Source organism: Mercenaria mercenaria, chromosome 11, assembly GCF_021730395.1.
Source record: "Mercenaria mercenaria strain notata chromosome 11, MADL_Memer_1, whole genome shotgun sequence".
Taxonomy (NCBI): Eukaryota; Metazoa; Mollusca; class Bivalvia; order Venerida; family Veneridae; genus Mercenaria; species Mercenaria mercenaria.
In genome coordinates, this window is record NC_069371.1 from 67038305 (window position 1) to 67110393 (window position 72089).

Sequence of the window (72089 nt, forward strand, 5' to 3'; positions counted from 1 at the left end):
CCGAAAAAAAAAATTCATTTTTTATCAAAATAATCGCTTAATTCGTTCATTAAATCGTAATCCTTTTTAAAATTTACGCAAAAACTGATCTTAAAATGTATGAAATTGTCCACAAAAGACTGTCTAATGTTCATCATTTTAAAAACTACACTTCGAAACATTACGCAAAAAAATTACGAAATAAAAAGTGGCAAAAAACAAAAGAGAATGTTTAACAATGAACACAAAGAAGTATAAATGCATGCGTGCAGAAATTTTAAAAGCAGCATTTCAGAACCGATTTTGCGGTAACGCAATGGGGGAGGATTTGAAAATTCCGCCGGGAAACTAACCCAAGGCAAACCTATCGGCGAGAACTTTTTTCTCTGCACGTCGGAAAGAGGCGTCATTCTATTGCTCAAATTATAACTCAAATTTCTAAAAATCATATTTTTCCCATAGATAAATTTTAAAAAGAAAGGGGAAATCGCATTAAAATTTCCAAAAGTCAGTAAACGTGGCGATAGGAAAAAGAAATAACTTCACCATGACACGGTTTTTGAAATTTACAAATTAATTTTTTTGGGGACATTTGGGTGAAAACACGCAAATGCACAAGTCGCATGAACAAGTGCGAACAACGTCTTAAAGAATTAGGGAAATCTAGGCGGGGGTAGGCATAAAAATATTTTATCTGACGACCTTAAGAAAAAGTGCTTTATGTACACGATGAAATTGTCGGTAAGGTGTCTGCTTCGATACATTTTTTTTTAAAAAGGCAACTATACATAAGTTCTAACTCAAAAAATAAAGCACGTTTTATGCAAATAGGTGCCTTAAACATTTCACACTGATCAAAAAAGTGTCAAACCACAAAACAAAATTTTTTTTAAAAACCAACTAACCCCTTCCCTCCTTTTTCGCCCTGTAACATCTTAGGAGCAGGGACGTTTGGACTTTTACAAGTCGGCGAAGAAACGCATGCACACAGAGATCTGAAAATAAATGAAATAAATAAAAAAAAATGTACGTTTTTTTAATTTGCTGAAAATGGGGTTCATAGCATTTTATTAAAAAAGTACCTTAAAAGTACTTCATCAATCTTACGATTGTTCAAGTAGAGCAGCAGCCGAATTTTGTTTTTTAAATTGACTCAAATTTTGAGCCGCTACAAATTTTATTTTGAATTTTTTTCAGAAGTTTACAATACGAGTAAAAAGAGTTAAAAGGTAAACCCAAGAAAAAATCTTTGTACAAACTATTGCCCTAGCAACGGGAGAGAATTTCGGCATGCGCAATCATTTTGGGGAAAAAAAAACTTTCCCCAATAAAATTGCGTTTTGAGTTCATTGTATTTATCTATTCATCAGTAAAGAATTTTTTTTTTAGAAAAAATCCACCACAAATAAAGAAAAATATCTTTGCAAAAACACCTGGGAACTTTAAAGCTATTACCATTGATGATTTTGGGTTAATAAACTATTTTTTTTGCATAATTTTTTATTCGACAAAAATTTTTGGGTTAAAAAAAAAAAAAAAAATGATATTTTTAGAATTAATAAAGAAACGAAGTTTTTTTTAAAATTTCCCAACAGATCTCCGAACAACCCCCTAGGTTTAAGCTTACTGATACATGCAATATAAAAAAGATAAACTAAAAAAAATGTTTTAAATTTAAAAAAGTCCAGCTTTTTTTTTGTTTCCAATTTTTATCAAATCGAATCAAATTTATTCCGTATTTAAAAAATATTAATCACTTATAATTGTTTTTTTTTTTTATTTCACGACTTTAATTCGAAAGTTTTATTTTTCAATATCAAAGTAGCTCGGATGTTGAATGCAACGGTTAGATTTAAAGAAGGGGGGGGGAGCGGGGGGGGGTTCTACACTTACATTTTTATCGTTGTTAAACCCCTTTCCCTGCTTTCTATAATGCTTCTCCATCTTTTTTTTGGACGTAAAAAACCCTTTAATATTAAAATGGTGCTTACCAAAAAGATACTGACTAAGGCGAAAGTCCGATCAGATCAACTGCACGGATGAATAAATGTAAATATCCAAAAATTTCCAAAAATACCAAAGTACATGTTTAAAAAAATTCTAAGATTTTTTAAAATAATACGCGTAAATGTTTATTACAGCTCCGCCCCGTGATTTGTAAAGGAAAGAAAAAAACAAAATTGGGTTTAACAGACCAACCCGCGGATGCGCACCGGTTTTGGGTTTTGGTTTGGGGCTTAATATTATTAACCCATGGTTTTAAAGAAAAAAAGTCATACAAAGAATCTTTTAAAAGCTTTAGAAATTTTATGTCCGCTCTAATTAGGGACATTCTCGAAAAAATTTTGGGCTTATTACCAAGTGACCATGCTTTATCATGTCAAATTCTAAATTTTTACTAAGATTTCCGGTTAACTTAAAACAGTAACTTTTGTGACAGAAGCCGCAAAACCCCTATGTATGTAGATTCATTCAAGTCGGGGAAAAATATTTACACCAACTTTTGAAGTTTTGAAAAAAAAGATAAAAGAAAAAAATATGTGAATCGGTAAAGTTTTCCCCGAATTCTTTTTTGTGTGAAAGTTTCTGTGTTTCATATAAATGACATATTTATTTTTTAGCAAATCGATTTCTTAGACTCGCTTTGAGACTTTGTCTATTTCATATTTTTCACTCTAGACCACCCACCCCACGTTTAGTATTTCCATAATATAAAGATTTTTCCCCTTCAAATCGCTCGTGTCCGGAAAAAATTTTTACCCGTTTTCACCACATTTTAATGTAGACGTGCCTTTACCCCGACATCAGGGTCCCTTTTTGAACCACTACCGAAACATCACATTTTTTTCATGAACTTAAAATCATTACTTACTGTTCGAATGCAATAAAAATTTACTTTTGTCAAAAAGAAAGACCAAAAAAAATTAAAAAAACACTACACACACACAGTCTAGTAAGTCGTAAAGTATAAGTCGCAGTCCAACCAAAGCAAACTAAGAATTACGATAACCCCCAAATGGTTTTTTTTATTTTTTTTTGGATTCCTTTTTAATTAAAACCGCCGAAATAATAATAAAGACCTCAGAAACGCCACAAAACTTTTTGCGTTTTCAAGCGCCACAGACGCACCAACTTTTTATGTTTTACAACCAAAAAAAAATTTAAACAGAATTTTTGATTTCATCGAAATCATGTGTTTTTGCTTGACTATTTTTTAATTCATAAGCAACTTTTTAAAAGTTTTTAAAGGGAAATACTTTATTAACTTTAAAGAAAAGACATTGAAGCCGTCGAAAACCCCGTTACCAACTTTTATAAAAATGTAGTGTTTTAAATGAAAGAAAAAACGTTTCAAGGGAAAAAAACCCACCAGATACATGAATAGAATTATCAATTCGCGATTTGGATGTCAAAAAAAGACGGAAAATGTTACGCCAGGTGATTTCGTAAATCTTTAAAAAAATTTTTCATCTTTTATTTAAAAAAACCTTAAGGGGTTTTGTACTTCAAACCTGGAGAAAGATTTTTCTTGAAAAGGGAAAAAACATGTATATTCAGTGTGTATTTTTTAAATTTTTCTTTTAAAACAATAACAATCAACTAAACATGTACGGGGCAAAAAAAAAGCTTAAATATCATTAAAAAAACCCCCTAACATTTGGTTTAATGTTTTTCAACAAGTTAATTTCTAACCAGGGACTGCCAGTGGGGGGTCCGGGGCCCGCCCCCCCCCCCCCCTACACCCACCCCCAGGGCTGGTAGTTACAATTTTTTTTTACTAGGGCCCCCCAATTTAACAAATTTTTACACCTCGCAACTGGCTTATTTGACAGCAATACCGAGGGGTAAAGAGCCCAAAAAAACCTTTCCGGTATGGAAAAATTAGCCCCCGGCATTCACAGATAAAAGTTTATCTTGAAGCTTCTTGGTCGCTTTATCGTACTTGAATTTGGGTAGTGGGAAACATTATTTTTTTTTCTCTTGGGGAAAGGGTTTTAAAATGACATTACATGTTGGGAAGTAAATCAAAAAAAGAATCGAAAAAGAAAATTATGAAATTGTATTTTGTTTTACATTAACGCACATTCCCCAAAATTTTTTTAAATTTATAGATATATCCATCTTTTTATTTTTCAACAATTATGAATTTTAAAAAAACTTATCAATTTTTTCTTTTGGTCCAATAACCCATAGTTTTAAAGTAGTTTCTCATAAAAAATTCAAAACGCATCAAAACTCGTTTAAATAGGGCTTTCATACTAAAAAAATCTTTTAAAATGGTGTGAGTTATAGTTTTTTACATCAAAGAAATAAAAAACCACTATTATTTTTAAGATCTTTGGTAAATTAAAGTTTATTGTCATTTGAAATCGTGATGAAATATAAAAAGTCAGAATACTTCGTTTTTTTTTTGTTGGAAATCTAAAAACATTTGGCCATTTTTTCAAATAGGATACCCTTAATAATTAGACTCCACAAGTATAGGGCTAGTTTACTTTAAAAATCATCTTAAAAATTCAACATTTTTTTCAACTGGGGATCATACGAAAAATAAACCCAAAACTGTGACTGTACAATCATCAACAGAAAAAGGGTTGATGAAATTTTTTAAAAATAGACTTTTCTTAAATTTAATCATTTTTTTATCCTTAAAAAGGGGTTTGGGTAAGGAAAATGCATTATTCAGTGCCATATTAAAAATTTTCACAATCGGGAGGGGATAGCCCTCCCGACCCCCCCCCAGCTTTCCCCCCCCCCCCCCCCCCCCCCCCCCCCCCCCCGCAAACAAATTGCACACGGGCCTGCTCAGTTTTTGAAAAAAATAGATATTTTATTGTAAAAGTTGCATTTTTTCAAGAGCTCAACGGTTAAATACCTTCTTCGCAATATATTTGGGTTTAGTAAGTATGATATTCAGAGTCTCATTTTTTTAAATGGTTTAGAGCAAATTTTTTTCGCTTAAAATATTCGGGGAGTACTTTTTGCTACAAGCACCTTTTTTATGTACTACATTTAAACCAAAAAAAATTACAACTGACCCTTGCAAAAACGTCGGGGCATAGTTTTGTGTTTTTGACCGGTCTAAGTTAACATTAAAATTTTAATCTTTCTTTCTGACAAGTTCTGGAATATTTTTTATAAAATTACTTGGGTTTTAAACATATTTCATTCCCCAAAAAAAGCAAATTTAGCATTTTGATCGTTTTAAAAAATTTTACGAACACATTTTTTTCGTGAAGCCCTGGATTTCAATGTGAAAATTTAAACTAAATCAATAAAAACAAAATGAAAATTAAAAAAGTTTTCGCTAAGGGCCGAAAACCCGCAATTCCCCCATATAGCCATGGCCACAATACAAATTCACTGCAATACTTATTATGTATTTAAATTTTAAATAAAATTTTTCCGTAAAACAACGGAAGCACCGAAGTTAAATATCAACCAATCACTTTTAGGGGTAAAAAATTGCACAACAACGTAAAACTGTAAAAATTAAAGTAAATTTAAAAACAAAAACGTTTTTTACTTTTTTTAACCCCGTTTCTCCGTTTGCTTCGTTTTTTTAAATTTTTCAAAATACATTTATAAAAAATAGCACAAAAGGTTAAAAAAAACAAACCCGAATAAAGTCCCTTTAAACAAGCCGTATTCCTCGCACTAATCCAATTTTAAGGTCACTACGAGGACAGCGGGGGGGTTTTTTACCCCGATGCCTTAATCACGGTGGCGATACCCTGGTATGCAGGGGGCAAAATGGGGGGCGGAATCCTCGACAGGGGAACATTTTTCATTATATTTTTCTTAAAACTTAACCAATTTTTCGAAATAAAAAACGATGCCCGCTCAAAGAATACACACCCCCGGGTATAAAGCTTTGGGGTCCTGAGTTTCGTATTTTTTTTGGGAAAAATGCAACCGTTCTGACGGAAAAAAGAACTGTTGTAGAGGGGGGGGGGGGGGGCATTTTTATGAAAAGGACTAAACCAACTATCCCCGTGTGTTTCGAAAAACGGCTTGTAGGGCGGAGCCGGGTTTGACATGTTCCAAAGCTGTTGTAGAACTTTAGCAAGTGAAATCACCAGTTTTCGGCAATTTCGGGCGATTGAAAGGAAATGCTGTGTGGGGGAGGTGTTTTTATTGTGTTATGTGGGGGTGCATTTGACATGTGGGGGTGACTTAACTGGCTGCTAGAGACACACAATAATACGGACAAATAAAGCCAGCGAAAAATACTTTTAACTGTTAAAGGCATATTATATGTCAATAGATATTGTGATGATGTCCGTCCGTTCATCCTTGCATGTTTCTTCCCATACATCGTTGGCACTAAAAACTTGAAACTTTATCACGATAGTGCTATGGCCTTTGGAGAGTGCATTTTCATACGACACCTAGATATAAAGCTATAAGTGTCATAAGGGGCCTGGATCTATTATATTAAATTTGGCCATAACTTGTTCTAAATTAGTACTTGACCGATTTGGCTAATAATCAAATAACAACCTTGTTGACAGGACGTTCAATTATATTCTTTAATATTTGACCTTTACCTTTATTTGACTTTTCACCTTTACTTTTAAAATTCGGAACATAGTCATTTTGATGTCCATCTGATATTTGACATCTACTGTTTAAACGCTAAAAACAGATAGTTTGCTGTAATGTTTTTTTGTTACTTCACACATTTGACTCATATTCACAAATACCAATTTCTTGTGACAAGATGTTCACTTTGGTGGATGTAAGTATGACAAGTATGACAATGTCCTACATTTTACTTTGATCTTTGCGTTTAAAAATCGGAAATAATTAAATTCCCCATAACCTTTGTCAGATTTTATAACCACCTTGGCTGTAATGTAAACTGAACAATCCATGCGACAAAAAAGCGGCGTATCATTTGACAAATTCTAGTGATTTTAAAGAAATTGGAAAAAAATATTAAAGGTGGAATTAGAAGTTGTATTGTACTGAAATATAGTCATGACAGTTGAAACTTAAAATATTCTATGGTTCTAAGTGGTAAAGCAGTTGTCTAAGTAACGATTTTAAACATTTTCGATATCACTATCTTCCTCCTTATTTTAAAAAGAAACTGCACGTAAAACATAATATTATTAAAAAGAACCTTTCAATCCATCCTTTTCAGTTGCAAGAACCGTGTTGGCCCGTATAAGTTTACTGCTAGTACATAGGGGAAATAATTGGTCGTTCGAACAGTATTTTGATGGGCCAAACTCTTTCACATACACAGGCTAAATTTCTGTCCGGAACAATATACAAAAATGTACAATAATTCGGTTTAAAATACCATGCTACGATTTTGACTTTCATTATATATTTCTGTTTACGTTATAATTAATAAATATTCTAACACGTTCTTCTTCATTTTTTTTCAAAGTTAAAATAGTTAATCAGAAAATGAGATAAGGAAACATTGCTGCCACGGCACTCGTTGCACCGAAAACAAAAGTATTTGGTAGGTGGGGCATGGATAACGCTAACTGGCTGTAAGCGTATGAGAAAACTAAGAAAAACAAGATGTGTTTTTGAAGCACATTGCCCCCGTTGAAATATGAAGCTTGAAAAAGAGCTATGTGCTTGACGTGTAAATATGTCAAAACGAAGGCCAAGGTCAAATGTTTGCATGTACAATGAATGGGATGTGTGAATATGGAAGGATTTCATAAAAAAAATGAAAAAGTAATGGTAAAACTTAAGAAAATTTTTGAAAAGTGTTTGGCCTCGAAAAAGTTATCTTGAATGCCGAGTTCATATTTTTAAGCGAGGAGAAGCATGTGTGAGTTTCATATAAGTTCAATTTGCAAGGAATTAATTGAGAAAAAAAACCCACAGAAGTCTGCTGCTGTTAATTCCTTGCAAATTGAACTATATTAAGAAATGAATCATTCATTAGCATTAATCTGATAAATAGGAAAATTGTCAAGTGTCTTACCGTGAAAAAGTTATCTTGAAGGTCATGGTAACATGTCTATATATTAATGTAAAGGTAGTATGACAAAGAGTAAAGTATGTGAGTTTCAAAGACATCAATTAAGAAATGAATTATGTATATGATATGTTTACGTTTTGTGACACACACACACACACACAAAGAGAGAGAGAGAGAGAGAGAGAGAGAGAGAGAGAGAGAGATACTGCCCCCGGTTTAACGGCTACGGGGATAAAAACATTGGGGAATATTATCAAAATACAAGTACGAATCTGAGCGGACGGAGTTGACAATCTGTTAACCAGAGATATGTACCCAAATGTGTCCGTAGAAGGCATTTATATGTTTACTTCACATCCACTTTCAAAATTAAAAATTCTTGAAAAGGTTTTTTTCCACTGAGATAATTTCTATCAGTATAATATATACTTTATATATCAAATGATCATATTACTGCGTGCCTCTAGCAGCCTAGCAGCCAGTTAAGTCACCCCCACATGTCAAATGCACCCCCACATAACATAATGAAAACACCTCCCCACACAGCATTTCCTTTCAATAGCCCGGAATTGCCGAAAACTGGCGATTTGACTTGCTAAAGTTCTACAACAACTTTGGAACATGTCAAACCCGGTTCCGCCCTACAAGCCGTTTTTCGAAACACACGGAGATAGTTGGTTTAGTCCTTTTCATTAAAATGCCCCCCTACATAGCAGTTGCATTTTTTTCCGTCAGAATGCGCCGTTGCACTTTTCACAAAAACTACGAAACTCAGGAGCCCAAGCTTTATAGCCGAGGGTGTAGTATTCTTATGAGCGGGCACTCGTCTTTATTTCGTTAAAATTGGTTAAGTATTAAGACAGTAATAATGAAAAAAGTTACCTGAATCGAGAGATTCCGCCGCCATTTTGCACCCCTGCATACCCAGGGTATCGCCACCGTGTAATTGGACGGATCCATTGCAATTCGGACTGGTGTTAGATGAGCTATACTATGACATTTTTATTACATTGTTATGTCACATGATAGATAAAACCCTATGGGGTATTTCCCCGCAATTCTTAAAGTGGGAAAAACCCTCCGATTGGACCTCCCATGGGATAGCGAAAACCCCCGCGGGAGAAAAAATACTCCATGGAGGACCAACTTTGAAGCCGTCCCAAGAGTTCGTTGTTTGAGATATTTGAAAGGAAATGGCCAAATTATTTTTTTATGAGACCCGAACTATTGTTAGGTTGTCAAAAGATCACAAAAAAAGTAAAAGATAAAAGGTAGCTGAGTTTGCGAAAATTCCGGATTTGCAAACTAAATCCGGAGACTGTTTATACATATCCCGATTTGTAGCTTTTTTAATTTTTTCTCTCATTATTTCTTCTCTAAGAACCCCCATCTTTAGCTCGACTAAGTTTTTTTCTTATTCTCATTTTATTAAGTTTTGATTGCATTTATTAATAATGTAAGATAATGTAAAATAATGTAAGATAATGTAATTTTAATTATATATGAAATTTCCCAATTTATACAAAAAGTAATCCCAAAGCACAATAACTTTAAACACATTATCCTTTTTTTGCCGGATTCATGTTTTAGAAATGTTTAATATGTGGATCTTCTGGATCTGGAAAAACAAATACATTAATGCATATACTTCGAAAACCTCTTATATATTATGATAAATTATACCTATATGCTAAAAACCTAGAACAATCTAAATATCAAGATTTAATTAACCACTTAAGTCAAATTGCAAAACAAATTAAAGTAGATCCAAATGAAATACTCGAATATTCGGCTGATTCCAACCCCAAATTAAACCCTTGTGAGAATCTTGAATCAAAAAAAACAAAAGTAGTAATATTTGATGATTTTGTATGCGAAGATAAAAAAAGTTCAAAATGAAATAACAAAATACTTCATTCAAGGACGTCAAAAAAACTGTGTGTTATTTATTTAAGTCAGTCTTACTATAAAGCACCAAAAGATATTCGGATTAACTGTTCACATTATATTTTATTTGAAAGTCCAAGTAAATGAGAAAATGATATGATTTGTAATGAACAAAATATTAACCCTAACTTTTTTGCTAATGCAACAAATCAAAAATATTATTTCTTATATACTGACAAACCAAGGAAGGTTTTAAGAAAAAACTTTACTGGTAATATATAGATGGGAATTTTTAATGATGTAAAACAAATAAGTGAACCCGACAGTATAAGTAAAGTTAAATTTGATATTGATTTAAGTGATTATGCTACAAAAAAACAATTTAAAAAATTAAAAAGGATTCGGAATCGTATCTTCACAGAAATAAGGAACTTGATAACACAATGAACAGAGCATTGGATATGGGAGGTAATAACCTTAAAAACCTAGGAAATCCAGATAACCAAACGATGCAGTTTCAAGACGGTTTATTTTTAAAAAAAGTTCAAGGTGTAATAGATGATTATAATCTTGAAGATATCAAAAGTATAAACAGAATTAAAAACAGAAGTAAAGAATATTGAAAAATTTAAAACAAAAGTTTTTAAAAAGAATTCATTATTAATAGTTCAATTACAAGATAAAATTGAAAAAGAAATAAAAGCTAGGTTGATTCTATTAAAGAACTTGAAGAGAAATCTGATTTGACAGATGAAAACATAAAAGAGGTATTTCGAGCCAATTTAAACATTTTATTCACTCAAACTCAAGAATTAAAAGATAGTATGATTAAAAATGAAGAACTAAAATACAAGATTATTGAAGCTGAGAAAAAGTTACAAAATATGTATCAGTTAGAAATCAGAAAAGAAATAGATAAACTAAACACTGAAACTGAAAAAAAAACACAAGATTTACACGATACATTTTCAAGTAAATTTGCAAAATATAAATCTGAACGGGAAAAAGGCCAGCTTCGCAAAGAGGTGATGACCATGCCCACTACATTAAATAACCTTAAAAAAGAGTTTAATTCTAAAATAGATGACTTTAAAAAACAAATTCGAATTTGGATTAGTACTGTTGAAAACCCGTCATAATTTAAAGTATGCAGACTTAAGTAATATTACAAAAAAAAATTACAAGAAGATATTAATGAATTTAATGCTAAAGTTGAAGAACATAAAAATGAACTGGACTTTGCAGTTGAAAAATCAGTTAAACAAGGAGAAGCAATTACTGCTAATGCTAAAGCAATTAACACATTTAATGATCAACTAAAAAATTTAAAGAAACAACTCCGGATCTTGATTAGTACTGTTGACACACGTCATAATTTAAAGTACGCGGAATTAAGTACACTTACAGGTTTATTTCAAGAAGATATTAACGAATTTAATGCTAAAATTAAAAAAATAATAAATGATCTGGACTCTACAGTTGAAATATCAGCTAAACAGGGAGAATCAATTACTGTCAATACCCAAGTAATTTCTACTAATGCCGAAGAAATTACAAAAGTAAAAAATGTTTTCTTAAAACAAGAAACACAATTAGCTAGAACAAAGAGTACTCTTGACAATTTGTCTGCTTCTGAAGTTGCTACAACAAAACGAGTTGATGATTTAGCTGAAGTAATTCTTGAACATGAAAATAAATTTGTAGAATATAAATCTGAACTAGAAAAAGTAAGACGTGAAGTGTTTCTTTTTGAATACAAAAGTAGAGATGATTATAAAATATTTGACACCGGCTTTAAAAGATATACTTACATAACAATAACAATGAAAAAGTATTATGATAACCACGATGTCTGGATATTATCATTATATGATTTGTTGGATGCGGGGCTCTGGGGTGTCGATAAAGACTTCGTTAGTGCGGGTTATTTTGATTTATTTAATTTGGAGTCTGGAAATATCGTAGATTATAAAGATTTTATAAACATAAACCAAGAATATAAACTAGCTATACCGGTTTGTATCTTTAAAAAATGGGGTTTTAAATTAAAAAAAGCTGGAATTTATATAATAGATACTAGGTTTTATTTAAATTCAAGGGAAAAGGAGAGAGGGTATGTATCCCCAATATCATATTTGGTTTTTAGGTGGTGGCGAGGGGGTTTTGTTGGTGAATTTCCCTCTGGGAGTGTAGATATAACATCCGTGGAAGATATTGACATCAATAACCTCAGTGACTTCATTGACCTTGATAAAGTACGTTGTTTGGTAAAAAATTTTCGTCAGTATCTGTGTATGAGAAAAAAATCAAAATTTATTTCACAGAAAATACAATGTTGACATTAATCCTTATGCTGATTTTGAACCATCACATGAAGGGTGGGATTTTATCTTTTACCAGGTAGTTATGTCAAATTCTACATATTGGAGGAATATAAAAATATAAAAGAAAGTAAACTTTTGAATTAAAACATTATTAAAGTTTTAATTAATATAATGGGAATATTCAAAAATATAAACGAAAAGTAAGTAAAATAGAAAGACAAATAATAAGAAAACCTCCATTGTTCTTAACATGTTAATACCGAAGATACGATAGTGGATTATTTCAATGGAAAACGTAAATGCTAGTCCGGGTTTTTTCAAAATGGTAATAATGTAAGAATCAAGCATGATTTATTTTAATTATTCTTGTTGATGGAATTAAATTAGATAAAGGAGAAGCTAAATTACAACTAAAAAAAAAAAGAAAATAAAAAATTCTTCAAAGTTACGATGTAAAAAATAACAGAAAAAAATGAATCTTTTTCTATTAATTATGCTAATAAATTTAAAATGAATGATATTATTTCTATTACTGGTTTAAATGTTAAAAATTTTCCCAATTAACAATTTATGGTTCTTTAATTTAAGAAAAAAGCTAATGTATCAATACCATTATCAAGAATAAATTTTATCGTCATAACATGAAAAAGATGTTTTATTTATAACATAACTGGAAATATTATGCTTATCAGAACGAATAACTTTAAAGGTGTGATTACTTCGTGTTGAATTAAACAATGTATCTTTGTAATTTTTATGAACTATTTTTTTCTTTAAAAACATGTTTTTTAATTCCTTTACATTTTTAACATTAACTTCGTTTTCTAATAAATATGAATACATTTTACTACGTAATCCAACAAATTCAACGATTGGAATACTGGCAGCTTCATCTTTAAAGTTTCCAATTACTTTTTTATTATTGTCGAAATAAAATTTTGAGTTGTTATGGTAATCACTATTATCAAATAAGTCTTTGTCCTTATAAAAACCCTCATAGCATCTTCAGTATTTATTTCATAACATAATGAATCAGTGTCAGGAATAAAAGCTTTGCTGAGCTTCCATCTTTTCCTTAATGTAATTATAATAAAATCATACATTAAATTTTTTGGGACAAATCTAGAAAAACACATTCCAACATAACAAGGTCTGTTTAATAACAAGTTTTATTTTATTCTATGAATACCAAATAAATTCTTTTTAAAACATCGTTGAACTAACAAAAAAGGGTTTTGCTATAGACTTCAATAAAATATTTTCTCATGTGTCAGCTTAATAGTAACCCTCTTGCGTAAATTCTCCATCGTCTTACTGAATACAGAGTTGTTCATCAACTTAAAAAAGTCCTTTTCAAATGAATTTTTTGCTTTAGATCTTTTTTGAGTTTTAAAATCAATATACGTTTTTAACCCAAGGACTTTCGCCCAAAAGTTAATATTCTATGTATTTTTGTTACTTTTAACCCTAATTGTGTATATAGTTCAAATTTTTAAAATGAAACAACTAATTTGTTTTTTCATTAAAGTTGGAACTAATTTTTTTACATTACTTTTTCCCATTTCAAATTCTTTTTTAATATTTTTACTATAATTTGAAAGCCATTCGTCTGGTATTTTAATTTTTTCAGGAGCCAAAAGGATAATCATTATGTACAGTATATAATTCCTTTGGATATTCAAGATCACATTCAACTATAAAGTTAGTTTTAACTTTGCAATTAATTTCTTGAATTGTTTTTCGAATATGAATTTAAAGTTTCCAGGGGCAAAGGTCGACACATGGCCCAGCCGAAAAGATTATTGGCGTCGAGGTACATAATGTATTTGCTGTCAATTTTTAGGATCATAATCTTTCATATATTTATTGTCTGCTTTACTGTATCTGTTTGAAATATAATTTAATTCCTCCTCTCAGTCCCTTTTCAATAAAAAGAACATATCAATATCAGTTATTAAATCTAACTGAATTCCAGTCATTTTTAACATTGCACCCCAACTAAACCAGGACTACTAATAATGACAAGGGTCAAATTTGTAGTACTCTAAACACAACCCTCTAAAAATTTTCAAATACATCGTTTAAAGTAATACGTCAGTTTTTAAATATAGTTCATGATATTCTCCCATTGTTTTAATTTTGAATTTTTTCCAAATATTTTAGCATGTTCATATTCGTTGTCAGATATGTGTGTTTCATTTAAAATTGAATAAAAATCTTCTTTGGAGGTAACTTTTTCTTTGATTTTTTTAAATGAATCCATGTAATCATATGGATAAACACCTTTTGTTTTTAATAAATTAATGTTTTCACAAATAAATTCTTGAGATAAATATTTAAATTCTGGATATTTTTTACTAAGTTATCCAATGATTGAGACATAAATTGGAATGAATCAATAAAAATCAAATCACTTACCATAAATGCCATGTATCTTTCCATATTGTTTGGAATAACATTGATATCTTTTTTGAACTTTCCCACTTGCTGCATAATAAAATGCCCGTCGTAACCTTTTAAATTATGAAAAATGACGGGAATTTTATGTGTTAGTCTAAAATTAATATTGCATTCTGAGTGGGCACTTCCTCTGAATTTTCCTGTATTATGACAGTGATCACGGACCTTCGGTCCATTCGGAAAACTTTGTTTTCCATCACGTACTTTAAATGAATCATTTATATATTCTTTTCCACAGATGTGACAAGATTTCTGCTTTTTAAATTCAATTTCATCTTTTTTAGACATTCTTTAATCTTTGTTAAAATTATCTCTAAATATTTCCTTACAATACTCTTCTTCCACAAGCATTTTTTCAATAAACTTATAAACTGCGCTGGGTCCTCTGTAAACTTGTGTTGGTTTAGTATATTTGTCGTCATAGCAACAAACAACTTTATAACCATAGCCGCAGTCTATATGATTTTGATATGGTTCTGTAAATGAAGATTTAGATGAAGGTAAAGCAGTTAAAACTTTCTTAGTTACTGATTCAAAATCAGCATAGATAACAAAAGGTACTTCTAATTGTTTGTGGTAGTTTGTAAATTCTACTTTACTAAACCCTTTTGGGGCATTTTAACACCTTGAACACCATTGATAGCTAAACAATTTTCAACATGTTCTTTTAATATTCTTTCTTGAGAAAAATTTTGTAAGCATGATTTGCAAAAATGTTTTTTATGTTGATCTTTGTTTTTTAAAAAACATTAATCTATTAAAAATCTTTTATCCAAACATAATGTGTTTTTTTTGTTATTAAATTTAATTAGCAACATGTCACACCTTTCGGAATATTGATATTTTGATATGTACAATGGATAAATTCCCGTAGGTTCTTCATAACCAAATATATAAAATGAAATATCATTTAAAACTTCTATTTTAGGTTTTTTATTTAATGTAACAGGAAACTTATTCCTTTATAATCAAAATCGTTTATATGTTTTTTATAATTTGAAACTCTTTCAGAATGTTTTGTTACAGGAAATTTATAAGCTAAATGACACCATCTAACACATTCATTATCATCATACATTATATTTATCAATCCTTTCTTTGGATTTTGTAACGGTTTTGGTAATTCTAAATAACTTGAAGCAGCCAGTGGTGTATATTTATATCTATTTATATAATGAGCATCAACTGACTTTTTCTTTTGAAATCCCAATACCCAAATTTTATTTATTATTTCATCAAAAGTTTTACGTAAAGTGTTTTTTTTTATTTCGTTTGTATTAATAATTTTTAAAGCTTTGATTGAAAATAAGCTGGTTTATATATTGTATCTGTTGCACTCATTTTTTACAAAAGTTATTTCAAACAACGTTTATTTTTTATACCTTTTAAAGCTTTAAGTTCAGCTTTAAGTATTTCATAAGAGTCGTTTATAGTTAAATATAGTTGATTTATTGGATCTTGTCTATATTCAATTCTAATTTCAAATTTCTTATAATATTGCTTTATAGATCTCTCAATTTCCATCTATATATTATATTTAGAAAAAAAATTCGTTAAGCAAAAAAGGGTTAAAAGAATAATAAAATAAATAATGTTTATTAATATAATAAGAAGAAATAAAATATTTAAATTTATATCTTTTCCATTAGTTTTTGATATTCCACCTTTTACTCGTTTTTCCCTTCACAGCACATTTTTATTAACCCTGAATTAATATCAAGGTCTTTAAATGCTGCATAAGTGCTTTTTATATTTTTTCTTCATTAGTGTCACAATCGGTTGTAATAAATCTTTAGGGTAGTTTCGATGATTATTTGGCTGGGCAATCATATAATTTTTCGACATTTCTTCTTCTAACCCTTAAACAACCACAGTCCCCTTCAAATAAAATTTCCCTTTTTAATAGATAAGGATCTATAACATTTTGTAATTTATCAATGACATGATTTTTATTCATCGCCCAACTATTTGATTAAGTTTTGATTTAATAACATTTCTTTTAAGAACTTTTTTATATGAATTATTTGTCTGGATTCAATAATTTCTCCTGAAGTGCTAGATAATTTTGACATAATCATTCTATCTACCTTTCTATCAACCATCTATATAATATACTTATAGAAAAAAATCTCTAAAAACGCACGTAAAGAAATTATATTGATTTGAGAAATTTGTTTATATTATCTTTATCTTTTGAATAAGATTTTAAAGTTATTTTTTTATAAATTGTTATCAACTGTTAAAATTTTAATACCCTTTTTGAGGCATTCTGTTTAGCCATTCTTCGTGTAATTTGTGTAGTTTTTCTAAATAATCTAAACCCAAATCTGTTTTTTCGTTCTGTTTCTTTTTTGAAGTCTTTGAAAACAATTTTTGGATCGGTTTTAACATAAATAAAGCGTCAATTGGGTTTTTCCATGTATTTTAATAACATGATCAATTAAGAAAAGATTGTATACTGCCCACTCGGGTCATTTATAACATCGTTGTCGTGATATTGTTTTGTTAAAACGTTTTTTGTTAGTTAAATAACATCGTTCAAGAAAAAGAAACGCCATCAATTTTTTGCAGAAATTTAACATTTTTATGTGACTGTTTTTAAAATTGCTAATTGAAAAGGAAATGAGTATTTTAGAGGTTCTGAGCAGCAAGTTCAAAAAGGTTATATGAATTTCTGCTTGGGTCCATAACATTTCGCCATTCATGAATTGGTTCGGAATTATATTAAAAATTAGGATTATATTCTTTAATAATATCTAAAAACGTACTTTTCCTGATGCAATATTACCTTCAACTGATATAACTTTCTCATTTATATAAAATACTTATAGAAAAAATCTTTTAATTAAAGTTAAAGTTAATATAACTCTTCTTTTTTTTTACTTTTATATCCGTTAAGAAATTTAAATTTTTCATATATGTTTCAAAGGGCATTGAAATTTATTTTTTTTCTGCATTTCTAACAGTATTGTAAAAATATCTTTAATAACTTGTTTTCTCTCTTCTTTTTCCAGATCATTGGGTTACGAACAGCTAAAGCTGCAATCCATGCTTTTGTTATTAGTTGTTTTATTTTGTGATGATGTGCTTTTAAAATAAATTTCTTGTCGCCAACTTTTAGTCTATTAATAAATATAGTAATTATTGATTGGAACAGCACCAGCAACTGCTACAAATATAGGAATAGCTGAACAAGTGCTAATGCAGCTGAGCAAAACCAAATATGCCTGCTGTAATCTGTAACCCTGTATTTACTCTTCCACAAAACTTATAACTTTTTCTGTAAGCAGCAGCAAGTTTAGTTAAGTGAATAATTTAAATTTATCTATTGTTTTCTATTCCATTATTAGAAATTAGATTTTTATTACGCATTTATAAAAATATATTTTCAATTTAAATTTCTTCCAATTCATTAAATGGTACCCAACTATTAAATTTTTTTCATTGTAACCTTTCCATTTTACTAAAGCTTGTATTTTCTTATATCTTGTCTAATAACTTTTTCTATTTTAAAAACTTCTTGTGTAAATAGGTAAAAATTACTTGTTCATAAAATGATCCTTGAATTATTTCATCATTTAAATCTTTATAGTGTATGTTCTGGGATTTGTATTATTAATTTTATAAATTATAAATATTTCTTCTGTCCAGTTTGGTGTATATCCTTTTTCAAAAAGTCTTTTAAGTTTGCTTAAAGAACTCGATCACCAATTTTAAATTTTGCTTTACTCTTTGGTACCTTTTAAATTTTCCATATAAGTTAAAGTAAACAGTGCCTTTATTAAGTTTTTACTGGCTTCAGTCGGTGTCATTTTTTTACTAGAACGTTTTGTTTTGATATATTTATCAACCATTTCCTGCAAATTATCTAAATAAGTATAAGTATTATTTGCTGTAAAATATTTCCACATTATTCTATATAAACTTCTATTAAATCTTTTGATTACTACAGCCTTGCCTTCATTAAATGTATGGTACATGCTAATTTTATATTTATTCAAAAATGATCCAAACTTTTCATTATAAAATTCTTTTCCTTCATCTACCCATAATTTTGTGGAATCCTTGCAGTCTTCGGGGACTTTCGTCCTGAATTATACCTTTTAAAATATTTTTTCAAATGCTTCAGTACAGATTTTCCAGTTTTATTCTTAATGGAATAACACAAGCATATTTACTGAATATATCAATAACGGTTAAAAAGTACTTTAACTCCTTTATTACATTTTGAAAAAGCTTGCATATCAACTAAATCGGCAGACCAAGTATCATCAATATCATTGACTATTACTCCTCGTTTCCTAAAATTTTCCTTTTAATTGGTTTGTGTAATTCTTCTGCTAATTCATCACCCAGTGGTAGCTTGTGCATTGATTCCCGGGGGGATACTCTACCCCCTTTCCGTTTTTTGACTTTTGTCCCCGCCCAGCTTGTATTTCGTTTTAATTATAGGTTAACAACTAAATGTTTTGCAATCTTTCCCAAATTTTTTTTGATTTAGTGTTATTTAAGTCGGAAAGCATTTGCTTATCGCATTTTTGTTTACTTACTTCTGAACTTAACAGATATCATGGTCCCTACATGCTGTATCTAGTTCATTTATGGGTTGTTCATTATCTCAAGCGTTTCCAGGCCCACAATAGCGGAAGCCGCCTGTTAAAAGCAGACCTTTCTTAGGTAATAAAGGTAACATTGCTTTATGAATATCAATTGCACCTCCAGAGCGTTTAACACATTGTGTTTTTATATTACCGCAGGATGCACATTGAGCTCTTAACATATTACCGCAGGATGCACATTGAGCTCTTAACATTTTTTGTTGTAACATATTGAGGATTTATACTATCAGTAAATTTCCTTTTTTTTTACACAATATATTTGTTTTTGATTCATTTATATTATATGTATTTAAAATTATTAAAAAAACTCCACTTTTACCAAAAAACAAAAGAAAAAAAAAACCTCCTGGCCCTGGAATTGAACCTCTGGCCGTGGCGGTAATAAAAACTATTTCGTTCCATCTAACCGATTAAGCTATGAACGCTTGTGTATAAAAGTGTGTAAATATCGATATTTATAATTAAACGGTTTATCTCTAGCATACTTGGAATATTAAAGATAAATTAATCTTATGAAGTTAAGAAAACTGTCCGACTGAAGTACGGATCTGTGTCAATATCTCTCTGGTGAGAAATGATTGACAGCTAGTATCGATTGTCACTCCGCATGATACACTCTCTCTCCAATATTTACTACACTTTATGAATGAATAAACGTAGTAAAAATCTAATGCGTTGTGTTTTATCAATAAGGGCACTTCTATTGAAAATTGTTTCTTAGTGTTTTAAATGAAATGGATTTAAACTTGTGGGGGTTTTTAATTGTGTGGCAGATGTTTTTTGAATTGCTTGGTACTGGATTTTAGAAGAGGGTAAAGACTGGCTGGTTTTGGATTTTTTAAATTTGAATTGGTCGGTGTTGGATGTTTTTAAAAGAGGGGCAAGGGGTTGGGTGGGGTCAGATTGGCCTAGAAGCGGTATTTTATTCACTACTAAGCGCACTTCTTCGATACTATCAAAAGTCTCGCCAGACAACTCTTTGTCTGTCAAAGGCTCTTCAGTTTCAAGTTAGATAAAGCGCACATCTTCACTAACCTCATATCTCTCGCCAGACAACTCATGTCTCGTCCCTTGCTCTTCAATTATAACTTTAGTTATACGCATATCTTCAGTTTCCTCATTTGCCTCGCCAGACAACTCTTGCGTCGCCGCTTGCTCTTTAGTTGCTACATAAATCGAACGAACATCTTTCGTGTCCTCATTTGTCTCCAAAAATATATTTAATTCAACCTGAAAAAGAATGATTACTGTCTAGAAATGATAATTTCCATTTTTAGCACAGAATTTAGTAGTATCTATAGGGGTTCCCAGTTTAGAAATTCTATGAAAGTTAATATAATATTATTGAAAATATCACCATTTCATGTATAACTCAACGACAGTGAAACATAAAGAGTACGAGTTTAGAGCAAGAATCGAGTATATAAACAATACAGTATTTTCACGAGCTGAACGTGAAATGTAAGTCAGGTATTTACATGCGAAAGTTACTAAATCTTAAAACGTCTTTCTCATTGAAAGGTTTCATCTATTTTTCCCCGCAACTTCACACGCAACACATTTCCTTAATCTAGATACATTTGTACAAAAATTTCCAGTTAATGTTTAACGCGTTCAGCTGCACTTATGTTCAAGAGAACGTAAAATGTTAAATCCGCTTCAAACACGTCATGCTGTATATGTTATTTTAAACCAAAACATTTATTTAAATCGAGTATCAATTATATATCAATTGACTGTAGCTATTACCTGTTCTTTTATTGCCTGAACATTTCGTCTTTGCAAACACTGCATTTGTTTTGTGGAAATAAAAAGACAAAACCATATTCCATACATCAATCTAAATAGCCCAGATAATACCATCGGAAAACAAGCTCTAATGATGGTAACACACGGATTGTCTTTTAGATCATCAATATTGTACGTATAAGTGTTGTTCTTATTCTGATGATCGTATGCAATGTAAAGATATCCAGGAGGGCATTCGTCTTGACAACGTCCATGTGATAAGACTGCTCTCTTACACTCTGTTACATTTATTACATTTAAAGATTTGGGGCCGTCGTGGCCGAATGGTTAAGGTCGCTGATGTCGAATCACTTGCCCTCCACCGCTGTATGTTCGAAATCTTGCTTTGGGTGTAGAATTATGTCAAATGAGAAAGGCATCCAGCTGGCTTTCAGAAGATGAGTGTTTCTACCCAGGTGCCCGCTCGTGCCTGAAACAATGCTCAGAGCGGAGGGGCACACGCCTTCTTCATCAACCATGAAAAGCTAGAAAGTAGTAAATTGTTAAACCCAGTAAAACTGAGGGATTAGTGCAGTTGGTACAGCACATAAAATAAAAGTAAAGTTAAACAGTAGAAAAACTTCGATTTTTTTCAGATCCGATATCGAGGTGCGTCTATTAATTGTAAACAATGACCACTTTCCTGGCAATTTCTCTTATTACATTTTGGTTTCCATATTGGACACCCGCATACCAGATAAATCATATTGACCTACTTTGATGTTATTAACTCTTAGATTTTCAGAATATTCCGTTTGAACGTCATACCGTTACCTTGATGTTCTGTGATGTAATCAATTATTAAAGCAAAAGTTGTAGTTCTAGGAAATTGGAAAATGGTATAAAGATAAAAATAGTATTGTATTGCGAATATGAAGCACCACTGAATTATTTGGTAAAAAAGGTTTTACAACAGGCCCTAGGATTACAGTTGGAAATATATGAACAAGATCACAAACACCTTTAAGATAACCCATTTTCTTCATCATTTTTCATCATTGTTAAAACTATCAGTACTGTTATGGTCGCTTACGCATAACCTCTACGTTTAAGGCCAATCTCTGACAACTGCGTCAGCATTTGACTTCCACCAAAAATTGTAAGCAACTATTTCGCACGACCAACACAAATGTCAACATTAATATAGCCCTGTTTGCATTTAGGGATCTGTTTATTTCTTCTTTTTGTCCCATACATAATTTTTATAGTCCGCCTTTCAGTGCCACTGTTCTTTTGGGTAAAAGTAAAATTTATTCGCAAACAATTCATAATAAGGTTTTCGTTAAATATTGTTTTACTTTTCAGTTGTAGACTTGAAACGCTGCTTTGCCAGTATTCAAACCGTATAACCATTTGCATGAGATGTAGCGCAATGTGTGTTTTCTATATATTCTCTAATATTACACGACGAAAACTGATACTTTCTCTCCCCAAAACGGACAGATAAAAATAAAAGGCATACCTCAGGCCCTTTCCTATGTCATCTAGGACCATGATTTGTATAAAGGAAAGCGAGAATAATTTGAGTATATTTATATTTTACAGTAATTGTGCGGCTCTCGATTGCAATCCCAGTACGAAAGGTGCTGCAAGACGCAACAAAAAGGAAAATCCGCGCCAAACAAAGCAGTGTACGAAGTACTGATAGAACATGGGATGATATAACGATACTGGTGTCTTTGTTGTAGACCAGTCTGGTGGAGTTTCATGAATGTTGGAGGAAAAACATTGCTTTTGTAGTGTGAGCAGGATTTTTATTGTTGTACTTAGTGACCTGATTATTGACAGATCATGACCCATATGCGAAACTGACCTCTAAGTTTCGGTATTTGGAATGAAATGTATTGCATACACAATGCTGTGCTTGAATTCAGACTTACGTGTTTGTCCATCCGAAATGACTGAATTCAAACTTAGTTCATATCAAGACCATTATTCTGATAAATATCTAATCAGGAAGGTGGGCTCTATATGATACTTTCAAGTTAAATGACGAGGAAGAACTAAGATGTACAATTAATGAAATACAACAAACATCATTTTATCCCGCCTAGGGGCGTGAAACTCACAGTTTAAAAGGAACAAGAAAATTATAACCAAAGTGTTATATGTTGACAATTACGTTGGGGTATTTACTTAGAGGTTATTGTTGTTGTTGTTGTTTTTTTCACTCCCTCCTTAGGCGAACAACTTATGAATACGCAGCAATGAATATTGACTAAACAGTTCACTACTATTTACACCTTTACCACTATATACAGTCATATACTGATCAACTGGTGTTTTGGAAGGACAAACAGTCAATGTTGTGCAATCAGCCACCTCTCAAAAAGATCATTGTTCCGATTTTGCTAAAGGTCAGCCTGTAAGAAACCTAATTGTGGTAATAGAGCAAGAATATTTTAAAATGCAAGTCACCTTGGTTCAAAGGCCAGTTTTTTGTTTTTTTTTTTTGCCTTATTGTTAGGTGACATTTGTAAAAAGTTTGACTATAATTATGTATAAATTAATCAAAGTATAAAACTAAAAATATAAACACGTTTATGGATGCTTGTTCCATAAGTACGTATTGTCTAATAAGTTTGGTGTTGATTACCAAAAGAGGAATGGGCATACCCATGCCTACATTAAGATGATGGAGCCTTGTGCCTTTAAGGAGTTGCAGAGTGAGTTACTAACTTAATACATGGAAACAACGACACATTAACAACACGATACACAACGTAGAACAATCCTTAACAAACGCTTATATACAGAAGTAGTGGTATAAGACTTACTTATATACATACCAATAAAAGTAACACAATAAAGTGGGTTTAACAATTATCATAAATTAACTTTACATGCATGTACAAAGCAGTATCCGGAATTTCGGTCGAAATAAAAGGCCTATAAAACTCTATTATATAAAATAAATGTGGCAAATAACAATGCCTACAATATAATAAATCAATATCTAAAATAAAATAAAAAATAAAATTATTACACACGAAAAAAGTAACCTTCTTTCTGTCGCAGACCGAAAACGTAAGGAATTTTCCACGTGTCCGACACAAATTGCTTTCTTTTCTGCTCTTTGATTTCTTTCCCGCTTCTTTTCTTCTAGTGAAACTTATTTTTCTCGTTTGTGTTGTTAAATCTGATGCCATTATTATAATCCAGATCAGACATTAAAAATAAGCATTTGCAATTTTACAAATCGAAAGGAAAAAATCGTCATTTACTATATACACTGCACTAACAAAAAGCAATCACAAATGCTCCGCGCCCTTGGTCCGGAGAATAAAGAAAGCTGTTAGACAGGATTGTCAGGAAAAAAGACGGGTTCATGCTATTTTAGTATGACTATTCAAAGTGCATGGTAAGTAAAGCCATATATTTTTGTCTGTCCAATATCACCGTTTCCGAGCAACAAGACAAAACATCACCTTTTAGCTGATTTCTAAACACATTTTTGTTCGAATAGAAAAAAGTCTGAAACCACAAACATGCTAGGTTTGCTGAAATATATAACATTAAGCTTGTTCAACTAAACTTACGTTTTCCAAATAAATTTGAAGTTTTAGCTGAGAAACAAAAAGTATTATCCAAAAACAGACAATTAAATTATCTTAACTAAATCCTAATTGTTAATATTAAGAGGGACAAACTCACCCAAACCAGTGTACCCATGTACCCGTTTTAACTATGTTTCTAATTACAAAACTCGTTTGGAACCGTTTGGTAGTTGAAGGTCGCCGAAGCGTCAGTTCAGACAACAACAACAAAAATCAACAAAAATGCCTCTCATTGTTTTGACCACTGGGGAGAACTTGATTAGATATTTTAAATGACATCGGCGACATTAGTGTTTTTGGAGACTTCAAATGTGTCCGTTGTCATTTATTTTGAAACTGATGTGAGAGGAGCAGTCACATTTGAATTTATGACAAATAAACGCTTTCGGAAAGATCAAGAGGTAAGGGTAGATTTCCCGGAAGCACAGAGCACCCCAAACACAGCCATAGAGCTATGCAAAAGTCCAAGTACATTTTAATTACATGTATATGCAAATTGCAGTAAAAAGGGGCACAGCATCGCAGACACGCAAGTACACAAGACAAACACACACATACGCACAGACATCTAAAATACACAGATAAACAAGCAGGTGAGTGAGGAAAAAAAAAACACAGCGGGGCACCGCTCTAGAAAAACACACACAAAAGCAGGAAAAGCAACAGTGGCGCACAGCCAAAGGACGGCCGGTGGCCAAAATTATGGTTGTCACGACAACTAATTCATAGTAAAAGGAAAGGGGTGCAAATTCAAGGGAGCGTATATTTCCATTGAATCCCAGCTATCATTACGGGTTGCTAAATATGTTATTAAGCACAAAAAGAACAAAACCAAGACTGAAATTGTCACTGTTTTGTAATTAAAGATATATCTAGTACGCAATTAATAAACGGTTTCCTCCATCCTGGCCATAATTAAGAAAATGTCCTGACCATACATTTTGCTAAAATATATGTTATGTTAATTTTTTGAAATAAATATGTCCTTTTATTCTTGTGTGCAATAGTTAGGATGTCTTTTTTTGCTTCATACTGACATATAAATGGAGTCTAGATATTTGATGCATACAATTAGTTGATATTATAAAAGTAATTTTGCACATATAAAACATAGCATATTGAGCTGCTATAAATCTGTATTAGTTTTTAATCAATTATATTTTACTAATTGGTAAAAGTCGTTTACGGCGCAACAACTGTTTCCTCGTACAAGTACAATGTATTATAGCTTTTGCTTAATTAAACTATAAATTAGCGTAAGATAAATTAGCTTCGAGATGTCGAAATATTTTGGTGTTATACCAACACAGTATTAAACTAATTCCGTGAATTTTGGATGACATATTTCTGCTAAATAACATTGAAATCACAAATATATTTCCAATGAAGATAAAAAGAACTACTGATCAGAGTTACCAAACATGTTTTTCAATGTTACATTGGAAATATCTCCAAACACTTACTTCTAGTTTGTTGGTTGGGGACCAGCATACTGGAAAGTTCAAACAATACAGGTTAGAACTGAATAGTAAAATACCGTGATTCAGTTGTTCCCATGGTGAATCCAAGTTATAAACCAGATTCTTGACACAAGATTTCGGACTGAAAAGACCCATATTGACACACGTCCCATCGTAAACGACATTTACTGCATGGAGCTACTCATTCTTTGATAAAAATGCCGCACTGGTTTAGTAAAAAAAAAACAGAAACATAAAGCTAATGGGGATTTGAACTCTTAAATTTCAAGAAATTAGGTCTGATGTTTTTAAAGTTTACATTTATACGTTTGTTACGGAAAACAGTGTCACAAATGAGCCGTTTTCTTGCGGACAAAGTAGTACATCAAAATTACAATGGTCACAATATTGATATCAGTATCAGTTTATTTTGCTTAATTGTTTTCTAGATTTAGATCTATTGGATCCCCTTTCCGTATGCTTCTTTTATTTGCAAAAGTATAATATTGTACCTTTACTTAAATTATAAAATGTCAATAAAGTCTTTCCTGTCAAGCTTCATCTACTACATGACCTGATTTAGATATTTTCAGTATGAGTGCTTAAAGCATCTAGATATTGTCTAATGATTTAACTCATAGAGAAAACTAAATAATATGCTAGCATGTTACTGATAAAGAAATAATTGATATACTTAGAGATGTTGTTACATAAATGCTTTGATTAATCATGATGCTTTTAATTTGAAGTTGTGTCCCTTTAAATCTGAAGTAAAATTACTACCGGTGTATGTTATACATTGGTAGGAATGATGTTCTTTAGAAAATGTTCTTTTATAAATACGAATATGATCGACAGAAACTCTGTCTTACTTTTCAGTGAAAATAAAGGTAAAATAAACCATTTAATGGGTTTAAGAATTTTCTTTACTTCTAACCTCAGTGATTGTTTTGCCTACTAAGATTATTTATGAATGGCATAGGTAACAAACATCCCGGGGACAGCAACTAAACTTCTTTTCAATGTTAGATCTATATATTTACTATTTTCAGCAATTCATGTGTTTTTCTTGTATCAACGAATTCCGGTTACATGTAAGCTGTAGTCTATTCCTGATGCATTAACAACAATAAGAACACTGATACAAGTGCGAGATCTCCATCACTTGCCCCTTATCGATGTGGGTTCGAAACCTCGCTTAATTTGTAGAATTCTTCATCCAGCTCCCTTGCATAAGGTAGGTGGTTCTTCGCAGGTGCCCATATTCAATTAAATAATGCTCGAAAGGGCATCTAGGATCTTCGTCCAAAATTAAAACTAGACAAGTTATATCATCTATTATGCACATGTTCACTTTACCAAATGTTCTATTTTTCTCTCAGAGAGCTGAATGCTATCCATAATTGTGGACATCGCAACTTAAGACTCTACACATCATTAGTTGCCACCTCAGTCAAGCGCACTTCTTCGATACCATCAAACGTCTCGCCAGACAACTCTCTGTCCATCAAAGGCTCTTCAGTTTCAAGTTCATTTAAACGCACATCTTCACTAACCTCAAATGTCTCTCCAGACAACTCATGTCTCGTCCTTTGCTCTTCAATTATAACTTCAACTATATGCATATCTTCATTTTCCTCAAATGCTTCGCCATACAACTTTTGCGTCGCCTCTTGCTCCTCAGTTGCGGCATCAATCAAACGAACATCTTTCGTGTCCTCATATGTCTCCAAAACATTCTCTTCCGCCAGCTCTTTATTTACTTCAGCCTGAAAAAGAATGATCACTGCCTAAAAATGATAAGCATTCCATTTTCAGCACAGAATTTAGTAGTATTTATATAGATTCCCAGTTTCAAAATTCCATGAAAGTTAATATTGAACATATTAAAATTTCATGTTAACTTAACGACAATGAAATGAGTACAGTTGTTGTTTTAGTGCAAGAATTCAGCCTCATTGATCGAGTATATACAAGATACAGTATTTTCACGAGCTGATAGTGAAATGTAAGTATGGTATCATTTTTTTCCCGCGCAAAAATTCCAGTTGATCTTTAACGCGTTCAGTTGGTTGAAGTTATGTTTCAGAGAACGTAAAATGTTTATATTTTTCAGTTATAAAACCGCTTCAAACACGTCATACTGTATATGTTATTTTAAACCAAAACAATTATTTAAATAGAGTATCAATTAAATACCAATTGACTATAGTTATTACCTGTTCTTTTACTGCCTGAACGTTTCGTCTTTGCAAACACTGCATTTGTTTTGTGGAAATGAAAAGACAAAACCACAATCCATAAATTAATGTAAATAGCCCAGCTAATATTGTCGGAAAACACGCTCTAATGATGGTAACACACGGATTGTCTTTTAGATCATCAACATTGTACGAATACGTGTTGTCCGTATTCTGATGATCGTATGCCCAGTAAAGATATCCAGGAGGGCATTTACCTTTGCAACGTCCATCTGATAAGACCGCCCTCTTACACTCTGTTACATTTATACAGTTATATTTATCATCTAACACCTCGTTCACTTTACATTCAGACACACAAATATGGCGAGAGATATCCTGCCTTCTATATGGGGTATGTGTAGGACATATATCAGCTAATGTATTATCTCTTGGATCAAAAGAGCACTCATCTGTACAATTTATTCCGTTTTCTTTCAAACATGTGTTGTTGGGACAATCTGATTCGCACAAGCTTTTATATTGAAATTTATAATTACCTGAACAAAAGTCGACACATGTTTTATTTATGGAGAATTTTGGACAATGATCAACGCATTTACCTTGATGAATATATTTAACACATTCTGGGATACACATAATTTCATTGGAATGGTCGTTGTCAGATATATATGTATTCCGTGGACATTTCTTTACACATATATTATTGTAACTCATTGTTCCAGTTTTTCAATAGTCAACACATGCCAAATTTAACATATCTGTTTTACGTAGACATTTATCGGTACATTCTATATGCTTTTAATAACCGCTGTATCTCCGTGCATACACCCAAGTTTTGTAAGGGTACGTCTTTGGGCAAACACTGACACAAGTTCCGTTCCAAATGTAGCCTTCATCTATGGGGCATCTTTTTATACATGTCTTATTGTATGAGTAAAAATTCTCCGGACATGAGTCTGAACAGTATACCTGGTCAGGCCAACTGTCCTCACAATTACCTAATGCAACACATAACTCTAAGTTCAGCCGATTTTGCTTGTTTTTAGGGCACTCCAGTGAACATTTTCTGTCAACAACAACTTCTGCTTAGTCACAGATGAAAACACAATTGCCGTTTCGCTGAAACGGATATTTGCCATTGCAAATAGACAGGCATTCTATCCCAAGAAGGCGACCGCTAAAAGTAATATTTCGATGCATGTGACAGGTATCTGAACATTTATCAAGGCATCTGCCGTTTTCGACAAATATTTGGTCGTCTGGACACGATCTTATACACTTTCCATTCAACTGAAAGTTTTGCGATGAGCACACAGCTCTGCAAAACTTATATTTTTGAAACTGTGAGCTGATTATTTTGATTCTTTCCTCGACTAAGTGATGGGTATCTGGACATGTACAAACACAAGTTTTATTGTATATATACATATCTTCACAATGCATGACACAATTACTGCCGTTCATAAACGTATTGTTAGGACACTGAAATACACATCCCACAGGAGTACAATAAGGCATATTGTTAGGACAATGCTCAGCGTCGCAATTGATTCGAAATTCATTGTTTGTACGCAGTGGTGTAATCTGAAAAAAAAATCGACATCTTATGGGCATACTGAACCGTGCAAAATTCAAAATATACATATATTGTACTTTATTGATTCATGAATGGATGTAAAAGCAGAAAGGGCAGCTCTTTTCGAACAATGAATCGAATGTCTTTGGCTATTTATCTTGTACACTTACAATCAGTTGTAGATGTTGAAATGTTCTGACTGACATTCATGAACATATTTGGCTGCATTCGTAAAATGATCACTGAATTGACACTATAAGTGAAAGTTCAAACAGGTTCTTAATTTTATGTTAAAAACATTAAAAGCAGCTGTCCAAATAGATGTTATACATAAATACATAGTTAGAAAAACATAAATCACTACTTTCAATATTGCACATGAACTTATACAGTTAGAGCAACAAAGGGAGGTAATCATAAATAATGCAGCTACATTATAAACAAAGGCATTATGGGCTTTAAAATGATACATGTTGTTTCGAACTATCTTATCTCTATACACTGACGATCTGGTGCCTTATTTACCTTTTGTATGTATACCTTCGTTTTTCACATAAACTACAAAGTTTTCACTGATGGGAAGCTAGGTCTGATCTGTCACTTAAAGAAGTCGTTTTAAATATACATTGTGCATTATAATACTGCTTCACAGCACTTCGTAAATCTGCTGAAAGCGATAGTCATATTGAAATCAGTTCATGTATTTTGAAATCTCCAATGCTTACCAAGCAGCAAACCCATATAGGTCCTTTATCGGCTGTATACGAGTAGGCCTATGCGGGCAGATTAATACTGGTCCCATATGGGACCCATATGTAATTATTTACCCATATCTCTCCCATATGGGGGACATGTCTATAGCCCTTTGAGCAAATATAATATGTTTGCCGTATGTTTATTTTCTGCTCGGTTCAGCAGTGTAAATTTTCATCAATTATCATCCTTTTAATACGAATTTTGGTAATTGGTCAAGTTTTGCACCAATATGGGATCCAGATGGATCCCACATCGAAAGAAATCGTGACAATCGTAACTTTCTGTACAATTTTCCGTTTTTACAGTTCTTTTGATTTGTTTTAGTAAAATTTATTTTAAGTCATATAACGTTATATTTTAAAAAATGACAGGTACAACTGTCTGATTTTATTCACATTTAAAATAAATAAAATAATTTAATACTAACGCAAAATCTCACTAGAGTACACAATTTCGCGCGCGCGTTCTTTCCGTGGAAAACTGGCAAATTCAACACAAGCGAAACAAAAATTATTGCAAATTTACTCGTTATTTATCATATGTAATAAAATTTCTTATTTGAAGGCAAGTACACTAATGAATTATTGTTTAAAGATTTTGAATACTTTTTTATTTTTAGGTTGATCTCGTCTTTTACTGGAAATTTCTTGTTCATATATTTATGTCATACATTTCCGCGATGTTCCTTGAAGCCCATGTGGGACACATGCCAATCCCGTTTGCAAATCCCATGTGGTCCGTTATTGACAGCCAATGTGGGCCCCACATAGAAAACAATAAGGGGCCCATATGGGTCCCAAATAGTTTGCTAGCTGGGATATGTTCTTTTTTCGTTTAAGAGATGTTAGGGCTACAAAGAACGTTTATTTAAACTTATTGTATATACCGTTATCTTCTGGTTTTGGCTAGATAATAGGTTCTTTTCAAAATGTAACATCATAAACATGCTGTTTAAACACTAAAGTTAAGTTTGTTCAAAGTATGTTTACAATCTACGTTACATGTTTACACTGAAGAGATGGTACCTAAAAATCCAAATTGCATCTTTTATTACTTTCTGTTGAAAACTTAATTAAAGCCGGAGTACCTCAATTATATAATGGTTTAACTTTCATACTTCATTTTTCATGCTGAAAGCCAATATTTAATCCAAAAAAATTGGTCCTACTTGAAAAAGTGAAGCCAGTGACAGATAACTCTTCTAGGACTATTTAGTTATCTGAATAAAGTATGCATAGATTCGGATATGTTTCTTAAAAATATAGTCTACTTCAAGATCTATGAATAATCATTCAAACAAAGCAGTTGGGCATTATCTTTCATTTTCAAACGAACGAATTCAAAGACATTTTTTTAAATTTATTACTGCCGATGATTTACAGGTATGGTATGGTCATAGGAAAGAAAATATTATTCGTGATAAAAGAATATAAATAGACTATATGAATTTTACGACATCGAATCCCTCAGCATTTTACAAAATTCGTTTGCAAAGAATAATCAAGGCCTCAAAATGTATGAGTTAAAAACAGAGCGATATGAAAATGTATACTGATGGTCACACTAAAACCATGCCAAAGACTGTGCCGAAAGAAGTTATTTCACTTTTTATGACACGCACCTTGTGTTTACAAAGTACCGAATTTGCATATTGACCAAGGCGTACGGAATTGCATTTACCTTGCGGAATCTGCCGTTACAGAAACAACTGTTAATATGATGCAGACGTTCTTTAGTATAAATAAAATGGTTGTGTTAGTTAAAAGGAAATGACAATCACCTTTCTTTAGCTAATCCACCAAAACAACGAAGCCGATGTCGCTGTCAAAAGTTCCCGTATTTACTGCACGGTGCTATGTTTAAATATTGCTAGTGTGAGACATGCGATATGCACTTCAGTTTTGCACTTGATTTGTTGTTGTTGTCGTTGAATACGAAGCCTTAGGTACCATTTCTATACACTGTATATTTATTTTATTTTGTTTGTTTTGGGTTTACCGCCGTTTTTCAACAGTATTAGGTTATGAGGACCTTTTGTTATATTGACTTAAAGCTACTTTTACGTGATATCTATAGGTATAATTGTAGACAAAAAGTTAAAATCCTGATTATTCAAAGAAACGATTTTACTGCCAAGCGAAGTTTAAGAAAGGGAATAATTGCTTACATTGACGATGTGCTGCCCAGACCTGTTATATAAGGATACTCCCTAAAAAGCTATGAAATATATTAGTTCACCTTTCTTCAGTTTTACTAATTTCTGTCTCTGACAAAGCAAAATGATGGTTTGACTGTCACCATTTTACGATATGTTATATATTTCCGCGACTTGAATGTAGTCATATTGCGGTTTCATTCGATAAAACGATATCTTTCTGTTTCTTTTAACTAACTTAGTAGAATTTTTTAAAATACATTGACTCTGATATATTTCATGTAATTTTTTGATGTCTGAAGACAAATTTAAATAAAGCTGTTTTTATAATAATCATTTAACTGTATATTTATTTATAAACAAGACGTTAAACGGCGTGAAGGTATCGATGTTTGGCGTAAATCTATTGAAAATCAGAACTACACAGAAAGTTACACAACAGTAATGATAAACTTAATAAGTTTACTTGTTAACAGAAAAATTGTGGTTGTGTACATATTTTCTATTTAATGTGCGTCATGTGTTATTCATATTGAGTAAACATAGATTATGTTTTCAAGACACACCCTTTCAGTGTCACGATCGCTTTAAAATATAGGTCAAAAGCCATGTTAATACAGCTTCGCCGAAGAAAAACAAGAATTTCAAACTGATCTATATTTTGAATTATTATTAGAAGAAGAAGAAAAAAAAAACGTAGCCCTATTTAGCAATGTTAAACTAACTCATCTTCAACATTATTAAACCTGTGCTGAACAAAAATGTTAAGGTAATCCAATACATTTTCTTTCAAATAAAATATGTACGTAAATTTACAGACATACATGTAGAACTACTGTACAGGTAACCATGTTTGCAATTACTCATTCGTTGACTGCATAGTGTTTCATGTCGTATCGATTTTTAGATAGCAGACTTAAAGGTAAACGCTGATTAGATGAGTACACTCCACAAATTACTGGCAATTGAATAACATGGATATCGTTGCAACAGATGTTCCTTTGCTATGGGAATGATAGTATAGAAGGGAAGGAAATTTATGCTGAAAACATCGGATACAGTAATGAAATTTCAATAGACACATTAACTGAATCGGAAGAACATGCCAGCGGAGATTTGTATTTGAAGAAGAGAGTACCAAAATTGCCGAAAGGTATAGACAGATACTTTTTTGTGTCCCATAGCAGTAAGGACAGCGAAAGGGTTTTTTCTTATGTTGAAATTCTAGAAGGTCGTTTCAAACTGTCTTGTGTATATGCGGATCAAGATTTTCAACCCGGCAAAGATATCTCAGAAAATATAAGAGATGGAATGGCGAGATCGTTAAAAGTTTTATTGTTTTTATCGCCACGTTTTCAGCAGAGTGGCTGGTGTAAATTTGAAAGAGATTTCGCATTTATAAATTCCATTGAAAACGGATCCAGTTGTGTTATCCCGATCATACTTCAGGAATGTGAATTACCAACAACACTGAAAACCTTGACTTATATTGACGCTACCGATTCTAATTCTGACGTTCCAGCGAAAATTGTATCAGCGCTTGTGGAAACATGTAAGATTACAGTATGGTATTTTTTATTAGTTCCTACTGGTTGAAAACCAGTTTTGGGGATATAAGATTTGCGCTTTTCCGTCTGTCCGTCCATCATTCCGTCTGTCCGCAATTTCGTGTCCAGTCCATAACTTCAAAGGATTTTAATATTACTTGGCACACATGTTCTTCATGATGAGCCGACGTGTCATGCGCAATACACGCACCACTAGTTCAAAGGTCAAGGTCACACTTGGAGGTCAAAGATCAATACGGCTTTTTCCTGTCCACCTTGTATCTCAATAACCCATGATGGGATTTTAATTTTGGCACATAATAAGATAACGTTTCATGCACAACTTTCAGATCCCTAGCTTAAAAGTCAAGGTCACATTTGGCAGTCAAATGTTAACATGGCATGAATAAGATCTGTTTCGTGTCCGGTCAAGAACTATACATCCATCAATGTATTACTACATTACTTTGCAAAATGTTCCCCATAATCAGACGACGTTATGCGCAATACCTGGATCCCTAGCTCAAAGGTCAAGGTCACATTTGAAGGTCAACAGTCAACTTTTATCTTTTCTTGTCCAGTCTGTAAACTATTTAAATATAAGCTCATGTATCATATGAACCCAATTAAAAATGTGTTGGTGTGTTTTTCTTCAGAATTACTTCCCTTTAATTTGATGATTTCTTACTTTTATCTAATATTTTCACACAAGCTTCAAAATGAAATGTAGCCCGCCCGCTTAGCTCAATAGGGAGAGCGCAGATCTGCGGATATCGGGTCGTGCGTTCGACCCCTCGGCGAGGCGTATGTTCTCCGTGACGATTTGATAAAAGACATTGTGTCGGAAATCATTCGTCCTCCACCTCAGATTCATGTGGGGAAATTGGCAGATACTTGATAGGAACAGGTTTGTACTGGTACAGAATCCAGGAACACTGGTTGGGTTAACTGCCCGCCGATACATCACTGAAATACTGTTGAAAAGCGGCGTTAAACCCAAAACAAACAAACAAACAAAATGAAATGTTAACGAAATGAAAATTAAATAATTTTTCTTTTAAATTTATGGATGTTATAAACAGTCAACAACTGAAGATTTTTATATATGCAAAATTTAACCTATAAAACATTGTGTTATAACATATTGTATATATAGTACAATATTGTTTATACATCATTGACAGATATCAGATCATTTTGTTATACTGCAGTAGAGAAAATAACTTTGTGTTGAATGGCAATACTTAATTCACTTGTTTTCATTTGGTTTGCATAATGCAATTTATCATTTTACTTCTAATCGTGTGTTTACTTAAATTTTACAATTGTATCTTAAAACAGGTACACATGTACACACCCTATAAACGACTGTATTTCCCCTCTTCCTCTTGCGAGTGATCAAAACAATAAACTGACATCTAAACGTTGAAAAACAGCATTTTAAAGTGACTGATTTGCTTTAAAGGTATATATATTTACATTTTATTAGAACCTGAACATGACTTGTTTCTGTATATAATGTGCTAGTCTGATGGCAGGTAGAATTATAGCAAAAAACTCGATTGATCACTGATTTTGTCGAGAAATTATACATTGTCAGCGTCAAAAGTACTTATTTTCTTGCTTGAAGAATGACCTATATGTAAATTCAACTGTTTCATGGATAAAGAAACAACACTAGTTTGGTAAAATGAAATAAAACCATTGATAAATACTCGAATTTGTTTATAACCGTAAAGGAAAGAAAATTCAATGCTATTTCCTGACTGTATGCATGCTTGCTTAATTTCTGTACAAGTGCTTGTGAGCTTGGTATAAAGACTGTATGCCTGTTTGTGAGTGACTTCTTTAAAAAATATCGGCGTTTCCTATGCTCCTGTAGTATTTCTTCATATTTAGAACCCGCAAACAATGTTTGAAGGAGGGTGGTATAAAGCAGTCACCATGCGGTCTGTCTGTTCGATCTGTTTGTATATGTGTCCTCATATATTTAGTCGTGCAATTTCTTCAATGCTATTGCACCTACCTTTCTCAAAGTTTTCATACAAACGTCGGCCATATGTAGTTAATGTCCATCTTATTACTTTCCTTTTTCTTTTTAAAGTTACACTTAAAGGTGAAACATGGTCTGTGTTTCGTATCAGTGCCATAACGTCTTTATGCATTAAGGGATTTTGAAATAACTTGACACAAATGTTCACCATCATGAGACCGTAATGCGACAATGTGTCTCATAGAAGACTATATTTTCTAGAATTTCAAACCAACTAATATATAATCGGAACTGCAATTAATAACATGCGATAATATGAACAGTAAATGGGGTGAAGCGGCGCGAGATTAAATCTACTAATCTTTTGTGGATCGCTTTCTTGACAGCGTCGCACAGTAATCAGTTTTATTTTAGTTTTGTCTTTGTATTTGCCATAAACATATGAACTTTAACATGAACCTTGTCTTATTTTACTGAAAATACATTCTGCGAATGAAATAAGTCCCCATTTTACAAGCAGAAGTGCCATTAGAGGAAAAAATGAGGGTCTATTACCTCACCTGAGCAAGAAGTGCTCTAGAAGAGCTTTTGTGACTATCCTGTGTCCGTCGTCTGTCGTTGTCGGGTATTTTTCCCGATATCTGGAGTAATGGTGTTATTTACTTTTGTACAAGAATAAGGGTAGCATTAATAACCCTGACAATTACAGGGGCATAACTATATTAAGCTGTTTTGGAAAGTTGTTCACATCTTTATAAAACACTAGGTTAAACACTTTTGAGGTCAATAACATATTGTGTGAAGAACAGGCTGGATTTAGAAAACATTATAGCCGTGTTGATGATATATTTTCTTTAAAATTGTTAGTAGATATGTATTTTGTCAATAATAAAAAACTGTACTGTGCTTTTATGGATTAACCAAATTTCCCTCAACTCAGTCAATCGTATTGCTCTGTGGCGAAAGATTCTAAGTTAAAATATTGATGGTAAATGTTTTAAAATTATTCTCAACATGTATGATAAAGCGAAGTCTTGTGTAAAATCAAACAATACTCTGTCTGATTTTTTTTGTGATACAGGAGTTAGACAAGGTGAAAATCTCTTTCCTATTCTATTTTCTTTATTCTGGAATGATTTATAGCTTTTTGTCTAGTAAACTTCATGGTCTTCAGTTATTTTCTGATAATGCTAGTCATATATTAAGTGATAACGATTTTGAAGTTTTCTTCTTCAAGTTATATTTGCTATTATATGCTGATGACACAGTCACATTAGCAGAGACCCCTAATGACCTCCAGTCAGCTCTTAATGCTATGTCAGAGTATTGCACCTCATAGGGGCTAAAGTTGTCATATTTTGGAAAAATAAGAGAGGTATACGTAATGCTTAAGTATTTCAATTTGAGAGTGGTAATATTTTAGAAATTGTTGACTACTTCTCATACCTAGGTATTCAATTTTCATTCAATGGCAAGTTCGGTAGAACTGAGGCTCATTTAGTTGATCAAGCACGCAAAGCTATGTTTGCAGTTATTAGTAAATTCAGGAAGTTGTTTTTAACTATTTATTTGCAGTTGCACCTTTTCGATACCATGGTTACTCCTATTGTCTTGTACGGCTCAGAGGTATGGGGGAGGGGTTGAAAATTTAGATATTGTTGATATATTTCAGTTGAAATATATAAAACTTACTTTAAATTTGAAGCAGAGTACCCCTAATAACATGTTGTATGGTGATCTTAGTATTTTACCACTTTCGAGTCGTATTAATTGTAGAGTGTTAACTTTTTGGAGTAAGTTAATAAACTCCAAGGAAAATAAAATTTGTAATATTTTTTACAGAACTTCTCTCACTGTCTCACAGACGAAACAAGAAATTTAACTGGTTATGTTACTTTAAAGACATTCTTGATTCTCTTGGTATATCTAATTAGTCGTTAGATCAGAAGATTCGCTCTTGTAACTCCTTCAAAAATGTTGTTAACACTTGAATTAAAAATCAGTTTATACAAAACTGGAACTATTCAGTTAATAACCCAAGCAAATGTTTAAATTATAGAGTGTATAAACACGAATTTGTATTTGTAAAATATTTCAAGCTTTTACCTTTTGACCTTAGCATTTCACTTTGTAAATTCAGATGCATGAATCATGTTGCCAATTGAAAAAGGTAGATTTGAAAACAATGCAGGAGAACAAAGTACTTGTCATTTGTGTAACAGTAACATATTTAGGAGATGAATTTCCTTTTTATTACAAAGATATATTTCAATGTTGATAACAAATGTAATATATTTTTTCTATCAATATAATATTCATATATATATTTAATATATAGATGAATATTATTTTAAATATCCAGATACTCTCAAATTTTCTGACCTTATGAACAATTACAATAAGAATACTTTGTTAAAACTGGCTGTTTCCTGTAAGAAAATTATGTCTGCTTTTAGATAAATAGTTAGTTTTCGTCCTCCACATCATCAGTTACTTCTGCAACGAGGTTTTACATGTCAATCTGATTTTGTTACTATGACTTGTTATTGTTACAATTGTTGTCAGAGGCCCTTATGAGCATTGACTTGATTAATAAATTGTGAACTGTAAAAAGCAATGAAAACGACCAAATCCGCAAGGACATATTCCTGGCGTGTGTGCGTTATCACTATCAAATGCAAACTATTTCTAACATGAGAAATAGCGGTAAATCTTGACAGTCAGTAAACATGACGGCTGTATTTGTAACGATAACATGTTTATTTTATTATTGAGAAACGTGGTTAAACCATTAGCTATTTTGTGCTGCTTTTGAATCTTGTTGACTGATTCACCATGAAGTTAACTCTGAATTACTAATAAGGACTTAATCGACTTTTCCGATAATATATTCGTTATCCTTTTCTATTTATACGTTCATCCGCAGGATACTTTCGGGTGAAATAGTTTTGTTTGTTGTTTTTAAATCAGAGGATCATTTTCCTGCAGACGGACAGACAGACGGGGGGTCAACCTATAGTCCTCTCCTGTCTTATCTCACTGATATTTTGAAATCGTAAGGTAACATTACTTCGTGTGATTTCCATAGGGTAAATTTCATCCCTCATAAACTTTATAGATTTTAAGTCATTTTTCTCATCGTCGCTAAGTGACTGTTTAAAAACAGACAGTGACACCGTTGTAAGCATGGCTAAGTCCCATGATTCTACGTCGGTTACTCCAGCATATGGAAACAATTTCTCCCTCTGTTTCTTTACAAATTTGCGCTTGAATTTTCTTTCATGTTTTTTTTAAAAGTACATCAAGATTTTCCCCGGTCTTTCGTAGTTCTTTGTACAAAGTTTCTTTCGACATCAATCGCCCTCCTTTCAGAACTAAAATGGAAGCTCTAAGAAAATATTCGTCTTCCTTTGTAATCATGTGATCTGTAATGGGAAAGCTCTTAATCTATATTTCAACCAAACAATGGAACCTTAGGGGCGCTATATAGCTTGTCTGAACAACAGAAACACCAGGAAAAAGATAATGTTTCTACTTATGTGCGAAATAAAGAGCAAAGTTAAGGCTATAGGTGGTCGGGTTGGTGTTCTATCCACATGCCCGGTCTTGTTTGAAAATGCTGGAATGTCGATACTGGTATATGCCCTTTAATTGTGTCGGTGTAAGGTTTAATTTAACAAAACAAAACAAAATAAAATAAAATCCATTTTTTTTCCGCTAAATGTTGTTTCTGTGAAAGTTTACTTCCAAATATCTTTTTAACATGTTTGATTACATTTCTGTGATTTATATATATGATATATAAATGTAACATGTTTATGCTTAATGTTGTTGGTCGATTAAAGCACAAAACCTTAATGCAGAGTGGATCAAAATAACTATTTAATTATAAAGCGCACTAAAATTTGTTATTTTATTTCCAGACGTAATACTATACATGTATAAGTTTGCGACAAGATAAATGCACAGAACTTACCATCAAATATTTTTCTTCCTAAGTAATCCCTTAAAACACAATTGAAATTCAGTAAACTTTACTCCATACAAAAACAAACGATATACTTGGCTGTATCAGTTTAAACATGTTACATTGTATGTGCTATTAAACGCGTTTTTTTTTCAATTGTACCACGTATTTTGTAGAGCTCCCGGATATCGTAACAACTGCTTTATCAAATATTGGATGATAATCCATTTCGTTTGTGTACAGTATAATTATTCATGAGGGGTGGCTTCCGTGGCCAAAAAGTTATTGTCGCCAACTTTAAAACACATGCCCCTCACTGACTGACGTTTGAAACCTCGCTTGGGACATAGCATTCGTTATTGTGAGGAAGTCACCAAGCTAGCTTGCTGGAGGTCGATAGTGTTACCAGGTACACGCTCGTGCCTGAAATAATTCACGGAGAGGCGACAGGGGTCTTATTTCACTGTTAAAAGCTGGAAAGTCGACATATGACCAATAACTTTGTTGGTACGACGTTACATCCAACGACGCCATTGTTACAATCAATAACTTAAATTTTAAATCCTTTAAGTACATGTAGTTATCTTTTAAAATTGCCAATAAATAAGTGATCTGATATTGGCCCTGTTATTTCTCATTCGGCCCCGGACCAGTAGGACTAAATTCTGACAAATAACAGGGCCGATATCAAATTATCTATTTATTGACATATAATATGCTTTGCCAAATCGTTTATACAGAATTCAGGATATATATTCAAGTCTAAATTACTTATGTCGTTGTTGCTATTAATCTGTTTTTGGTATGAATTCGATATGTAATGCATCCTTACTTTTACAGTCATTAAAACGCTATAAACGCTTTTTTCTTAACCCTCTGTTAATGTGAAAGTACTTCTTGTGTTACTTTACTTTATTTGTGACATAATGTATTGCATATTATTCAATAAGTCCAAAATCTTACCTTCATAATCTTTGCTGGGGGGAACCGAAGACGCTTCTTGTTTATTTTTTTCAAGGATGTTTGTGGAGGTACCAGTATCATTGGACTTGTCTTCATAAACCTCAACGCTAGTTCTATCATCATCGTCTTCTATGGCAGGGGGAAGGGAAAGAAGAAAGAATTCCAATTGATGTCGTGTCCCTTCAGACAAATTGATGTCTTCAATATGTTGTAGCACATCTGCAGCATTCAATGGCCTGATGGTATACATATTGATCAAATCATCAACTTCGGATTTTACCTTTTCGTCAAAGGCAAGAGATGACAGTGCATCCTTAAGTGTTGTTTTATGGTCGTCAAATGTCTCGTCGTCTAACGCGTACTCGTCTGGATTGGTACACAGTTCTTTTTAAATACTGTGAATATTTCGTATTTGCTTTCTTTCATTTTGTAGAAGGGAGGTACGAAATAGGGTAAGAATTACACTTGTGAACATATTCGAGTTCCACTCGTCTATGTTTGTGTTTCCATCGGCAGGATACAATACTTCAATTTCTGATTCATTCAGACGATGAGTCTTTTTCAGTTGGTCTTTACTTTGAAGCAAAAGAAAATCTAAGTCACTTCCATGTCTGCCCAATTCTCGGGATATAACGAGCTTTGAAACAAGGGGCACTCCTTCACTGAGTAGGAGATAAATGCGCCAGTATAACTCCTTTTCACTCAAAGCCATCTGTCTGTTTTGATTTTTACGTCCATGTGCATCCGAAATCCAAGTCCTTTATAGTTCGCTCATCACGCAATAACTACAACAGATTATTATACTAGTACATTATTTTACATTCCGTGATAAGTGTTTATTCTTGCTTATTCGTATCTGATCGAAAGCGAAACATTTTTAACTATTTCTCCAATATTTATTAAATAATATATGTTACAAAATTGCCATTCAATCATAATGAATATTTATATCAAACTTGTGTAATCAAAATGTACAGTATATATTACAAAGGAAAATGTAAAACTAATTTGATTACAAAGAAAATAAAAAAAACTAGACACAATGTCTTTGTCCAATGACCATATACATAATAATTTCAATTATGACGAATTTTTGACTAAAAAGGAAATCCTATGAAAAACTTATTTTATTTTTTACGCCTAAATTTAACATACACGTTTGTGCCTAATTCATTCTTGCATACCTCCTAAACAGATAACCTCGAGCCGGATATTTTCATCTGCACTTACAACTACTGAAATAATTCTTATGTTACTTAATGTCGGTTATTGCATTTATATGATATAAACGAAAGTGGTATCTAATCAGTTTTAATAACCCCTTGTTAAATGTATATGTAACGAACAGCATAAAGACTGAACGCTATTATAGTATCTTCATAAACACTGTTATAGTAGTAGAAAAGCATGCACACCGCTTGTTTTCTCCAAATTTTACAAATAAAACCACTTTTAAGATAATGGAATTAATAAGCTTACTTTTTGAGATAAATTATTTGTTTGTTTGTTTGTTTTCGGTTTAACGCCGTTTTTTCAGCAGTATTTCAGTCATGTAACGGCGGGCAGTTAACCTAACCAGTGTTCCTGGATTCCGTAGAAACCTGTTCTCCGCAAGTAACTGGCAACTTCCCCACATTAATTATCAGAGGTGGAGTACGAATGGTTTCAGACATAATGTCTTTTATCAAATCGTCACGGAGAACATACGCCCCGCCCGGGGATCGAACTCGCGACCCCACGATCCGTAAACAAACGCCCTCCCTACTGAGCTATGCGGGCTGGTTTCTAAATTAATTTGCACTAAACTTCTGTTAAAATTGTACAAGCTTAAAGACTGAAGTATTCCCCTATAAGAAGCGTTTTTATAAAAGTCTACTCTCCATAGGGACGTTCATATATAACGTCGATGTCATTAAACCTGAACTTTTTGATTACCCAAGGTGTACGAGTTATACACACTTTGCCAGTGTTGTTATCTAAACTGCAACTGTAATGACAGTTTTCAGGAGTTTGTGTTACTTTTAATGTTAAGGTAGAGCATTTCAATATGAAGAGTTAAACTACGGTCCCAAGGTTGCCTTCTGACGAAAATGACTGGAGGCCGTTAAGAAAGTAGTTTGTCATTATAGCTAGAAGGCGCACTTCTTCAATGAGCTGATCCGTTATTATAAAGTTACGCTTCATTCGTCAAGTTTCAAATGTTTTCTATCTTTTAAACATTCCGATTCTATTTAATTTCATAGCTTTTTGTTTATGATGTAGTGTTATTTCATTTATCGTGGGCATCGGGCCAATACGACATGCAGGTTTTTATGAAATACTATGACATATTAATTTTTAGTTTTGGCTGTTATTTCACAAGGAATCGCTATTAAACTAACAAAGGTGAAGAATCAAAACCAGTTGCGTTTTAAGTCGAGTACTGAAATATAACGATAGAGTGTCGATACTTCAAACAGTCTGAATACAATTTTCATTGATACGGATCTACATTTGATTGCGAAGATATGTGAATTATAAATAGTTTCAAACTGGTATCTTCGTTTGAAGTATATATATATCCATAAATACTTTAACACATATGAAACATACACCTAGCAATATTAAAATGTTAAAGGATTATATAAATATGTTTGAATTATCTAACTAGATTTTTAATTTTCACTTATGACAGTATCACTTCAGGAATATTTCGTTACTTTTTATGTTTGTCATGTATGCTCACCTATAATATTGTTCTCTCTGTTAAAACATTATTCTTGAAAGGAAAAATATCTTTATCTTACACTGAAACGAAAAATAATAATGTCAAATGTAACATTTCTTAGAGTTCTAGTATTTCCAGCGTCTTACAATAGATTTAAATATTCTTTCAACCTTGAAACATCTTTGAATGTTATTGAAGATAGAATTTTGCAGGGACCTCCATGGCTGAGTGGTGAAGGTCGCTGACTTTGAACCACTTGCCCCTTACCGATGTGGTTTCGAGCCTGACACGGAGCGTTGAATCCTTCATGTCAAGAAACCATCCAGCTGGGTTACGAAAAGCTGGTGTTACTACCCAGGTGCCCTGACGTGATGAAATAATGTGCGGAGGGGCACCTAAGGTCTTCCTCTAACGTCAAAGCTGAAAATTTCTTATGATTTTGTCAGTGCGTCGTTAAACCACCAAAAAATAAAAACAAATGAGATAATTTCAATCGCTCTTAGCAGGTTTATATTATCATCACATGATTTTGAAAACGAAAGAGATAGATATAACAACACGGATAAAAATGAAAAAAAAAATATGTAAATTTTGCATGTTTGATACAATTGAAAATGAATACCACTTCTTGTATGCCTGTTGTATAAAGAATTACGAAGAAAACTTTTAAACTCATATTTTTGCAGATGGCCCACTCTCAATAGATTTGATAATCTGATGTCTACGGAAAGCAGGAAGAGATTATTGAATATAATTTTCGAATAAACTGAGACAAGATATTTAAAGTTAGTTTTATTGTTGAAGCATTTTTACCGTTAAACTGTTCTGGATGCTTTTATATTGGAAAGCTTCTCTCAGTATCTGTATTTAACTTAATCCAAAACTATGAGTTATATGTAAAATCTTGCTATATAATCAACTCGGTTTAGGCTGACTATTTATGCGGCAAACATTAAGAGTAGATTCCAAATGATTTATTCTTGTTCAATCACATATTTTTAGTGACATTGACATTTTTACAGTGGCGGATAGTTGTCGTAATTGTGAAAAGTAGCAAATAACCTCTCTATATTTTAAACTTTCACCATTTCAGACAGTTTAAATTTCTTTTGTATGGAAATATGACTATGACAGCAGCTCGAGATCGGGAAAATAGATTTATCAGAAAATCCTTACGGAAATTTATGAACGCTTTATTTTCCAAAATAAACACTGTGGTGTCATGTTTTTGCCCTTGATGTTGCACTGCGCGCGTGACTCTGAGCGGTTCTAGGTTTTATATATATATATATAGAAGAATAAGATAAACAGCAAATGTGTTTGATCTAATGTAAATGCTCGTGTACGTCAGTGTTAACAAGAGCTGCCTCTGTTATTTGTCACAATTAGTGACAATTTCCCCTGAAGCGTTCCCACGAATACTACAGTTATCTGCACAAAATATGTCAAAAAGTTTAGGGATTAATCATTATGTGACCTTGACCTTGACCTTGACTCAAGAGACATAGGTCATAAGCGCAACACACCTCTATAGAAATTATGATTAAATTTTGTGTCAATTTATTTTCAATTCCTTTGTAAATGGCAGACTTATCGAATAAACAAGAACCAATGTTAACGTTTGACTTCTGGTCTGGATCTTGTGTGTGACATGTTGCTCCATTGTGGGGAACATTTTGCCAAAACGTTTTCAAAATCCCTAGATGAATGGCAGTAATAAAACGGGCACATCTTAATATTTGACTTCTAAGCGTTACCTTGACTTTGGGACTAGTTCTTACGCATGACAAATTGTCTTATTATCGTCAACATTCATTCCAAATCATTTTAAAATCTCTTTATGAATAGCAGCATAATAGATTGGACACGAAACTGACTATGTTAACATATGACCTATAACTGTGACATTGACATTGGAGCTAGAGGTCTAGATCTTGCGCATGGAAGGTCTTCTCATTACGGTGAACATGTATGCCAAGATTGGTGAATGACAGCCCGGACAATAATTTACACGGACGCACGCACACACGGACGGGCAGTGTGATTGTTATGTGCCCACATTTTATATAAGGGATTCATTATTTTAAGCCATATACTGTTTGAGCTATGTGCATCACAAACAAAATATTCATTACCATTTAGGCTATTTCTTAGGCTGTAAATCTGAAATTAGCACTAAAATCTCAAGAAGTGTGCAAGGTCACATCATGATAGGACTCATTCAAGGTTTCATGCATAACATCAAATAATTTTGAGCAAGGCGCGCCACAAGGTAAAAATGTGCTTTTCAAACTATTTCAGGAACCACAGCATTAGAAATAGGGGAAAAAGCTAGTGAAATTGAAGGAGGTGCGCAAGTTCATATCATGATAAAGACATATGCAAGGTTTCATCAATTTTATTAGTTACAAAAATGTATATCAAATACTTTTTTGAGCTAGGCAATTTGTTTTGGAAGCACTTACGCATCCGCATCTGTATTCCCTCGCCACTCAGGGAGGCATAATAAGGATAATTCTTTTCAGTCACTGTGGCGATCTAATTAAAATAGATAGGCATAAATAATAATAACGCGAAGGGGATGAACGGTATTCGTTACTTATGCATCTGATCTTGAGTGGATCATCCTTTCACAAATGGGCTTTAAACGTTCAACATATAGGGAAAGTTGTCAAACTTATCGAATTAGATTTTGTTTTCATTAAATGTTATGCTGAGCTATCATAAATATCCTTTATGTTATCCAATGATCTTGAGTGTGAAGCATTTCGAGTTTCGTAACAAAGTGAGTGAAGAAATATTCTTTTAGCCTGTTTTAACATAAACAATACTCTGATTAAAAAACAAACAAACAAACATATTTTCATGGTGATACAAAGAATAAATTCCAAACGTATAGGTAATGTTTAAGGTGTCCAACATTATGGTAACTAGATGGGTGCGTAGATCTTTATATTGATAGAGAATAGAACATGTAAATCTTCGTTTTATATGGCTCTAACCATTTGAACGGTTTCATTTGAATTTACTCTGTCCAATAAAATATCAAAAGATATCTTTAATCAATACTGATATAAAATGTTAAGTTTAATAACTAAATTGTACCTTTCTATAATATGGCTTCTTAAAAATTCCCTCCAGTAATTGTTTTCGTCTTCCGGACATTTCTTAAACCCAGCTGACTAAAACACTTCTGTCAGAAGTTGTTTACCTGTAAGAAGCACACCTGTATTGAAGATTATTTATTTGCTTTTCGCGGCTAGGTAAAAAGCAATCTGACTTAAGTACTTGATCTTCTAAACGAAGATCTGAGAACGACCCATTTACGCACTGGCACCAGATCAGAAAGAAAATGCCTCCGTACGTGTTATACCCTACTCCTAGGTATTCTATAAGAACCATGGTCATGAACAGGAAAATATATTAACCCGTTTCAATCGCGCATTTAAGACCTAAAATACGCAGTGCGCTAAATGTGTACTATGTATATCAAACAAGTGGTAATTTATCTTCCATTGTGTATCGGTCACATTTTTTTATCTTAGAAAAATAACGCGTAGTTTATGGTAATTTCAACGTTACACAAAAAACTTGCTTGAACTTCCCTGGTGAAGTTCCGTTCTAGATTACAAAACCATTCTGATTGACTGTTGTGCAAATGTATGCCAATCCTCATTTTACCACACGTGTTCGTTAAAATGTGAAAATGCAGTCTAAATGTGCAAAATGAATATAATAAACAGAACAGATGCAGACCAATGTACGATTTCAAATTAAAGATCATATACAAGATGAATTTTATTCATCATTTGAGTTTTAGTATCAAATTGTGATGTTTTTAAATTCTGTTTTTGTTTGTTTACGTTTTGCCAAACATGTGCACACTGCCGTGACCTCTAGACGTTCATTAGGGAAGGTCAAGCAAGTTTTTTTCAGTAACGTTGACGAAAGCATAAAACATGTTGATAATCTCAGCAATATGCATTATTGAGACAATGTGACTGGTGAACGATGGAAGATAAATTATCGCTTGTTCAATATACTAGGAGCCCATTCATCGAACTGCATGTTTTAGTTGAGAAATGTACGACTGAATTAGGTTAGTGCACTTTCCCGTTCATGACCATGGTTCTTATAGAATACCTAGGGGTAGGGTATAACATGTTCTGCATTTCTTTTCTGGTCTGGTGCCAGTGCATTCAAGTACGTCTTCTGTATATTTTGGATTTCCAGTATTGCTATTTTATTTTAACAAATCAGACGACTTGTTCGAATGTCAAAGAGTAAGAAAAAATGCAGTCATTCCAGGGTTTGAACCCGGGACCCCTCGCTTACAAAGCAAGTGGCTTACCGCTTGAGCTAACCGGCTACCTGACACATTACGACATAAGAATTGTAAATATCAAAAGTCAAGGCTACAGGTAGCTTTGCAAAATGTTGTAAGTTAAGCTCTGATTGGCTAGCGAAAGGGTCGTCAGAACGAGGCTATGGATAGGTCGTTCTCAGATCCTATGCGTAGCGTAATAGGAGATGTACTTTAGTCAGACTGGGTAAAAAGGTTACAAAAATGTGTTTTGGTAATGGGGGAATACTTTGAAGGTGTAGCACTTAGGAAATCCGAACCCATTGACTGACTTTTTTGCAGGATCATTGTAAAACAATATTTTAATATTTTAAAGATGAGGGGTGCATTATACGTCTTCAGTGTTACCGTCTGACAATAATGACTGCAGTCGGTTAAAACGCGCTAAAATAAAAACCTTAAAATAAAAATAAAGCTTGTCTTCGGCCGTTAAAATTTAGATTGCCATTGTAGCCATGAAGCTCACTTCTACCATGTAATTACCCGTTATTATACAGCTACGCTTCATTCTTATCTTTCAAAGTTTATATATTTATATCTCCAACACACTGATCTTATTTAATTTCAAAGCTTATTTTGTCTTTGGTGTAGTGGTTTTTCAATTATCGCGGGCATCGGGCCAAATCGACAAGGATTTTTATGAAACATTATTATGATCTTTTTTTTTGTATCAATGATATCATATCACCATTTTTGTCAATTCACATTGTTACAATAATATCAACATTTTTGTCAATTCTCATTGTTACATCTGACGTTTGTTCAAAGATAACATCTTTTCAGTAGAACAATTCCATGTAACAATAGATTGTTACCAGATAAACCCACCGTTTCAAACAGACATAATGCAATTCTAATTGTTTAAATGCGAAAGATTAAAAATAATTTGGAATATTTATTTGAGGAATGTTTCAATAAAGTCATATTTATATACCAAAATATTTGTTTGGAACAAACACAAAGCTTATGGCGGTAGATTACTACTCGTGGAACACTGCGTTAGGTTTGATACCTGCCCCTCAATGAAATATATTTGCTCGCCGAAAATAATGTTGTCTCGGTGAAAACATTATTCTTCAAGGGGAAATAATATTCTCGATCTTACACTAAAACAAACAAATAATTATGGCTCCAAGATTTCCAGAGTTTTACAACAGATTTTAACATTCCTTTAATCTATAAATGTTACTGAAGATAGAAAACTCCGAAGGGGCCTCTGCACGCGATTGATTAATACCACTGGCTTCAAACCACATGCTCCTCACGTGCGGTTTTCCTCTTCCAGCAAACCTCTAAATTCGCAATATGACCTATAATTGTACCGGTGCGACGTTCAACCCAACAAAGACGAAAACAAAACAGAAAATTTTGCTTTGCTCTTAGCAGATTTTGATTATCATCATATATTTAAAATAGAAATAGATAAATATATGTACATGGATCGAAATGATAGGGAATGTAAATGTTGCGTCTCCATAACATAGAAAATGATTTACATATATTTCTTATATGCCAATTGTGTAAATGTTCACAAAGAAAGTATTTAAACTCTAAATTAACTCTAAATAGATTTGACAATCTGATGTCCATCGAAAACATGAATCAGTTATTGAATCTATATTGTGCGAATAGACTGAGAAAGGGTATCGAAAATTAGTTTTCTTTTTGAAGCATGTTTTTCCAGTTAGCATTTTGTATTTCGGAATAATGTCTTTAGACTAATCTGGATGTAATAATATTGAAAAACTTCTCTTTGTACCTGTATTTAACTTAGTCCAAAAGTATATGTACAAACAGTGTCCCTACATATTAACCCTGTTTGGACTAGAATCAATGAATATGTTTAAATGCTGAATAAGTGTTGTTTTTGTTACATGAAGAAGCAAAACCTAATTTAAATTAAAATCATCTTACCGGGTGCCTTTTGTGCGACAAATATAAATTTAAGAGTATTGTTAGATTCTAAATGATTTCATTAACAAACTCCTCTCATGTGCAACTACTTATTCTCATTCTTACTACTGTTTCGTGATTTTTTTTATTGACAATCTCTGCAGTGTCGGATTCTTATCGTAATTGTGAAAAAATAACGAATGTCTTATAATTATTTTAAATTTTTCACTCTTTTAGAGTTTAACCTTATCTCTTACGGGAAAAACAAACGGAGCTCGAGATAGGAAACGCAGATTTTTCGTATTGAAACCAGTATATCCTAGTTTTTGAGTAATCTTTAAAAGTTGAAATTAGGGAAACTTTGGATCATATTCATAACGGCCGTAAGCAGAAACGGCATGACATTAATATCGGATAAGGTAGAAAAATCTGCATTGTCGATCTCGAGCTCCTACGGGAAATATATAAAAGCATTTTTCAAAATTAATATTGTGACGTCAAGATTTTTGGCTTCCCTGTGCTCATGACTCTATGGCGATAAAACAGGTATATATTCAAAAGAATTGAATAAAAAAGAATGTATTTGTTTTACATGTAAGATTGAAATGTTTTTAGCTCGTGTACGGCAGAGTTAAAATTATATTAAATCGTGGCTGATGTTAGGTTCCACACGAAAAGAAATATATATCCTCAAGTGTTAAAATAAAGAAAGATTATAAAATGACATGTTTTGCCATTTTAGCTAAAGCTTGGCTTTGTAATGCATTCATCATAGATTCCTCATTAGTATTTCATAATAACATGTACTCGTTGAATAAAGTGTCAAATAGAAGGAACACATTCAATTAAGGAAAATATAAAATTGTTTTCACTGCGGGCTTTTGGGCCTCGTAGATGGGGCTACGGCGAATGTGTTCACATTACGTACGATCATCGTGTCATTATTTTGTAAGGCTATCATGAGACTACCGGGGGAAATCCATTAGGATGCTGTGCGGAACCTATACGTAAATCGCGCAATTTCAGAGCAGTTGCGGTGCAGGCAGTCTCCGCAAGTCTCCAAAGGAAATCGTACAACGCCTGTACGGCTTCCGTACAGAGGCTGTGCGGAAAAGATACGATGAGAGTGCAGACTCCTTGACGTTTTTGACCATTATAGTCCGCCGTGTGTAATGAGGAGTATTGTGTAAAAAACATTTTTCTACTTTTAGTTTACCAATCGCACACTGAAAAACGAGAAGTTTAAATACTTCTTGAACATTGTTTTGCCCATCACGGCAATGGTGCTGTCGCTGTTGGGTTGTCGTGCAATGATTGCTCAATATCAGTACGATTTCACGGGTAGTGCACTGGCAGCGAGTAGCAATCAAGCGGCGGCTTAACGAGGGTCATGAAAATTTCTCACAAGTGTACAAACTACGTACGACTTTTCACGGGCACCATGTCTTTGAAAAAGTTTGCTTTGCCTGCACGATCAGAGCACAGCCTTCTAACAAAATATACGTGCGGGGACTGTGCAATGTCCCCTGTGACATGACAACGGGCTACGGGTTTACGATAAATTTTCAAATTTGTATGGATCCCCATTATTTCATATTAAGAAATACACCTTTGTTGTATCTATTTTACTTTTAACAATATCAAATAATCACTGACTGTGCGGAATAGTCGCTTCAGAAATAAAGAAATCATTTCAACAAAAATAAGGATAATTCTTGTGTATCACTGTGAAAATCTGTATATTAAGATACTTACGCAGAAATATAAACAATAATTACGCGAAGTGAATGGACGCTATTCACGACATTGAAAAAGCATCGTTTCATAAATGGAATTCATTTACGATGTTTTCACCTGTCAATTAAACAAAAAAGTCATAACTAAAACTACGTAGTTTGGCTTTAACAGATATGAAAATTTCCAAATTCACCTAGATATTGCCTTCATTAAATGTTACGTTACACTTATCTTAAATATCATATAGGTTATACAATGGTCATAATATCAAGCATTTCGAGTTTGGTAACCAAGTCAGTGTTGTCCATTTTACATTAAAACTACTCCGATATAAAAAAGAAATAGAAGAAATATACACAGAAGCCACTTCTTAGAATCCTATTTCATCATTTGTATTTTCTATGCTCATTCAAAATATTCGTGGCAATTACCATTTGAGTTTTATGGTGACTGATTTCTGTCAACTCCGCGGACTACAAAGCGATAAGGCGTGGTTCGATGTCCTTGCCCGTTGTCGCTTTTTAGCTATGTCACAGGCCCCAGAGCAAACTTAATGTTTAAAGGTATCAAATATTACGAGTATGGTAACAAGTGGGTGCATAGATATTTATGTTATCATTTGATACTGTTGTCAAACATAAATTAAAATATTTTCATCAATATTGATACGAAGTGATTAGTTACTGTTAATAACTAAATTGTACCTTTCTATAATATGGTTTCCTTTAATCCCCTCTAGTCATTTTTTTTCTTATTTTCCAAATATTGCTAAAACATGGCATTTTAATAGTTGTAAACTTCTATCTGTGGCGGTTTACGTGCCAGCACACCAATATTGACTAGTATATTACTGTTATCTAATATATAGTTAGCTTTGTGTTAAAGCTAGTCAATGAAATGTTAACTATTATATTAATTGTTATTATCATAACAATGACATCAATTATGAGACTATCCTTTTGTATTGCTGTGTTTGTCCAGGTAGATAAAACAAAAGACATCCAGTATTTCCTTCCGTTTTATGCATAGATATTGAAAAGCACAATTCTGTTATTTATTTATTTATTTTTTTTGGAAGAGATCGAGACTTTTTCTCACAAACAGTAACTTTAATCCATGTCTAAACGCATATACATGTACCATTAAAACATTTAACAACTTTCATCTAGAAGGAGTCTTTTTGTGTTTGATATTTCAATAGCTAACACTCCGCTTGCAAATAGGTCGCGCAGAATGCAAGTTAAAACCTCCCATGGTACCCTGAAGCGTTGTTCTTTTTCGTTGTGCTTCTAGTAAAAAATTCTTATCATTGTCGAGACGGCCTTATATGAAGGAACAGGAATAAATATTCACTTCCTTATTTATAAGTTTGTGTCAAGAATGATTTAGAATAACGTAAAGATTTTACACAGAACTACAACCGCAGCAATTTTAATTGTACTTTTAGGTTAATGTTGTGACATCAAACATTTTGTAATGACTATTTTTATCTAGTTCACGCGTGTATTATTATTAATACATCAATTTGTCATTTGTTTTAAATTGCCATGTTATGTACTCCTGTGCCAAATAGAACTACTAACATCAACAACACATTTTCTATAAATCTGGTATTATAGTTATCCTATTAAATCACCCTAATGTTCATTTCAAAATTTAGTTGTCGCTTTGACTGATTTCTTTTGAATGAGTCATTCGTTCTTAATAGCATCCTATCACGTATATCACCATTCATGTTTAATATATCCAACTGCCATAGACTATTTCGAGCGAGAAAATGCAAAGAAAAAAAAAAAAACTTCTTTTCATCATGTTCAGAATGCATTGTTCATGTTGTTTAAATAAAAATATTCTCAGCGTCACTGAAATGGCCCTTATATTTTAAAAATCGCATTAGACTGTGTTAAAAGCATAACACGACTACATTTTTGACGCAGCTGAGACATGACTGGTGTAAAGATTTGTCAAATTCGATTAACTCCATTTGAGGCACGGGCTGCACGTGCAAAATGACTTTTTACAGCAATGTCGACATATACGAATTTTCTATCGCAAATCATTCATCGCACTTGAAAGTCAGTCGACAGACTAAAAGGAATACGTTAAAAAACCCAGAATATCCTTGCTAAGAATGCCACGTTTAAGGCACGATCAACGCCATCAGGCCATTTGCATGGTTGACGCCGAATCAAGTCGCGCAATTGCACGTCGTATGTGCTGTTCTCACCTGACAGTCATGAAATGGGTAAGGAGGCATGATCAGACAGGTTCTATGAGTAATAGACCGCGCACAGGCTATGAGAAAGTGACGTCGATATTATATAAAATAGTAAAGAGGTATATATCAGGTGGTAACTTTTCAGTGACGCTGAGTATATATATAATTTAAATAGTTTTCAAGGCATTGCAAGCCAGGAAAAAATTACATTTATACATTAAATAAATGCATGAGTTGCAAACAGAACGTAAAAGTTGAACTGTCAAAACTACAGAGTGCTTGAAAAAGCAGCAGACCACGGAATCCTGTTTCCGCCATCGATTTTTCGACTAGACAGACACTCGAAAACCTGAAATTAAGCAACTTATTTCAACTTTTCGTGCTATAAATTTACCGCGAAAAGTCGAAATCTTGAAGTTTTTGACCCGATAATTGTCGTGCAAACGTCAGCTGTTCGAACATATTTCAACTTCTCGTGCTAAGATACGTCCTCGAATAGCTGAAAAGTCGAAGTTTGTAACGCGACAATTGTCGTGCAAATGTCAACTTATCGACAGAATTTGTAGAGCAAAAGTATAGATTTTAAGTCTTAACTTCTACTTTTCGTGCCAGTTCTTTGTCCGATAATTTCGCGATATTAAATTTCGACTTTTCGTTCTAGGGTTAAGGTTAGGGTTACTTAGTTTAGGATTAGAGTACGGGTTAGGGTTAGTTAGTTATTCCTAGAAAGAAAAGTCGAAATTTAAGCGAAAATATCGCCCAAAGTCTTGGTCGAAAATTTGAAGAAAGGCCACTTTATTTCAACATTTTGCGCTAGATTATTGGTTGGCAAGTTGATGTTTGCTCGACAATTTTCGTGTCAAAATCTTCAAGATTTCTACTTTTCGCGGGACATCTTTGCGCTAGAAGTTGAAGGAAAGGCTTTTAAATTTTTACTTTTCGCGCTTGATTCTGGAAAGGGAAGTTGACGTTTGCACGACAATTGTCGTGTTAAAAACTTCAAGTTTTCGACTTTTCGCGTTATTTTTTTAGCGCGAAAAGTTGAAATTAGATGCTTCAAATCTTAAAATTTTCGTATACCTGTCTGCTCGAAAAGTCGATGGCGGAAACAGGATTCCGTAGCAGACTCTTGTGAGATTGATTTTTCAAGGTCCACGAAACACCCGTTTCATCCAAAAGTGTGCTTGCAGGGTACATGGCCTTTGTATCGTGAAATAGACTTGGATACACACCTGTGTGATGGCGAAACAGGTTAAACCAAGACGATAATAACGGAACAGGCTACTGATGAAATCTGACTATTCTTCCCGAAGTGTACCGGTGTTTCGTGATTATCACATTATGCAGAATGCGTGAGAATTCACAGAAATGATAAATGCATTTTTTCCTTCAAGTTTACAAAAACAAGTATTTCGGTATTTGTTCTTTCAAATATACAAACATACGTTGGTGAAAATGTACAATTTGGCAAATTTAGCTTTGCCGATGCGTAAATGAAAACAAATGATAAAATACTCACCAAAGTGTGGTTAACTCAATTTAAGTCCAAAATCTGCTTCAACTTTTAATCCACAAATAACACACTATGCTACACAATTTATATTATCCCCTGTAATGTGCAAGTTCGGCTTATTTTGATATACGAAACAGTCATAGATATACCACACTCTCTTTATATACAAAATGACAAAAAATAAGATATTTTACAACGATAAAAGATCGACAGCAAGCAACAGAAAATTAAACCAACCAGCGAAATCTACGATTGCTGTAACTCGCAAAATTTGATCAGGAACTGCCATTCAAATCTGCCTCATTTACATATTAATAATGCATGATTTTAAGAGTGATTCATCTCGTGAAATTGTTACTAAGGAAGAATGTTATTATTGTTTTTTAATTTCTTTTTCCAGATAGTTTAGAATATTTAAAATCTTGTTGTCCTCTGATTATTGTATGTCATGTATCATTTATAACCGTGTTAGAATGGAATATATATATATATATATATATATATATATATATATATATATAAAATATATATATATATATATATATATATATATATAATATATATATATATATATATATATTATATATTATTGCTCATGTATCAGTGTACAAACTAAATGTAATCAATTAAATCCTAAAATATTGAATCTTGAAGAATCGCACGGTTTAAGGTATAGCCGTAATAATCACATGGATGGTCTTATTTTTAGAAATATTAACACATATCTAAAACATTCTTGTGGAGAAGAAATCAGGACAAGAAATTGTCTTATTGTTTTAACAGTCAATTTGTTAAAATGACTTTGACTACATTTTTTTCTTTCTTTTTTTCTTTGGAATCTCCATGGCTGAGTGGTCAAGGTCACTGACTTTAACTCACTTGCCTTCGAGCCGCATTCGGTGCGTTGAATTCTTAATGTGAGAAGCCATTCAGCTGACTTGAAGGTCAATAGTTCTACTCAGTGCCCGCTAGTGATGAAATAATGCATAGAGGGGCACCTGGGTTCTTCATCCACATTCTAATGCTGGAAATTCGTCATATGATCTATAGAGGATATTACATGAGTGTCTTTTCATACTGAATTTATTAAACGAGTTGAATAAAATGATAAAATGTGAGGCTCAAATAAATGTGGAAAGTCACAAATATAATATTCTTTTTATCACATGTTAGCTATTCTTGTCGAAACATCAAGAATTCAACTTTCTTTTACAATATAAACAAGTCAATTTGACCAACGTATCCTATACGGTAAACGACGTCGACGTCAAAGCTTTATTACACTAGTGTATTATCATTTTTATTTAATGGCTTTATTACACTCCCGCGACGTCAAACATGTGATAGATAATTGTATCTATGTGATATAATATTCAACTAAAATCTCTTTTTCCACATTAACGTGACCAAACATAATTTTACGGTTTGTACATATTTGTCTTATATAGTTTCAGATCTAGTTTCAGGTGGAATGTCATTATTGTGTTTGTCTTTGATGTCGCATGATACTTAATCTGTTTAAATTTTAGTAGATCAAAAGGTGTTGTTGTAGACGGTTAAGATTTCAAACAAATTAAAATATTATTGTTAGCATTTTTTTTTCTGTTTTAAGTCTTCGTTGTAAATAGAAAAACGTTACACCAATCACATTGCAGTTTTAACGAGCAGGGATTTTTCGTTCGTATTCTCTTCTTAACTTCCTTTGTATTACTGTTGGGATGTGAATTAATAAGACCGCTGAATTCGACCAATGCTTTGGCTTGTGTATTAATTTCGGGCACGGTAGATTTTCTACCATTTTTTTAGGGGAAATTCAACAGATATATTATATAAAGTAATTAAGACATGCCGATTACTGTGTGGAAGTTCTTCATTTTCACGTCGATATAAACATGCCTAGAGAACAAGAGGAAGGCAGGAGATACGAGGAGTGTTCGATATGAAGTTCTTATTGTCCTCTAGCTCGATATCCACGTGGGGCACGATAAAAACCAATACCTACCTGTATAGGGTTATTCAATACCTAAACAACGGTGTATAAATGTACATGTTAGACTAAGTGTAAGACTTAAAATTTGCCATTTGAATACACGCAATCATTGACCACTGTAGTAAAAATGGTTGGTAGAAGCGTCGACAAGAAAGATGAAATACGGGCTTACATCAAAGCTCGCTCAAAACTTGGTTGTTCTTTGAAGCAGCTGATGACTGAACTTTCTACTGCTTATGGACCTTCTTGTGTGTCTTATGACACAGTTCGGCGGTGGAAAGAGAAATTTGAGTCTTGTGTAGAGTCCATCAAAAATGCACCGAAATCAGGTAGGCCAAAATCTGCATCTCGTTAAGAAATCGTTTCCAAAATAAAGGAAATCATTGAAGGAGATGCCAGATTCACACTTCGTGATATTGCACGAAAGGTAGGCATATCACTATCAATGGTTCACCTTATTTTGAAGAAGCATTTGAAAGTCAAAAAGATTTCTGCTAGATGGGTGCCACATCTGTTGACTGATGAGCAAAAGAGGCAACGGGTTAAAGTGGCCTAAAAGCTGCTTCAAATGTTTCCAAAATATGACAAAAAGCAGTTTACCAATGTCGTCACAGGTGATGAAACCTGGGTCCATTATTTTGAACCCGTTAGAAAGGTTAGCAATAACATCTGGGCCACTAAACACAGCAAACGCCCAATAATTGCCAAACGTTCTTTGAGTGCAAAGAAGGTTTTGTATGAAATCTTCTTCTCTGGTGAAGGAGTCGCAATAAAAGTGCCGGTGAAAAAGGGCAAAAGCATCACCGGAAAGTACTACAAAGACGTAGTACTGAAGAAACTGAAAAAGTATTATCAGAAACGACGCCCTGCCACTGGTTTTAAACATGTCGTCTTCTACATGACAATGCCCCCGCTCATACCTCCGCAATAGTTACGGCGTTTTTGAAGAAAGAAAAAGTAACTGTTTTGCCTCACCCCCCGTATTCCCCAGACCTTGCCCCATGTGATTTCGTTTTGTTTCCGAAATTGAAATCATTCCTTGCTTGGCGGAAATACCAGTCCCGACAGGCACTTGGATCTGCCATTCATCAGTACCTTATTACTGTGCCCAAATCATCGTACCGTGACGCCTTCAAGAAGTGGATACATCGGCTGAAACTTTGCATTTCTAGCCACGGGGAGTACTTCGAGGGCATGAAATGAGCCCTTTTGGGCTAACTTGAAATTTGAAGTCTCCAGATAGAAATAAGCATTTCATTTCGAACGTCCCTCGTAAGCATGTAGCAGATGTTTCTTTTTTTTTTTACTTTTTACTTTTGTTTGGTCTTAAAGCGAAATGATTTCTATACGATTAAAGGCTATATGCTCCAGGTGTGTTTTTATTTTGGCAAATAGACCTTGTATCGTGCAACCTGCAAATTGTAACTTACTTTGAATTAGGTTTTATTTCGTTTTTTTTTTTTTTTTTCTTTTAAATTTACTGGTACAAGTTTTAAACGCCATAACATTCCAAAATGGTCGAAATTACAAGCATAGGCTGTCATAATTCTGGGCTCGGATAATTCTAGTGATAGGAGGTGCATCGGGTTCCCCTCCTCTGATGCCTTTTAAAACTATGACACTGATATGTTCTTAACTTGCGCCTAGTACAGACTTTAATTATAACAAACGTTGATATCGGGGTCATATGTCTGCCCTTAAATGTACTGTTCGCATGGAAAGATTTGGTTTAAACAATATTTATTTAACATAACTGCATTTGTTACAATAATGTTACATATATCAACTTATAGGACTGAGTAGGAACCTTACAGCTTTTTTTAGAAACTCTCTCCCTAAGACGAACCCCTAAAACATTCGAAGCCTTCTCCAAAGTATTTTGTATTTCAATTTATATAAAGCATAATGTGGTATGAGGCTTCATAGTATCAACAGAAAAGAGGCTGTCGCCTTGGAAGCCTAGACGTAGAACATGCTCCTCAAGACCGGGAGTCGGTCCACTTTCTGCTCGCGTCATCCCTGCTACGTGTATGATTCAGGAGCTCTCTTGCTACATGCCAAGACTGTAGAAAGGGATACATCGAGAATAAGTAGAAGTAAAAACTGATGAAAAGCAATGCCATGTGCTGAATTGAAACAAGAAAACTGACTCGGGTTATGTCCTGTTATGTTTAACACCACAACCTGTAATCTTTCAATATTTGATAAAGGTGCATATAAAATAAAGCATATCAAACGACTACTGTTACGGAATATGCTATCCAAACAGTTGTTTAGCTTTAACAATAAAATATTAGATTTCGGTCAACTTTGGTTAGAATACTTTTTATTTAGATTGTAACCACGTTAACATATTTACCGTCATGTTAAGAGATGCAAAAGCTAAATTAAGCCAACTGCGTCTTCAAACCTTTGATTTTTTGTCTATGATTTTATGATAACAACGCGGACGGCGTGATTTTAGGTATATGTTTGATTTATTTTTTAAACCAAGACAGGGGCGTATATTGGCATAGTTTGGTTTAGAAATATGCGGTTCGGCGTGGGGCCGTTATAATCATACAGACGTTGTTAGTTTAAGACATAATTATATGCCATTATTATTATTCATGAATGATTCTTAAAGTTACTGGCGCAAAAGTTTTAAACATCTAGGCGCATAGCATCTCTAGTGTGCACCTCAAAGCAACATTTTAAACTCGAAGAAATAAAACAACACTACACTTCTTGCTATTTCCACTTAGTCTGCTTTAGGACTAATTCTCCCCAGTTGAAAGTTAGACCCCTATGTTCCCCTTATATTATGCCTAATAAAATAATTTTTTTTGAAAAATACATTGTGGCTAATACGATAAAGTTTTACTGTTCAATCTAGTTTTGCACAAGCGCCTATTAATATAGACACGAGACATAGTCACTGTACATTATAGATATAAACGGATAGCATGTCAGTGTTGAAATATTATAAAATTTATTTATTTAAAATTCTACAAAGAATCATCTAATTGAAAACAAATATAAAACTGGTTGTATACACATCTGTTAGTAAACCGTGTATTTAACAATAGCACAACTGTACAAATATGAACGAAAGACATTGGTAGGATTTATTAGATACAGAGCAGCAAAATTAATATGACCGACCTTGAAGTTTCATATTCTAATTACATCAAAATGTTTTCTGCGTCTTGGTATTCAAGTACGTAGCAACACCTAGAAGCGTTAGGTTATGACCATTATAATGACAAAGACAGTGGGAGTCATAGATCTACAGACCTGTATCTTACATATATGAAATGAGGCACTGCCTCAGTCGGGAATCGATCTGACTTCAGCTTTCCATAACATTCGAAAAGAACAGTCTAATAACAACACGGAAGGGCATGATTTTTAATTCGATAGTATATATTTGATTCGGTATACCGCATGTTACCATACAGGGATCGGTCCCGATTTTCGTCGCTACGCGTAGGATGAATTCACTATCAATTTAAAGGTAGATTTTAGAATAAAAATCACTGCCCATATTGTTTTGTATTACAGGCAATTTCTGCTTCTTGGGTAGGCGCATCCTCCGGAGAGTTATTTGTGTGAACTGTATTCACTATGTGCTTTTATTTACAAGTGCACACTACCTGTATATATACCATATATCCATATTTGTACTGATGTGCAAGACGTTGCGGATCGGGCAAGTTACGTGGACGCTTATTAGGCACATGTTAAAGTGTATTCTTCCAAAATTCGAAGTTAGACGCTCTGTGCACGTGCCGGAAGTACACATTTTTCAATTCGATAGCATATATCTCATTCGTTATATCGCATGTTTCTGTAGAGGGATCGTTAGAATAGATTCCCTATAAATATTCAGATACAAGTTGCACATCAACTTGTTTGAAATATTTTCGCATTCAGACGTATAGTAACACAAGAGTTATCTTAATTGAACATAATTATGCTGAATTATAATCAAAATATAATTAAAAGATTTTGGTTCACACGGGCTGTTTGAATTTTAGGGATGATATACCTGTATGCTACATGTAAACATTCAGACATGGTAATATATTGGTTTTCAGGCGCGTAGCAACACAGATGTTTGCTTTGATACATCATATCCGATATAACAATAGCCTTTTATCCAGTTAATTGCGAGTCAAAATGAAAACGTTCCATTACGTCGTATTAAAATTAAATTTGTACAGTAAGCTTTGGGAAGTGCTTTAATTTTTGTTGGGTTTATTTGTTACTGAGAATTTAATAACTTTCAGCAAAAAAAAAAAAGTTTTTTTTTTGTCAGTTCTCATCTTGTTTAACTACAATGTACACATTTTATGTCTCTGTTCCTTTTATACTTCTTCTTTGTTGTTTAAACGAGAGAACACTCAATTAAGAGAGCGGTCGTTATAATCAATGAGGGTATGGATTTTCATTATTCATAACAATATTGAATATCAGATTACCACATCTATTGTGCATGAAAATTTGGTCCCGTGCTCCTAGCTCGATAGGGTGTGGCGTTTGTTCTCCATTGACATTGTGTCTGAAACCATTCTTTCAGCACATTTGAACGTTTTCTAGTGCATGAAGTGTGCTATATAAATGTGGCTTAACAATAATAATGATCCACCTTTGATCCATGTGGAGAAGATGACAGTTACTTGTGGAGACAGGTAAAAACTGGCATGGCATCCAGAAAAACTGCTTAGGTCGCCAATGTACAATTACATAAATGAAAGTACTGTCCAATTAACGACATTAACCCATAACCAGAGGGTCATCATGGCCTTATATCGCTCACTTAAGTTTAGTTGCTTGCTTGAAAGATGTCTTTGCTAAAGCTTAAAAAAACAAGTGAAAAAAAAAGAGGTGAGTAGTTATGGTAAACATTATTCAAGGTAACTACTGAAATCTGTTAAAAACTTATACAGGCGGTTCAAATATCTTTGCTGAGGTTAAAAAAATAACAGAAAATAAGTCAGTAGGTCAGGGTTAAGAATATTAAAGAAAATTTGTATTTAAGTTATACACGTGGTCAAAGGTTCTATGCTATACTTTCAGAAACAAGACAGTAGGTCAGTAGGTCAAGATTGAGACTATTTAAGATAAATATTCGAATCTGTATCAAAAATTATAGAAGTGCTCTCAATTCCTATGCTGTTATTTGGAAAATAAGAAAGTAGGACAGTATATCAGGGTAAAGAATATTAAAGATGAGTATTGAAATTTTAACGTGGCCAAATTTCTAAGATGTACCTTCGAAAACAAGAAAGTAAGCCAGTAAGTCATGATTAAGACTTATCAAGATGAGTATTGAAATCTGTAAGGACATGTGACAACGAATGGTATGTGTGAAATATGGAAGCTATTCATAATGAAATTTAAAAAAATGCCTTAAGTTGGATGAAGTATCATAAATGTGGCCTCAAGAGTGTTAACAAGCCTTTCATACGATTTCAGCGCGTGACCTAGGTTTTGACCCCAGATAATTCAGACTTGAACATGACCATTGGATCAGATTATTAAAATAAACATTATGTAGTATCATGAAGTTAGGGCCATAAATGTGGCCTCAAGAGCGTTAACAATCTTGAGCGAGTGACATAGTTTTTGAATTCACATCACCCAGATTCAAACATTGCCTTGGTATTATCCAGGTAAACATTCTGACCAAGTATCATATTATGAATATAGGACTATAAAGGTGGTCTCTACAGTGTTAACAAACTTTCCTTTGATTCGAGTGGTGACCTTGTCTGTTACCCCACATTACCCAGGTTTGAACTTGGAATCATCAAGATAAAAATTCGTACTAAGTTTCATGAAGATAGTGTCATTAAAACGGCTTCATTGACCTAATGTAACCTCGTTTTGAGCTAGTTTGAGATCTTTTATTGACAGTTTCATAAAAGTGAGGTAGAAAATGTTGCCTCCAGCGTGTTTAGCTTTTACTATTAATTGACATAGTGACTAGTTCCAGTATATATAGTAGGGGTGAAGAGGGGAATGACGACATAGGCCACTAAGAATCAATAGCAAACAAGAACAACTTCCACCTTACAGTTTCAGGGGGAGAAGCCGCTTGCAGTAAAGTGTGGACAGATAAAACAGCTTTATGATGAGTGATCAAACTAACTCACCCCAAGCACCTTGTGCTCAGGTAAGCTAAAATCTACCGATCACAAGCGTTTTTTGTGCTCTTTTGTTAACATTAATTTAGGAGACTAGTCGTATTTCTTTCTTTTTTAAAATGGATAGCAGGTTCAGGTATAGATTGAATTAAAAACTATCTTCTTTTTGTATGTGTTGCTGCAAAGCCCGTCAACATTTATGAAAAAAAAGATATGTCTTTAAGTCTGCCATTCTGATTTTCTTCCGCTGATTCAGTTCAAGGCCTGAGATTATTTTATTCAAAAAGATACATGGCAAGATCTTCTTTGGAATCCTTTCGTCTCTTATACTTAATATCACTAATGTTGACAGCATGATGAAAACAACACGATAATAATCCACTGAATATAATTTTGTTTTTTTATATGAAAGTCCTCTTTCAATATCAATATCAAATGTCACAAAATGCAAGGAGAAGTTTATCTCCTTCGATTAGGTATAAATAAAGGCCTTGCTTTTGTGTGAACTCCACTGGGAAATTTGTTTTTAATGTTAATAGACAACCACAGAATGTTGAAACACAACTTTTAACTCTTGTGTTCAACTCCACTTTTACAAAAACAAGTAAGTGATCCATATCATTCTAAATTGTATAAGTGTAGTTACACAGACGGAATAAAACAAAGCGATCGGTAACACCAATAGATGCTATCCGAAATTCTTGTATCATAAGGGGCTTTTAAGGATGTACGAGCGAATAACGTTAAGAATTTGTTCATACCCTGTGAGCTTGAAGAACATTAGTTTCTAAGACAAACAAGAACAGAAAAAACATAGGTCACCGAACTCGTTTAAATTTTATAGAGTATTTTCTTCACCCACTGTTTACGCATTTCTTAAATTTTGTAAAATTGAAAAAATGTTGGTACTTTATAAAACATATAATATCCTATTTAATCTTATAGGCATTTCAGGTCTTTCAGGTTAATATGAATATATGGTGATGTCAGTTATATATAAGCACAAATGTCACTAACAAATCTCTTTAATTTTTACATGTAGACATAATTACCCCATCCACTTAATTTTCAATGGAAAAAACGTATTTAGATCTAAAAAAAAATTCTGACGTTAAGATTTTCAAAATATTTTGCAGCATTAATGACACACAAAAATGCTTCAAAATGGAAAGAAAAAAGTTGGGGTCACCGTGCATCTAAGAGATTTATTAAGAAAAAACTGTTAAAAAATGGTGAATTTTGATATTTTTTGTTCTTTTTGTTTTAATTTATATTTTCTAGATAATATAAAGTGCTATCTTAAAAACTTTTATTTTATTTATAGCTTAACATTATATGTATCAGTCAGAAAAATATCAAAACCAAACCTGATCTACTTTAACAGATATTTGAAATTACCTACCACTACCCCATTGTAAATCTTACGTCAATTTTAGGCAAATGCCAGCCAAAAAAAAGGGTGAACAAATTATTTTCGCAAACAGCATAATATATTTGGTTAAATGGTACAAGATTAACCATAGTTTAATTATTCAGCATTAATTTTTGGCAAAACTTTTGTTAGAAAGCAATATTCGAAGAAACATTTTTCAAAATGGCGGATATCCTGGAATAAAAATGCTCGTACATCCTTAAGTTACGGAGGTTTTGTTAGGGAGAAATGTGAGGTGGGAATATAACAAATGAAGAACATGTATTATATTTGAAAACAAACTTATCTATTGCAGAATAGAGCAGTAGACTTGATACTTGATGAAGTTAGGCGACAAGAAGTAATGGGTAATGTAATATAAATGTCTGAAAGTAGCGTGACAGTATTCTTGTTAGACTTTAGCCAGGCCCATTTTAAAAAGTAATTACTAGCCTTATGTTCTTAAATGGTCTATAAACCACCAAAATTCACCAAGAAATATAGGGGTTTTGTAATTTCTAGGAGGGATTTCTTGTCTGACAGGGGAACACTATGGAATATCTTCCAAACTAACAGCTAAAATGTGGGTATGAACACATCAGTATAAGGTTTGTTTACATTTCTATAAATGCAAAATTATCTCCTTGAAAGTACTACCAAAATGTCAAGTTTATGTCTACAATGGAATAAAAGCAGGAGTTGCTTTGCATTAGACATAAAAACAACTGGGAATAAATGAGGATTTTTTTTTCTTTCGCCATTCTCCGGCTAGCCCAGAAGTGCTTGCTTGATTACGTATTTAGTACTAATATTCAACTGCTTGATTACCTATTTAGTACTATAGTTCCACTGCTTCAGCTTGATTATCTATTTAGTGCTATTGTTCCAGTATCCGATATTAAGGTAGTGGATCCGTAATAATGTAACTCTCTTTGAAGAGAATTACAGCTCTGAAGACATTTGCTTGTTATATTATTGACTAGCTGAAATAAGCTAGTACATTTCAAACCCGATAGCTATTTTAAAATTCCACTAGTATTTAGCTTGTATGCTTGTCTAAATTTGAACCCTGAACAAGCAAATGTCTTCGGAGCTGTAATAAAGTTTAATTGTTTTTCTTCATTTTGCATTTTTCTTCATGCAAGGAATGTTATCATTTATGTTTATAATATTTCATTGTTCAGCAAAAATGGCACAAGCTATTTTAAGCTAATAGAAAAGATTATTGTTTGAGACTGGCTACTAACAGAGATCAATCAGTAAGTTTTGGCCAGTAAAATATTAATAGAGTAATTAAATATTATTAACTTTATCCGGTAGCTTTTCATTTTAGCTAGTGATCAAAAAGGACACTAGCTAGTTTCAGCTAGTACAAACTATTGTTAAGGTAACTTGACATGAACAACCAAGATATTGTCTATAAGAGTAAATAATGTGACCAACCCTAATTTTGTGACGCCATCTTGGTTTTCCCTGTCGAGTTTCCTTAAATTTGACCCCTGTAACAATAGGAAATAACAAAATTATTAAAAATTACAAAATGGATTTTGCATAAGGGCGATAAAGACCATGAAATGGAAGCTAGTGTGACATCCAAACATCAATGAATAATTAGTTTCAGAGGATATGATTCCCACATAAATTGTAGACAGACAAACAGTTAACCTAACAGATCACAATGATCTATCGAGTTAGATTGTATGTGCTTATGTACGATATATGTCTAAAACATTTAATTGTCTGGTAACATACAAAAATGAAAACATATAGATTAGAATAAACCCTGACTGAACCAAACCAATCAGTCTTATCTGAAAATTGTCTCAAATAACTGATACTATTGTTATCTAGATCCGGCACTAAAGATACTGGAAATTAATTAGTGTCTAGCTCCATCAACTTACTTAAAGTATGATTTTTGACATAAGACACAATTTAGATCCGTTCACTACTGTATGATACTAGACACAAGATATTATCTAGCTCCGTTCACAACAATATGATACTGGACATATGTCTTTGTCCAGCTACGTTCAATACATAAGGGTACTGGACATTAGATATAATCTAAACCCATTCGCTTCCACAAAATACGGGAAAAAAATTATGGATCAATTCACTACATTATGATATCGGATGTAAGACATAATCCAGCCCCGTTCACTAGAATAAGAGTCTGGACTTAACAAATTATCTAGCTCCGTACACTAATTTTCACTAATTAAGGCTGCTGGACATATCCATTCACTGCAACATGAAGCTGGACATTAGGCATTATCTAGCGCCGTTCAATACCATATGATACTGTATATAACACATTACCTAGATCCGTTGATTAGTTTATGATATTTGACATAGTCAAGATATTTTCTAGCTCCGTTTGCTACATTAGGGAGCTTGACATTAGATATTATCTAAACGCGTTCATTACCATTATAAGATAAAGGAAATTAGATATTATTAAGCCCTGTTCACTACCATATGAAACTGTACATTAAAAATTACCTAGCTCCTTTTAACAATTTTAGATGCTTGACAGCTCCGTTCATTAAAATATGACTATACATTAGACAGTATCTAGCTGCGTTCACTAAATAATGTAAGTCTAGGTGCTGGTTTCATAAAAGTATTTTGACATTATTAGAATACACTTAAATACATTTTTAACAAGAAATAAAATTATTTCTGTAGATCATTTTTAAGCCCTCATTTCAGAGAAGTAACACTGGCTTTCTAAATCTGGCCTTGAAATTTTAAGATGTAGAACAGGTAATTTCCTTCAGAGAAGACATGATTTGTCATTGTCACCCTATAAATACAACAAGGACAGACAGCTCATAATATTGTTTTCAAAGGTACAATGTTTTTAAGGAGTGTCCAATGATGACTATATTTAGAAATAAGGTTGCAAACTATAAAGATATCATTTTAGGAAATACTGTAACATAATAACCCCGTATTCACAGTGTTTTGCTAGACGGCTTGAAATTTTAACTGTAGATCTAATACAATTTTGTTATACATTGTAAAATTTATGCATCACGTGCATGCACATAGATATAATCAGCAAACCTATCGAGTTTCAGCGTTGCCAATGTTTTATATTTGTGTACAATTGGCACATAATTTTACGGCAATACATTATCAGTTTTTTTGTTGTTTTTGTTTTGAAACAAGTTCTCTCTTAATCTATGGGCAATATAAAAATAACTTTTCGATTTATTTTAATTTTTCTTTCAATACTATCTATACATGGCACTAATAAGGCATTTCGTTAGTTAATACTGATAATGTTTAAGTAAATACCACAGAGACAACAATATAACTATAGCCTTTTCGATATTATGTGTCTCATTGATATTTAAGGTATGGGTAGGCAAGTTGGAAGAACTACCGATCTTCCGTAAGCCCGCTGGATGGCTTCCTCGGTCATGAAGAATTCTACAACCATTACAAGGTTTCCAACGCACGTCAGTAAGAAGCAGAGCAATTGATTCAAAGTAAGCGACTGTAACTGGAGCCCCCACCCCTCGCACCCCCATTTATATTAAATCTTTATAAAAATGGTAAAGGTAAAGGTATTGTTTATTATATGGTCACCCCTATTGAAAGGGTCAGCCAGTTTAAGTTATGAGACACCTTTATTATGCGTACGAAGTACCTCCCAACATCTACCACTATGCCAGGCGCCAGGCGGATAAAGTTGGTAACCATTCATTTAACTAGCTCGCGGCTCACAAACTGGCCTTATAGGAACGAGTCCCATTACAACCCCGGACGAACGCTCCGCTTGGGGCTCGAACCTTCGACTTCCCGATCCCGAGGCGGATGCCTTAACCACTGGCCCACGGTGACAGCATTATATTTAACAATACCATAAAGTACTATATATACATCTTCATTCTTAGAATAATCAAGCCTGTGAAAGTTGAATGAAATGCAAACATGTTATCAATTAACGAAATATGTTGATATTTAAATATGTGACGTACGTACAAAAATATTTTCATTTTTATGCATTGGTTAAAGATTGATTACTTTAGCGTTAATGCACAATCTGTATATGATCATATATGTATTGAAATAACATACAGTCAAACCTGTATTAACCAGCCAACCAGTCAATGGAAGTGATACAGTGTGACTGCTTTAGGCAGGTGACTGCATTTCCATTACAATTCAAGAGCATATTTTATGGACGCACAGAGCACAGCATTGACAGTCAAAGCCATTCATCTAAAAGTAACCCCTCCATTTGCAGAAACTTTAGTCATGGATTGCGTCGAAAATTCAACAACAAGTACATTTTAATATTATGCGAGCAAACCAAAAAAATGGGAAAGGGTTGAGAAAGTGGTTCGGGTGGTGAAGAAGTAGAAACTGACTTATCTTCAAACATAATGCTTGTTGAAATTAGAACAAAACGTCAATTTGAGAAGTTAGCTGAGTGGCTGCAGGCAAGTGACTGTTTCATACAGGTTGCCGCTAAGACAGATTCATCTGTAACATATAAACTTTTCCCTTGTTTGTTTACGTTTTGCAATCGGGTTTAAATGTCTAATGCATGTAATATACGTTTACGTTAAAAATAAAATGTTTACTTAAAGCACAAAGGCTTAAAGGTAATGTCTAAATTTTAGATTAGCTAAAACATTGAAAAAACTAGAATGTTCATTAACAGTATTCTGTTAACTTGGGTAGTTGAGTTGTATTGATATTCCTTGTTTTGGTCTATGCATGTCTCAGATTGTCAAACAACAGTCCAGTTCGCAATGCAGCATACACTAAATCAACCCGGAAGACATTTAAGTGTGACAAAAATAACATATTCTAAAATCAGTAAAGAAACTTAATCCATTTATTTTTAAAGGTGGTTAATCAGATTTCGATGGAGTAATGAACTGGATCGAAATGATTATTTACGCTTTCTTTTTTGTTCACTGATTGTATAATACATGTACAAGTTTAGGCGAGGGTGACTGTAATATTTTGATTTCCCTACCCTGGTTGCCCTACAAAGTTAGATTTATTTAAGCATATGTTTTAAAACAGACATACTTAGCCTAAGGAAAGGTTTGAATATAAGAACGTTAGCTTTGTATTATATCTGTCAATATTAACATTTATAATTTAACAAATATATATCTAGCCAAAATGATTTCAAATGCAAATTTGTAAACTTAGTATTACATCCCTTACCTATACGGCTTTATTTAAGATCAATAAATTAGGATGCTACACACCATTCTAAACCTTACATTTTGGTTACGATTATTGAGATATCTCAGTCTGTCAAATGCAAATGTAACACTAAAATCATATTGAAATCAAATCAAATAATCCACCTTTTCAACATTTTCATAATAAAGGGGCAAAATTACAAAGTTCCTTAAAAATGATAAAAAAAAACATTCATTTCTAATAGGAATCTAACACTGTGTAATGGATCTTTTTGTTCATAACAGAATACCCTTAAAATGAAAAATATCATAACATTATGCTTAAATTTGATTTACACCTTTACGATACAGAAAAATCTTCCTCTGTCATCCCAAGTTTAAAACGATTAACATGACATGGTTTTAATATTACTTGGTGACAAACTTGTTTAGGAATAAATGTGTTTGAAGGGAGGTAGCAATGATACTATGTCTTCTAAATATTAACGTTATTGTCTCCTTTTAAACATATATCTTAATTTACATGTCAGATTTTGAAAATTTCGTTTCTGTATTAGAAAGCTTGAACTAATCTTTCATTATAATCAGGAGCATACATATCTACAATTATGTACTTAAAAAAACAGATTCATTTTGTTAGCCTTGTTTTCAAAGATGAACTTAAACAAGCTTTAGAGACTGCTAAATGTTCTCAGGGATAGAATTGGGAAAAAAGATGTCTTAACTCATCAACATGTGATCAACTTTAACTTGTTTACAACGAGATGATTGTATTCAGCGTAACAATACCGGTTCTCATACTCATTAAAACTTGCGGCAGGACATGCAAACTGACCTAATATAGATGACCTTGACATTCATTTGATCACCACCAGAGAAAAACATCTTACTGAACACTTCAAGGTTAATGCCTCCTATGACTATGGGTAGAGCAGGTCAGAAGTAGTTGTCATTGTTAGCAATTATGCACTTTGTTCAGGAAATAGGGATGAAAGTAATCCATTTACATTATTGATGTTCTAGAACTTTATCAAATTAAAGATGGCCGGATCTGAAATTTTTAAAAAAAACTCGTAGTTTTTAGCTTCAGTGGGCCAAAGCAATGTCAGAGGAGGCTACCATGGCATTTTTGAAGAACGTGATAACATATTGACCAATAATGTAATCTCAATTATGCACTTGATGGAATTTATAACACTGATTAGAAAGGACTTGAGAAAATTCTCCTACATAAATTCTTGGACCACCTCGTGATCAAGCCTTAATTGCTGTCACTTCAGGAAAGGATAGTACGGTAACTTTAAAAAGGTGTGGAAATGATCTCAGACAAAAAATACCACCGTGCTTCGTTTTCCTAGGTAAGAGAATAAGACAACAACTGCTGGTTGTATTTCTAGAACATCTAGTACTGTGAGTGGCTCGGGTGGTCAAACTCAGAAATCTGAATGGATTATATTACAAGCTATTTCATAAAAATATTTCATAAAATATGTTAAAGGCAGGGATGCGGGAAAACAATACAAGTGTTGTTTCATGGACACTGGTCACACATTCCTATGCCACTCATTGACAGGGCAAAGCACCATAATATTCAGTTGTTTGTTCTCCCGGCACATACTAGCCATGTGTTACAGCCCCAATACCTAGCGTGGTTTGGCCCTTTTGAGTGTGACAAATATATGCGTATGAGTTCTTGTGCTGTAGACAAAATTTTATATTCCGTTTGTTAATTAGCTTGTAAAACCTACCAAAAATCT

At 33.0% G+C, this 72089-nt stretch overlaps 1 protein-coding gene across 5 annotated transcripts; it reads right to left on the minus strand.

The window, feature by feature from the left end:
• Nucleotides 1-25432: 25432 nt before the first annotated feature.
• LOC123530670 (uncharacterized) lies at nt 25433-56055 on the minus strand. 5 transcript variants are annotated; one of them, XM_053517630.1, is made up of 6 exons: nt 55627-56055; nt 47002-47107; nt 43915-43976; nt 41190-41974; nt 28248-29816; nt 25433-27797 (listed from the first exon to the last, which is right to left on the minus strand). In XM_053517630.1, the coding sequence occupies exons 5-6, from the start codon at nt 28944-28946 to the stop codon at nt 27456-27458; spliced, it is 1041 nt and encodes a 346-aa protein (XP_053373605.1). In that variant the 5' UTR covers nt 28947-29816; nt 41190-41974; nt 43915-43976; nt 47002-47107; nt 55627-56055; the 3' UTR covers nt 25433-27455. The 5 variants fall into 5 exon arrangements, with proteins under 5 accessions (XP_053373605.1, XP_053373607.1, XP_053373606.1 ...); XM_053517632.1 differs by lacking the exon at nt 55627-56055 and adding an exon at nt 52594-52682; XM_053517631.1 differs by lacking the exon at nt 43915-43976.
• Nucleotides 56056-72089: the final 16034 nt, after the last annotated feature.

Coding starts and splice junctions, on each gene's coding strand:
- LOC123530670 (XM_053517634.1), bottom strand. CDS start 28,946: ATGAGTTACAATAATATATGTGTAAAGAAATGTCCACGGAATACATAT. Junction 27,798..28,247: donor TTCAGGCAGTAAAAGAACAG/GTAATAACTATA, acceptor ATTCTTTTTCAG/GCTGAAGTAAATAAAGAGCT.